Below are 63,389 nucleotides of genomic sequence, written 5' to 3' on the forward strand. Positions count from 1 at the left end.
CCTTTACATTTGAACACACCACAAAATTTTCTATACATTCAAATTTTGGAGTCCATTTGCTTATGTGATATATATTTTTAGAACTTATAATGTTTAACTTCTAAAAACATTAAAAAAAGTCAAAATAAATTTATATAAAAATCATAAATATTTTTAAACATATATTTTAATTTATAAACCTAAAACAAAAATGGAATAGAATAATGATATATAATGACTCATATATAAAAAACTTTATTAACACACTATTTCTTTGTTTATTAATTTTTTTCTATTACATCATATTTATCATACATTTTTTTTCTCACTCTAGATATCAATTAGCACTCAAGTTTCTATGAATTATTTTGGAATGAAGTGTTTGACACTAATTGTGGTCTTTACTCTTTATAGTGACCATGTCAGCAGTAAAGGTTTCTTATGGTTCCAGCTTAGCCACCACGATAAGGCTGATGTTTTCCTTGTTTACCTTGTTTTCGTTTGCTTACCCGTGTTAGCACAAAAACTTATACTAATAATAATTGCATGTAATGCATATGTTCAATCTCAATTGTATATTGTCTTTAAACGTGTCCATTTTAATGACCCCGCAAAATATTTACGCAGGTTAAAAATGTATCTTTTAGGGAAAAAGGCCAATGTGTGTAATCAAGAATTTTTGTTTTAAGAACAAGGTAGCATGCTAGTATTAAATAATAATAAGTTCAACTACCTACTTTCAAATTCAATTCATGTTTTATCACACCTATATTTGTCTGCTTTCTCTAAATACACTTATGAAGGCTTTTAAGATAAATTTGTAGTACAATTTGTAGCTCTAATATTGAAAGCATCGTGCAGACAAGAAGTCTTATAATGGGCAGCAGAAAAAATGGAAAAAATAACACCAAAGAGTGATTAAAAATGGCTCAAAAGACAACAAGCCACCTTGCCTAACATTTGACATGTTAGAATACCAAAATTTCTGTGTCTGACCAGTGCCATGATTTTCACCCTCGGTTGATTTCCTTTTGCTGCTCATATTATTGATTCTTTAAGGAATCCTAATGTAAATATACCGTCACTTCAAACTGTTTAAAGTGCCAAAATGGTCTAAAGTGGCAAGACCTTTAATGAAAGATGGATAATGTCAGAAAGACGGAATAAAAACATGTAACAAGAAGCAAGTTGAATGTCTCCATGACTTAAATGTGTGCATTTGGTTGGTGCAGATTTTTTTTCTCTTCGTTGGGTGTATAAGGGTAATCTCATGTCAGTTTTGTATCTACTAAGATTACTCTGTGATTGAACGATTTTAAGCGCACAAATAATCCTGGCGTTGCTTTAGTGCATTTAAGAGAAGAAATTTTTCCGTGTAATGAGTCCTGAAATATAAGTGCTATATACTATATGGAATACGTCAACCCTAAATTTTATAATACTTTAGAAAAAGTGGTAAATGATTTTCATTTCATTTTGAATAAGTGCATAGATTCAAAGAGGTATACGCTCAAACAATAGGATACTAGCATGAAACCAAATATTGTGTAATATGTACTTCAGGAACAGAGTATATGCCTGAGTTTCCCTCTTTATAACTAAAATTTTGATGGAAAGAGTATACAATTATAGATATAGCAAAATCCTAGCCTTATAATATAACAATTGCCTTAGATTCCACCCATTATAGGCCAAAGTTATCACCATAATTCAGCAAACCAACTAATTTGACCAAACCTAAAAAATCATATATACATGGTGATTCTCATCCCACAATGGATCACATTATTAATAACATCAGTTTCTTAGAGAAGTATTATATTTTTTTTTCACCAAAAGAAAAACCACATAGCAATCAATAGAAACTCAACTTAGAAAATAATGACAGGGGCAACCAGATGTCCAGATCCTTTTTCCAATCCCTGGCTTTGATGCTTTAGACTACAATTTTGAATTGATGACAACCACTTACAATACTATATTTCCATAAGACCTCATAGAGGTAGCACAGAGAAGAGAAAAGAGAAGAAAAGAAAATGGCTACTAATCCCGTTAAGATCATTAAATAATAGAGTCGGTATATTATTAAGTTGAAAAAAAATGTTTTTAGTCATGGTTGGAAATATGTTTCATGGAAGTTTCCATGATGACCATGGCACTGAGTGTTAACACGTTTAGCGGTTGGACTTCTGAGTTTTCATCATAGATTGAATTACCACTTTATTTTTCTCTATTTCAGATTTGGTCCATTGTCATTTATTCTTTCCAAAAGCATGTATTGTTAAGTGGTTTTTTATTGTAGATATTTGATCAACTCACTTCTCATTTATTTAATTGAACATATCCTTAATCTATTTTACTTAGCACTACTGCAAGTTAGTTTTATTAAAAGCCATCCTTAAAGAATTACTGTTATATTAGAAGTCCAGAAAAGTCAAATCCTCAAAGTTCCCAATTCTAACAAGTAGAAGGGTTTCTGATAATCTATAAAACAAGACTGCTAGTCTATAAATATAATTGAATTATCGTCTATTTAATATCTTCAGCATATAGAATGGCAGCTATTTTTTTACAGTTAAAATGATTCCATATGGTTATCTGCCTTGCATCTCAGCAAGAGTTACATGGTTGTTGGAGTTACACTAATTTTCCTGAGAAGAAGAATCTAAACTAGATGAACTTTGCTTCTGAACAAATCCAACTTGCCTAGGATGAAGGAGATGGGAAATCTCACTATTAAGCATCGAAAGTACAGTAGTCATAGTTGGCCTAGTTTTTGCAACTTCTTGCACGCATAGAAAAGCTATGTGAATGCACCTCAAAATATGACTATCTGATCCTGAAGCTGATATTTCTGGATCAACCAAGTACCTAATATTGTCTTCGTTCCATAGATTCCACGCCTAAGTTACAGCAGCATAGAACATGTGTGAAAATGAATGGAAGTATTAGCAACAAAAAAGGGATAGGTAAATAAGAAGGTTCAGTGGTAGGAAGAGACTTACATATCCTATAAGGCTGAGAGACTGGTCATCATTACGAAAACTAGTGTTTCTTTTTCCACTAATAATCTCCAATAACAAAACACCCAAGCTATAGACATCTGATTTCTCAGAAAACAGTCCTTCCATTGCATGTTCCGGGGACATGTAGCCACTGTATTTATTTAGATCACATAAGAGTTAATTCTCAAAGCAAAAAATATGCTGATAATGGCAAGTACTATTAGGCATACTTACTATGTGCCAACAACTCTTTTGGTATTAACTTCATCCTCGCCTTTATATATTCTAGCCAAACCAAAATCCGATATTTTTGGATTCATCTCTGCATCTAGCAAGACATTGCTTGCCTTCAAATCTCTACGTATAATTTTTAATCTAGAATTTCTATGAAGATAGAGTAAGCCACGAGCAACTCCTTCAATCATATTAAAACGTTTTGTCCAGTCTAGCAGTTTATGCCGGAGTGGATCTGAAAAGAAAAAGAACAAGAATTTTTTTTAGCCAGAATGATATGCTAGCTTACAGGAACTGAATAAATTGGAATCAAAATAAACTGTTCATTTTTCATTTTACTAATGTTGAGTGACCTGAATGTATAGAAGGTGAAATACATAGATGTATAAACTAACCAAAGATGAATGCGTCTAAACTTTTATTTGGCATGAACTCATAGATGAGCATCTTTTCATCTCCTTCAACACAGCAGCCGAGAAGTTTGACAAGATTGCAATGTTGAAGCTTAGAAATGACCACCACTTCATTCATAAACTCGTATACCAACATATTTTCCTCCTGTTCAATACAGCAACCAAGAAGTCTGACAAGATTGCGATGTTGAAGCTTTGAAATCACTAATACCTCATTCATACATTCTTCTAAACCTTGTCCTGAGGTTTTTGAAAGTCTTTTCAATGCTATTTCGTGTCCATCTTTCAATTGTCCCTGGTACACAAATCAAACAACTTAGATTTGCACTAATTGACTAATAGTACTTAATACAAAAAAGAACATACCAAGTTCTGATTCTGAAGGTGGCACACGAATGTAAAGATCAACCCCTCCACTAGAAAATTTCTGTATGTCAATCAAGTTTCCATTCCAAACCATGCATCCAATGCCACTGTCATACGCGTAGACCACGCAAGAGCAATTCTCCAAATACTGTGCTCTGCATTCATCTTCCAAACAATCTAACCTTTGTACAAAGTCTGGCACTTTCATATTCTCAAGCCTCAAAAACCCATCTTTGCAGACTTCACTTCCATTTATGTGTTCACCACATTGTAGTGGCTCACTCCTCACACACCCACTAGTTCATTTTTTTCTATTCCACTCCTCTACATTTTTAGGATTATATCCACTCAAACAGATGCATATTGGTGAAGTCTGCCAATTACAGCTTCCAAATGCCCCACAATGACCATAACGACCACATGAGCTTCCTTGCAACACCTCCTTCCACACTAACATTCGGTCCCTCCACCATGTGATAGTAGGGTGACCCTATGGATTCAATGTCATGACAGCAAAGTAAGATTGACTTGGCAAATTATAAGAAAGATAAACAGTTTCATCATCTTCGTCATTCATCATACTCCATCCATATAGATAACCACGTGACATCTGGGGCGAGCCAATAAAAATCTGACGATTCCGTGGACCAGTCCGATAAGTCGCGTTTCATTAACCCAGTAAAACACTTCTGGAATGTTGGGGCGTTCAAGACTAGCAGAGTAGTACCCAAGAGAAGGATCGGAGGGACTTCTCCATGATGTTATGCGTACTTTCTCACATGTTTTTTTTTAATACTAAGTTTCAACTTTGGCACAAGAGCATCACAAGGATGTTGGAAACTCTCCCATATACTTTCTCCCGTGGCATCATCTAGCAGGACTAGATTTCCAGTTTCTAAAAGTTTTGCAGTTGAATTTGTTGCAATATGTGCCACATTTGATGACCAAACAACCCTTTTGTTGCTATCTAAAACCACAAGATTGTCATTCTCATAAATTTGAATAATTCCAGAAGAGCTCTTCTTTAGTGGCTGGTTTCTGTTAGCTACCCATATGACATTGGACTCAAAGAGATAATTGACCTGATGTAATGGTATCGTTGCCAGAACTCAAGCAGAGACCAAAGCAGCAAACTATGAACACAGCAAGTATGAGACTTGTGAAATCCATAATCCTGGGAAGTGTTTTTGTTTGGTAGAACTATGTGGAATGCTGATTCGGTAAACCATCGAATTATATGTTTGATAGCGGTTAATTATGATTATATTTTAAGATTAAATTACATAGAAATTTATAAATTTTTTCTTATAATTCTTTTTTAATAAATAATTGTTAAATTAATATCTTTTAAGTTTTTGTAAAAAAAATATTAAAAATATGAATTTATGATGCTCGGTGAGTAAAATAAAGCAAAAAAAAATAATTAAGAAAAACAAGCTAATTAAGAAAAAAAGACTAAATAATGAAACCAAACTAATTAAAAAAACAGACTAGATTATAAAATAGTAAACTAATTTAGAAAAGTAAAGATGGACTTAGCGTGAGAAGTCTACTTAACTAATATTAATATAAAAGAAGAAGAGACATCTCTATGTAATTTACTATTTTAGGTCTCGAAAGGGATTCGAGAGAGAAATAAATAAATTAGGTTTTCTTTATGCGGGGGAGTAAAGTTAGAATAAACTAATAGATGCATGTGTAATTGGAATAATTATAAACTATTGACATTATATCAAAGAGTAATTCTGATAGTCTAAGTTTCGAACATTCTCCTCCTCTGAATTTAACTTATATAATAATTTATTTTTCTTTTCCTTTCTGTTCTTTTTATTAATTAATTTAAATTTTTGCTTAATTTTTTCTCTTGTTTGATTTAATTTTTTTTGTCACTTTAAACAATTGTTTTCTCCTAACCTTTTCAAAATAATTTTTTTAACTTCTTTAATTAATAAAATATTCATTTATCTAAGTACAAATAAAGTCTTTATGGATCCAACACTCAAATTTTTGTTTTAATTTTATTACTTGAAACGAATTAGTGTACTTGTCTATCCATCAACAATGTCGAGATCCAATCTTTTGACAATGTTCCAATTAGTTGAGGCACACTAACAAAGTAGTACAACTTTTAAAGGTATTTATTAAGGATGAAAACATATTTTAGTCTAAGCTTTTATAAGTATTAAGTAAGTTTGAGAGTTATGAGGATAGACTCTGATTTTTTTTTTTCTTTTTATCCATAACATTGGTATGAAGTATATTTTAGTTTTGATAATAATTAATCTTAGTCGAAGAACCTAATTAATCATCTTTAATGATTTTTTTTCCTTCCAATCAATTTTTCCATCCATGAGACAAATTTGAACTCTACATTTTTCTTGAAGAAACCGAACAGGTATTACTTGGACTAACAACTTATTAATTTTAAATTATGAAGCTTTTAAAAATCCAACTTACATTATAAAAATAAAAAATTTACAAAGTTATTTAAAAGTATGATAATTTTAAAGATAAGCAACTCTATTTTTGTGTTAAGAAAACCCGGTAAAAATATCCAAAAGTTATTTGAATAGTGGAAGATGAAAAATATTTACCTGTTGATAGAAGATTTTCAAATTTATAGGACAATGCGACATTCACATTATCAATCTATTAATTCATGTTTGTTTATCCTACTGAATGGTTAACTTATAGGACAATGCAGATATATTTTGTTCTTAATTTAACATTATTAGCTTATTTTTAGTATTTTTTTTAAAAAAATATTGAAAGCTAAACATAGCATCGTTAACTATGATATTATTTTTATATAAAAAAAAAAGTTGAAAGTTCACGGTATGAGTGTGATTTTTCTTTATAATAATTCACATAATGAATTAACTGAAGTAGATCCTTAATAAGTTGGTATTACGAGGAGCAGGTGCACTTTAAATGTACTGGCAACTCTTGAATCATCTTTCTAGTGATCCAGGACAAAAGACAGCGATCGTAGTTGAGTAAAATTAAATGTAGATGTTAATATCTTCTGAACTCGTCAACCATCTCACTGCTCATCCACGGCAAAAGACAGTGATCGTAGTTGACTATACTTATTTAATATTTACTGCAGATAAATTTGGTGCATATATTATTGCCCCACTTTGTCTGCATTTTATATTTGAAATATTTTATAAGAATATTTTTAAAAATATCTGAAAGTTATATGTATAAATTAAAGGTATTGTTGACAAATGTCCTAAGAGTTAGAGTTTTGGTTAAGAAATTGAAAAAGAAAATATTTTATTAAAAATCATGTAAGAATACATTCAAACACGTCTTAGTTAAACATTTTTTATTTTAGCATTTGCTTAAGTCTAATGATTATATATTACTGTGTCAATCAGTTAAAAATTATTATTATTGTTATAACTTTTAAAATATTTTATTTACAAATTGGTGCAAAAAGAGCCCCTCGTTATGTATGATAAATTTTGGAGTCCCTGACAATGTATACGAAATATTTGTTTCAAAATTACAAAAGTATGGGAATATGAATAAGCCTATTAAACTTCATTACCAACTTTTCTTTTTCTAGACTTTTATTGGTATGACATTATCTTTTTGAGCTCACAATTTTTCAACTTAAATAGTAAAGGAAGGCAATAAAACATTTGTGCGGTATTCAGCCAAAGCCCACATTGGAAAAATATTTCTATAGAATGAGTAATGAACCAAGCAATTTCTCAAGTATACTCCAAGAGTTTCCTGCCATAAATAAGTCACAAACAAGAATTAAAAATGAAACTTAATTCTAGTTTATCTATTTCAAATAAAAAAGAAAACATAACAAGAATTATTATAACATAAGAATTAATTTGGACAATGTTATTTCGCACACTAGTCTTTCTTCTCTTTTAATTTCCTCCTTAATGTAAGATATGTTGTAAAACCGGCATTATTCCTTAAAATTTGTATTTGACACTATGTGTAAGTATGTATGTAAATATACATATAAACCTAATTCGATTTTAGTTCTAGCTCCTATTCAGTGATGGCATGGTTAACAATTGTTGGAATATAGAACTAATGTTTCCTAAATAACATAGACTAAAATAATATATATATATATATATATATATATATATATATATATATATATATATATATAAAAGGTTTATGAATTTATAGGAACTAAAATTGAAAAAAAAAGTATATGATGGATGCTAAATTAAATTTTAATTATGGCTCTCTCCTAGTCACAAAGTTTTGGGATTTTAGTATACAGTGTTGGCTTGTATATGTATTTAATATATAACTAAATAATTAATTCTTAGTATTATGACCTGAGCATATACATTAACATAGTCATACTATCAAATTCAAAAGATTGAGATTTAAGAGGTACTTGTTGGGGCCAATCGCCATCTTCTAACTGAGAATTAATGAGTAACTTTGCTGCATGATGAAGGGGAGTTGGATCTCTCTCAGCCTATAAGCAAAATTTAGAAAAGGATAAAGAAAAACATTAATTTATATAACATTTATTTTGGATATAGTAATAGTAATACATAAACAAGTTGAAATCCAAGATACAAGGAAATGGACATGTAGTCTCTCGCGCATGTGCACATCAAAAGAATACCTGCTCAGCATGAATTAGAGCCATTAGAGCCCATGATGTTTGTACAACATTTGATCGACTTCCTTCAAGAGGTACGTACATCTTCATTATACACATTCATTCATTAAGACATTGTTAATAATATTACTCATAATTAACATTAAAGTTGAAGGAAAACTATACCATAAATGATTATTTAATTACAAACCTTCCTTGGGCAAGAAAGATAACTCTCTCCCCACCCACCGTCCTTATTTTGTATTTTGAGTAGAAATTTCACAGCTTTACGAATAGTAACACAATTTGTGTAAGTCTTGCCAGCAGCAACTAGACCTCCAAGTGCAAACCAAGAGCTGTAAGTGAAACAAACTGCCCAATTCCCATACCAAGAACCATTCTCTAATTGTGTATCTTCAATGAATGTTACTGCTTTAGCAATGAAGTTCTCTATCTCTTCCTTTCTATGCTCTGGGTAAAGCTTTTTGAACAACACTAAAACCTGAATTGCTGATGCAGTGCATTCAAGATATTCGTGCTCAACTACTATGTCAGCAAAAAATTCCGTAGGATTGAGTAGCTAGAAATTAACAACAAAGTTAATTAATCCATTAAATTAGGTGACAAAAGATTTTTGTTAATAATGAATTTATAGACATTGCAACATTAATTAATGTAACACTTACTTCCAACCATTTATAAGCTCCTGCGGGCTCCCACGCAGTCATACCTCCATTTTTACTCTATATTAATTAAAATAGAAGTTGTGTAAAAAAGAATTGTATACAAGAAATTTAAATATTAAGTAAACTTTGATAAAATAAAGAAAAAAAATTATTGAAGATTTTAAAGTACAAAAAAAGATATGCATAATTAAAAAATTTAAATTGAAAAAAATCTAAGAATGATACTAAAAAAATTAAATATTCGATCTAAATATATTCTATTCTAATTTAATATATTGAAGTATAGTAACTAAGATTTGGAGGAGAAAGAAGTTTTAAAATAAATTAATTTAAAAGTTTGTCGTATTAAAGTTTAGGAAAATGTTTGGTATGTGGGCATCCAATATGTTATTCAACATCTAGAGATAGGAAAAAAGAGATTGAGAAAAATGAGAGGTGTAAATAATGAATGGTTGATGTATTATTACTCTAAAATTTAAGGAGTGAAAAATAAATGAAAAAAAGGAAGTCTTAACATAAAAAGAACAGTTACAAAAGAAATTTAAGAGTTTTATAATAAAACACAAATGAGATGACATGTCCTGTAGAAAGCAAAAAGTATAACAAGAAATAATCTTATTCTAATAATAAATATGCTATTTATTTTAATTATGTAGGGATGGATAACTAGTGTGCACAGTGTAACCCTTTATTTTCCATTTCCATAGAACACAATAAGGGTGATATAAACAAAATTAAAAAACAATTAAACAGAGGGACAATTGATTACCTAATTAATCAATTAAAAGCAAGTCACATAAATTTAATAAAGCTCACCTGAAGTGACAGTATCAAATTGATTGAATCATGTAACTTTTCAAGTTCCATTTTTTCTCCCACAATATCTTGTGGCAGCACTGATAAAAGTAGACAACACTGAAACAGAATAATTAATTAGTTAGATTTGATATATATAGAAAGAGTTAAGACTCATTTTTTTAAACCATATGAAATTTTATGATCAGTTGACAATGTAAAAAATATTTAAGCAACAATGCATACCAATTAAATCCATATGAAGTTTTTTAAAAAAATTAAAATGTATGTGGCCTAAGAAGTCACTTGCCTTCAAACATTCTGCAGTGGTATCAGAAACTTGCCATGCATGATCTCTATCGGCAAGGGTCCATGAGCCTTTACAAATGTGACGATACATACTCTTAAAATCTCCCGAAGGATTTTCTCTTACCTATAAAAATTAAAAGGTCAAATTATTTTTGTTATATAAAACTAACACGTATATTGTTTTTTATCTATTGAACATTAATTAAAAATTCATTTCCTAATTTAAATAGTTGCGGTTGTATTGGTTGTAGTTAACCTATAAGTAATTCTTGTTAAAAAAAAGTTAGCATGTAATTAGTTACTTAAACTTCATTATTTGATTGGTTAAGTCATTATATAAATAAGAATTATGGTCCAAAATAATTTGTTAGGTGAATTGTACAATCCGAATGAAGTTAATTAGTTCACATAAAGTTTTCTTCCTTAACTTGGGAAGGAGAATTTTGATTTTATCGCATACTTATAGTGAAACTTAAATTGACCTGAGATTTCTTGATGAAATCGTGAGCTTTTGCAATTGTAGGTCCAAAATCATCTATAAGGTTAGTAGCAAGTAAAGCTTGAACAATGAAACCAGCATCCCATGATTGAGTACCAATACCCTGCATTGTAGACAAATGCATTAATTAACTTATCTTACAATTTATATTTTTTTACAAAGTGCTTTAGAAATTATAATAATATGTTATTAATTATTTTGTATTCAAATATGACAATGCCTTTACTAGTAAAATAGACAATCCAATATATATACCTGCATGGTCATTCCATCTTCAGAAACCCATAAATAATCTGGGATCCTTGCAAGATGCTTCTTGAAAGCATCTCCATTTGGATCTTCTACCCAACAAGCAAGCATACATAGAACCTAGAAAATGCGAACATGATAATGTTGTATTTGAATGAATTTCCTTTATAGAGAAAAACTAAAAAATTTATCATTCAAATTGGTGCATGCTAGAAAGTAATATATGTTTTAATATTATGATGACTACCTTTTCCACACACCCGATGGCAATATACCGACTATTTTCGTCTTCATAATGAATATGTTTCATTGTTACTTGAAGTGCCTTTTCTCTAACCAACTTGTTGAAAGGCCAACAATTTAGAAGAGGCTCGGTGAATACATACAAACTATCCCATAATAGATCTTGTATCCAATGATGGGGATAGTAAAGATCTTCCTGTAAAGTATAAAATGAATAAATATCATTTTTATCATAAAAAAATTACATATATATGTGAATTTTAATTAATAAAAAATTTATTCAAATGCATTCTTATAATGAAAAATGTGGTTCTCATTTTTTAAAAATTATTTATGTTGACATATTTTCTTTATAATATTAAATACGTTTTTCCTTTTTAATCTATTTTTTAAATATTTAACTTGAACTAATTATGTGCATTTTATATAATTTCAATTATATTTTTTAGATATTCTTATTTTTATATTTCCCTAAAATTAAAAGTATATAAACAATGCACATTACATTTAATAGTTAATAATTGAGTATCTCTTACATTTGCACATTTATGACGTGCTTTCTTCCAACTATTTTCATCATAAGGTTGAATAAAAAGTTCTTCTCTCAAATTTGCAACTAACGGTGTGATTGGACCCGTAAATTTCTTCCCATACAAATAAGACATGGGCATGTATACCAACCGACAATAACACCACATTTTACCTGCATTATTTAAGGTGAATATGAGATGCGCGCAATAAATATTTAATTTAATGATTATATATTTTATATTAACTAATTCATTATGTATAATTGAATTAGTTAATATATATATATATATATATATATATATATATATATATATATATATATATATATATATATATATATATTCCACAAATTAAGAGTAACAAATCAAAGTTATTTAATTTAACCCGGATGCATAGGGAGAAAAGAAGGAAGGATCCAAAATTCAGGCGGCATTGGGTTGCTTCCACACCAATCAACTATACCAAGTACCTGCAAGTATAAGATTATTCAAATTAGTAATATACATAAATATATTTGTGTATTTAAATGTCAGGAAAAAAAAATATGTATACCGAAAGCCAAAATTTCCCCCATGAAGGTATATGTGTTACACCACCATGATCATGAATCCACTTTCTTGCTTTAGCACAAGCATTGTTATGACCTCCATTAGGTCCTTCTCCAAGAATTCGCATGCATATATAATTGAGTGTAGTGCAAAACATGATACTGTGACCTTCTATGTGTAGTCCCCAACCTCCATCTTTGTTCTTCAAGTGTTTACCAATTAATATTAGATGCTCATTGCCATGGGAAAAAAATCAGATTTAATGGCTATGGGAAACACTGAAAAAGTTTTATATAACTTAAACATACAATAATTTTAAAAAAAAAAGGTATAAATAACATTATATATAGTTATATTGTCTTTTTTCAGATCATGATCAATTTGGTATATATATTGAAATTATTTAATAAGTATACCTGGTGGTAATATATGTAACGAAGAATCTCTTTACGATACTCTTCTGAAAATATAGAATCAATATGTCCTGTAATATATAAACAAATGACCTGCAATATTTTAAACACGTGGAGGAGTAATGTTATATAGATAATCTTATGAATTCCAAATTGCAAATATAGTTCTTTTGAATTAGTATAATTGATTAACTTGCATAACATAAATTATAAATTTGAGTTTTTTTTATATATAAGAATCAAAGATAGATATGAAGAGTTTATAATAACTCACACCTTACTCAATTGAGTTAGAATTTCTTGATTAAAATGTGCAAGTTTTATTTCCTGTAATGAAATTCATCCTTTTTAATTCCTATTTTGTTATCATCCATTTTCCTTTCCTTATTGTATTGTGCCTTCTTTTTCTTTCTCTCTCTATAGTGCTTACAATACATCTTAGGAGATTTTATAGTTTCGTGATTATTTATAAAATTAGGTACTTATGCTAAAATATTATGGAAAATAATTTGTATTCGTACATAGTTGATAGTATTTAGAATTTCTTTTTCAGTTTCATAAATAATTAAATAAAATTTATAAAATTGAAATTTCTATGTTTATTTCCTAATATTAAAGGTCCAATATATGACTTGAAAAGATTAATTGAAATATTTTATATTAATGAGTAAGCATGTATTATTATTTTGTTCATTCTAGCAATTTTAATATTAATTTAGTTCACAATCATTAATAATATGTCTTTGTTCATCCAAAAAATTGACACTAATTTTATAAATAAAAAAATTTAAATTAATCCATCAATCATCCATACAAAACAATTAATAGTGTATTTCTTTAGTTATAGAGGGAAAAAAGTCAATTTACTCTTTCAAACTCATGTTCATCATACAAAATTATGGTATTGAATGTCATTTACCGGTTGACATATTAAATTAATAACAATGTTGAAAAAAATACGTATTTAATCTTTAAATTGTGATAATAATAATTATCTAATATTTTTATTTTTAAATTACAAGGATGTTATTGTTTTAATATTTATAAGACAATTTTGTTGGTGTTTAGATTTTGGTAAATTAGCGACTGAATTTTTCTAGTAGCTATTCTTTTTGGACATTCAGCAATTGATTTGATAATCAGTCGCTAATTTTAAAGTCTTCAGGGACAAAATTATTTAGTATGTGAAGCACTTCCAATAATGTTTTTGCAACCGACGTGAATGATCGCAAATTATACATCATAACCGTTGCAACATTAGTCACTGGGCATCAATATAAAAATAGTCACTTTGAGACAGAATTAGCGACTGAAAATTCTACTACTACTGTGATCGGTCACTAATATAGTCGCTATATATGAACATCTTTGACTTCAGAGGTTGATTAGGTCGCTAGACTGGAACTTTTCGGTCGCTAAATTTGGTGACTATTTCTATTTTTTCTAGTAGTGTACTTGTTATTAATTAAAATATTTAAAAAATTCTTATATTTTTATCTTAAAAATAATTACATTAAAAAACAATATTATTAATTATTTTTTACAAATATGAATTTATTCTTTATTAATTGAAAGAATTTAAATTTCATGCATAATCGTTATAATGACTTATATTAGATAATATATGTTTTGAACCTTCTAAAATTTTGGAAGCTCAACTTTAGTCTCTCTTTAAAAAAATATTGTATATTTTTCCATCCTTCTAATTTTAAAATGCACACTATATTTTGTCATCAAAGTGGTTTAGACAACATTTTATAAAAGGAGAGAAAGTTATTTAGATAACACTTAAGGACTGAAAGTGACACATTTCAAAATTAGAGAGACAAAAAATGAACAAAAGTTTTATAGCAACTAAAGTTGAACTTCAAAAATTTTAAAAGAACCAAAATCCACTTCTATATTATCAATGATAAGAAATTATCTTAGTTGTGACATTAGTTATTACAAAATTCAATAACTTAGGTTATGTTCAATAAAATTAACTGCTAACTAGAAGTTGAAAGTTGTTAAACTAGTTTATTGAATTATAAGTGTTTGATAAAATTATATATTGAAGTAAGTAAAAAATATAAAATGACAAAAATAGACATATTTATATGATATTTTTATATAAATTTTAATTTTATTTTATGGATACAAATATATTTTGAGGTGTTATAATTTTAGATCTTAATTAATTTTAAACTATTATAACTTTTTGTTTATAGATAAATTATTTTAAATAAATTTTTAGTTTCAATTATTATATATTCTTCATATAATGTATTCTACTATTAATCTTATAATATATTTTAAAATATTTTTAATCAAGTTTAAAATAAAATAAAAAAAATAAACTTAAATATACATTCTACATTTTTATATGTTAATTAGTGTAATAGGTAAAATGAATTGTCTAATATAAAGTTATTCCAAAAAATATTAGAAAAATAGAATAAACTTAACATTTATCATTGTCAATTTGTGAAGTATAATGTGAACCAGTGAAAAAAAAATAAAACTTTATTTTATTTAAAAAGGATAATAAGGAAAATTGATAAATACTAGCTAAGGACAAAAAAGGAATAAAAAAAGTTAAAAATTAACGTTTTGAATCATGATACTTCAAGAAATATTTCAAAAAATACTACTAGTTATTAAAAATAATTTTTTTACTAAGAAATTAAATAAGTTTTTTAGTTAGTAAAAAAACTAAAAATAACTTGTGAAACATCATCTTTATCATATATGATAAAATATGATTTCATAACCTTAGCACATTATAATTAAACTTAAGTGAAATCCCATGTGTTATAATAAAATTCTAGGGTAAATAATAATTATGGTATTTAAATATGTAAATCGGTAATAATTTAATTTTTGAAAGAACAAAAATTTCAATTTAATCATTGAATATGTAAAAAGTGTGACAATTACGTCATGTGTAATTAGTTATTGAATTTTATAACTTAATGTCAAATTGATTTTTAAATATTAAATAATAACAAAATGGTTCCACGAATTTAACAACAAAACGTTATTATCACACTTTTTATATTTTCAAATACTTAATTAGAATTTTCATTCTTTTAAAAATTAAATTATCAATTTACACATATAAGAACCAAAATGGTCTTTTATCATGAAAAAGTCCTCTTGTTGCAAAGCTCGGAAAATAAATTTTGCCCATCTATCATGCTAGAAACAAGCAAGAATTATTATCATATTTTATTTTTAGACTAAAATATATTTTTGATCCTTAATAAATATTTAAATTTTATATTCGTTCCCTAATAAATTTTTCTTTGTATTTGAGTCACTAATAAAACAACAATTTAGTTTTTTTTCCTTAACATTTTTTAATCTATGATCAGTTAACAGATTTTGTATTTACTTCATAATAAAAAAAATTAATTTGTTATTAGTCTTGTTTTCAAAGGGACTAATAACAAATGAAAAATACTTATTAAGAAACAAACATAGAATTTCTTAGTTACCAAAGACTAAAATAATTACAAGAATGAAAAAAAATTATTAAAAAGCAAACATAAGATTCAAATATTTATTAGAGATCATGAATATATTTTCTTCTTGTTTTTATATGCAAAAGTAAATTTATAAACGTATAATATTAAAAAAAAGAGTATAGTATTTACTGTCTTTATTTCCTTAGTTATGTACTATACATATGCATTATACGATGGCCAACGGTGAGAACATACAATTCAGTTTGGAATTATAATTTTTTTTCAATTTTTCAGACATTAAAAAATCTTTATTCAAAGTAAATTTAGAAACCAACACATTTAATCATCTTTAAGTGACTTTAATTTTAATTATTCACGAAAAATCGAATATTGAGAAAGTTTCACCCATTTGAAAACATAACGAGATTATGAAGCCATTCTAAATGAACATATTTATTGAGTAATTTCTAAGTCAAATAAATTACTAATTTAATTTTGTTACTGAATAAGTTGAACTTACCAACGGTGGAGTAAAAAAGAGGGAACCTCCAAGATGAGCAGGCCAATGACCATCACTAGTCTGTAGTGACGATAGGTAATGAGTGGCCCTCTTCATGGTGCTCCTAATTTTCTCGCATGTAATTTTCTCATCATCTTCTATCTTTACGCCACTTATTGTTTGTTTGAAATTATTTTCCCTCAAAATCTGTAGAAGCCCCAGAAACAAAAATAAAATAAAAGTTATATTGTTAAAGGAAGAAACAAACTTACCTACCAAAATCTTTACTTCTCGTTAGCAAGGTATCCAAAAACAAAAGCTTACACTTCTATATATTATCTATACATTTTTAATTATTTTTAGCTTTTATCTTGCTCAAGTATCATCACAATTTTACAATCTTTTTCCCCAACCACTCTTCGCCTCCCTCCCCTGCGCACAGGTGTAAATATTATATTCACACTTTAAAGAAAAAAATATTTCCCCCAATTACTTTTGAATGAGTTTTAAGAACTCAATTTTTTATTTTTTATATGCATAATATTTATTTTATAGATTTCTTTAACATCTTTCCTTTTTTGAAATAACACATAAGAATATTTATTTTCGTACTTTCTTAATGATAATATCACTCGATAAAATTGCAAATAAAATTTAGTCACAAATCATCTAAAGAATAATAATCATAGGAGTGAATCACCAAGTTAGTGTATGAAATTATAATGATTGATCATATTGGTCGCCAAAATTAATAAAATAGTAAAATAATCTCTAAAATTATAAATTATCAATCAATTTGAAATTGTAGTTATCATTTATCAACCAAACTAGTCTTTGGAATTTAAAAAGATGACAAAATTGTGCTTGAATTTGAAAATCATCAATTAATTTAATCTTGTTATTATTAGTTAGTATCATCTAACACTGTTACACAAGTGACATGTTAAACGTTTGAGTGATAGCTAACTAGGTACACATACATCATACACTCGTATGTGATTGTCACATCAATGAAAATAACCAACATATTAATGGAATAATAGTAAGTTTTTCCCAATCGTATGTCTTTGTTTTTTATTAGTTTTGCATTAGTATCTTAAAACAAAAGTACGAGGGACTAGATTTGAAAAATACTTTTTAGCCTAAATTTCAAATGGAGATAATTTTGTTATAAGAATAACAGGTACCTGAAACCGCCAAAGTCGATCACCACAAGCCTTGACCATGAAGCGATTTTCATAAAAGTTTTGACGAGCTGCTTCAATTTGAGCTCGTTCCTCAGCGGTACCTGCCTCAGAATCAAACTCCCATGTTTGCCTCCCCACAAAATTATTTGTGCTAAATATATAGGGATCATTCCCTCCATCTGCTATCTTTAACCTCCACATTTTTTTTCCTTTTTGGTGCACAATGCCAACAACCCCTCTTCAATTTAAGTACGTTTTAATCGGAAAATTTTGTCTTTGATCTTCTAAATGAATTTCTAGTTCAATGTAAAATGATAGCTGGTTGTTCCTGCATGATAAATATGTATAATCTAAGGGCTCATTTATTTTAAAGTTGAGTAGAATTATTTGAACCATTAAATGTAAGTAAGGGATGTGTGTCAAAATTAATAGTAGTCACAAAATTTATTTAAAACATATGTTTTTTATTAGAAAGTAGGAGGGGTTTTTTTTGGTTTACAATAAAACCAAAACATAATATAAAACTTCGAAATTGAAAGAAAGGAAGAGAATAATTGGGGCACTAAAGCAAAGGTTGTGGAGTTATTTTTATTTTTTTATAGACAAAGGTTGTGGAGTCATGCAAGACTTGGAAGACGTACGATGGCATTTTGGTAAAGAGATATTGCAATAATTATAAGTATGCTTTTAGACAGGCACATTAAACTCATATTCTTATAAGTATGCTTTTAAAAAATTATTCTATTCATAAAATAATTTCTTACAATATTTTCTGTTATATTTTTTTATCTCTTTATTATATTATTTGTATTATCTTACATTTTTCTTCTTCTTTTTCTCATGATTGTAAAAAAATTTATAAAAAATTATTGTATAAAAATAGTTTCTTCTTATAAAATAGAAACGAAGCCAATCAATATTCCTATCAGAAGTAGTTGCATCATTAAAATCCTTGTTTATGATGATTTTTGGTGTATATATATATATATATATATATATTTATTGTTGCCTGAAATATTTAAAATAAAAAGTTAATTTCTAACAGTAAAAAAATCATCACAAATTATAAATTCATTATTTCCCATCAAACCAACACTGTAGACAGGAGCTAAAAGACCATTCTTCAAAATTTAGAAATAAAAAAGACAAATTTAAATTTGTGAGACCAAAAGCAAAAATAACTGAAATTTAGAGAAAAAACACATATTTAAGCATTTCATATTATTCAAAAGAACCATGATAGTTCCTTTCTATTTTTTGTTCATTTGTTTTAAGTCCATTAACTTTGATCAAAACACAAGTCAGGTCAACAAAAGAAGATCTAAAAAATATCAAATATCATTGGAAAGAATCGAAAAGATAGTATTGAAATACAAGAAAAAGAAGGAGGATGAACCTGGTGGTCAGGTTGTTAAGGATTAATCTTGAACGATTCACTCTAACGTGCACAACACAGGTCCTCCACTCTTAAAATTTTGAAATTATAACCATTTGCTTCAGATTGATCTCATCTAGCTAAAGCAAACGCTTTGTCCTTTATACAATGAGATGAGTCCGTCTATGAACGGTATTCAACAAAATCGACGATAGCATGCATGCTTTCAACTATCAAATAAATGGCTTTAATTATTCCTATTTTTTAACTACATAATTGGAATTTTTGTCTTTTCGCTATGAAGTATTTTATAAGATTGGATCTTATGAAACATTTTATAAGCTTGGGTCCTAGGCCGACTGTAGAACTGATTTTAGAAGTTTTGTTAAAGCTCTTCACTCATTTTCAAAGATATTTCTACGAAAATGAAATAAAGTTTTTTTTTTTATCACAAGCTAGCTCAACGTGTATTTTCATTAGGGGTGGGTAAACGGACCCAGATCCATGGACTGACCCGCGGGGCCTGTGATCTGCGCGGGTTATGGACCAATTTTTTTAAACGGTCCATGATTATGTCATATTTTTGGGCCCGCTCCACTTAACTCACGAACTATGCCGATTTGGCCCGCAGGATTCGCGGATTGTTCGCAGTCCGCAATAGGTTTAATTTGTGTAACCCTAACACAATTATATTAGGTTTGATTTTCTCTTTTTCACTTTAAACTTTTCTTTTAAAATAACAGATAAAGAAATATATTAGATACGATAAATATTTAAAGATAAAAATAAAAGATTTAAATTAAAAGAGGATAAAGATAAAAAAGGATAAGATAAGAAAAATAGAAGATAATAGAAATAAAAGATTAAGATAAAAAAGATAAGTGATAACATGCTAAAAAAATTTCTTTTTAATATTTTCTCGATCTTTTTTTCTTTTAATCTATCATTTTCATATCTGTAGGCCATAAATAATAAAAATATCAATTCTTATTATTTAAGCTAAAAATAATTGTTAAATAAATATTTTAAAATATATTTTTATTATAAAAAATAACTCACATCATATTTAGCCGTTATCATTGTAGCACACTAAGAATACTTTTTCTCCTCAGTTTTTTCTCCACCACACAGTCACGCATGCGCGCAAGTCATACAACTCTTTCCCTTACTAGAAAAACAAAACGCGACTCACACTCATGCAGTCACGCAACATACCATAGCGGCATAGCTTCGGCCCACCACCGTGCCACGCAAAGTACATCTCTTCTCTCTCTAGAATTTGTTTTTATCCTATTTTTGTTGAGGCTGATTCATTATTGTTGTAATCTTAATTGTGGAGATGGAGAACACTCAAGCTACTTCAAATATAAAATCATTTGTTGTTGGAGATGTTTAAATTTCATATTTTAGATTTATTACTTGGATTTTCTTTTGTTAAGACATTATTTATTTTTATTGATGTAATTGACTAATGATTGAGATTTTATTTACATTTGTATTGAACTTAATTTGATTGTATTGTATTTTTATTAAGATTGAAATTCTTTTAAAACTAGACCCGTGGATCGATCCGTTTGACCCGGGGGATTCGCGGGACGGGGAAGAACCAATTTATTTGATCCGTGTAAGAAGTAGGACAGATAGACTCGGTCCGCTGCCAATGCAGGCGGACCTTAGGCGAGACGGGCCGGCCCGCTTACCCACCCCTAATCTTCATGAGTCACATAGCTAATGAGTCTTAAATTTTTGCTACTTGTACAACATTATTCTTTAATTTTTTTTTTATCACAAGCTAGCTCAACATGACATATCACACATATAAGTTGTGGCAGATCAAGAAATTATTTTCAGGACAAAAAAAAGTCTAATATTTTTTCAAACAAAATATTTATAAGCTTTATTAAAAATGATAATAAAAAATAAAAATAGTAAAACTTAAAAGGATAAGAGGAAGATTGAGAACAGAAGTGGAAAGAAAAAAATATCTACCTTATGTGGACGTTGGGCGTTGTGGTGGCGAAAGGGAGAAGGAGGGGAGGGTGAGGTCTCGGGGTGGGGAGAGGGAGAGGGAGAGGGAGGGGGAGGGAGAAAGTGAAGCGTGGGAGATGAAGAGGTTGAGAGGATGGAGGAGGAAAATGTGAAAAAAAAAAATTCAGTGGAAGAAGATATATAGTGAAGCGTGGAAGAGAAACAAGAGACAAGAGGAGTGTGAACATTGGGGAAGATTGAGTGGACAATAATTTGCAATGGACATCATTCAATTTGATGGGTAGTTGCTTGTCAATTGTCATAACTCATAATTAATAGGACAAAGTTTAGATTTTGATGTTATTCTTCAATGAGAATTGTCTTCCGTCAGAACTTGAATTTCTAATCTACAAAATAAGGTTTCCATTAAATTTTGAGAAAGTAATATTATTTAAATGTACTAGTGTCTGTCAAAGGATTAACGTGGAAAATAAATTGTCGATAACATTTAAAAAAAAAAATATGTACATTGTCAATGACATGAATTTTGTTGATATGATATTTTTATATCTATAGAATAAAAAATTAGAAAACATTAAACAGTACAGGTGGAAGTAGTTTGTGTAATCTGCAAGCTTTTCAACATCAAATAACAATAGCTCCTAGCAGAAGTAGTTGCATCATTAAAAAATTATTGTATAAAAATAATTTCTTCTTATAAAATAGAAACGAAGCCAATCAATATTCCTATCAGAAGTAGTTGCATCATTAAATCCTTGTTTATGATGATTTTTGGTACATATTTATTTATTTATTTATTGTTGCCCGAAATATTTAAAATAAAAAGTTGATTTCTAACAGTAAAAAAATCATCACAAATTATAAATTCATTATTTCCCATCAAACCAACACTGTAGACAGGAGCTAAAAGACCATTCTTCAAAATTTAGAAATAAAAAAGACAAATTTAAATTTGTGAGACCAAAAGCAAAAATAACTGAAATTTAGAGAACAAAACACATATTTAAGCATTTCATATTATTCAAAAGAACCATGATAGTTCCTTTCTATTTTTTGATGTTATTCTTCAATGAGAGTTGTCTTCCGTCAGAACTTGAATTTCTAATCTACAAAATAAGGTTTCCATTAAATTTTGACAAAGTAATATTATTTAAATGTACTAGTGTCTGTCAAAGGATTAACGTGGAAAATAAATTGTCGATAACATTTTTTTTTAAAAATATAAATTGTCAATGACATGAATTTTGTTGATATGATATTTTTATATCTATAGAATAAAAAATTAGAAAACATTAAACAGTACAGGTGGAAGTAGTTTGTGTAATATGCAAGCTTTTCAACATCAAATAACAATAGCTCCTAGCAGAAGTAGTTGCATCATTAAAAAATTATTGTATAAAAATAATTTCTTCTTATAAAATAGAAACGAAGCCAATCAATATTCCTATCAGAAGTAGTTGCATCATTAAATCCTTGTTTATGATGATTTTTGGTACATATTTATTTATTTATTTATTTATTGTTGCCCGAAATATTTAAAATAAAAAGTTGATTTCTAACAGTAAAAAAATCATCACAAATTATAAATTCATTATTTCCCATCAAACCAACACTGTAGACAGGAGCTAAAAGACCATTCTTCAAAATTTAGAAATAAAAAAGACAAATTTAAATTTGTGAGACCAAAAGCAAAAATAACTGAAATTTAGAGAACAAAACACATATTTAAGCATTTCATATTATTCAAAAGAACCATGATAGTTCCTTTCTATTTTTTGATGTTATTCTTCAATGAGAGTTGTCTTCCGTCAGAACTTGAATTTCTAATCTACAAAATAAGGTTTCCATTAAATTTTGACAAAGTAATATTATTTAAATGTACTAGTGTCTGTCAAAGGATTAACGTGGAAAATAAATTGTCGATAACATTTTTTTTAAAAAATATAAATTGTCAATGACATGAATTTTGTTGATATGATATTTTTATATCTATAGAATAAAAAATTAGAAAACATTAAACAGTACAGGTGGAAGTAGTTTGTGTAATCTGCAAGCTTTTCAACATCAAATAGCAATAGCTCCTAGCTAGAGTTCTCTTATTTCACTTATATTTGTAGTTGGTTCTTCAATTTCACTACCGTTGAATACAAAGAACCCTTCACTCTTCCTTTTACAAGCTGCTTTATTATAGCTAATTTAGCAATTAACAGGAATAACAGACTTGCAAATATATCAAAAGTAGGAACAGATTTGAAGACAATGTTAGCTGATATAAGAGTGTGAGAGGGTCTCTGATGTAATAGTATCGTTAGCAGAGCTTAAGCACTGACAAAAACAGCAAACTATGATCAGAGCAAGTATCAGACTTGTGAAATCCATAATCCTGGCGAATTCTTTATCTTTGGTAGAACAGTGCTGAATGTTTATTCAGTAAGCCAACATGTTATATGTTCAGATTATGCTGCTTTGTTAGATTGGAGGAAAACTACACTTTATTTGATTGAAGGCCTGTGGTCCCCACTTCCTTTAAGTTAAGGCCTTAGGCCTCATTTTCTTACTTTATCGGCTTATACGTGTTGTCTACTATTAGCTATCATCCAAATTACATTGGACAATCATTTAATGGGTAGTTGCATGCTTGTCATAATTAATAGGAGAAATTTTAGATTCAATTCTACACGTAACTTTGGTGCTATTCTTCAATGAGAATTGTCTTCCGTTCAGAATTAGAGTTTCTAATGGTTTCCATTAATTTTTTTTAAAAGCAATAAAAAACATATTGATGATAAAGGGGTCAAGGTTGCTGCACAAGGTGTGCCCAACCCCCAACCTCAAACAAAAGATACAATTAATAGCCCCCCACCATGCTGTATGCTTACAGAACTCAGAAAGTACACACCGGCTCAGGCTGGGCCGAAACGTCTCGCTTTTATTTGGGTTGTCTTTTTAAGAGCCCAGCCATGCCCCTATTTGCAGGATTGGGCCATTTTTGCCAGCATTAAAGGTGTGTGTGCAAAAATCGGTTTGAAAAAAATCCAATCATTCTAATTTCAACTGTTTTAGTCAGTTTGATTTTATATCCAAATAATCGAACTGATTTAAAATTAAATTGATTTTGAATAAGTTGTAAACCGGTTCTAAAGATCAAACGGGTTCGAACTGGTTTTTCAAATAAAAAATATTGATTTAAGTAAAAATCAATTCGGTTAATCAAATAGGTTTTGTATAAACAATTCGATTAATCAAACTAATTTTGTAAAACAGTGCATTTATATTTTCAAACTAATTTGGGTAAAAATTGGTTCAGTTACAATCCGATTAGATCCGAATCAATTTTCTATCATACGGCGGGTGATGGAGCAATATCGCATGGCCCAACAAGACTTGCACTTGATTTTTATTGACTTGGAGAAAGCGTATGATAGAGTGCCTAGAGAGATTTTGTGGAAAGTTCTAGAGAAGAAAGGGGTTAGGGTTGCATATATTCGAGCTATCCAAGATATGTATGATAGGGTATCGACTAGTGTTAGGACACAGGGTGGAGAGTCAGACGATTTTTCCATCACAATTGGTTTACATCAAGGGTCAACCCTTAGCCCCTACCTTTTTACCTTAATTCTGGATGTCCTCACGGAACAAATCCAAGAGATAGCGCCGAGATGCATGCTTTTTGCAGATGACATAGTCCTCCTTGGAGAGTCGAGGGAGGAGTTGAATGAGAGGTTGGAAACTTGGAGACGAGCTCTAGAAATACATGGTTTTCGCCTAAGCAGAAGCAAATCGGAGTATATGGAATGTAAGTTCAACAAAAGAAGGAGGGTTTCTAACTCAGAGGTGAAAATAGGAGACCATATTATCCCTCAAGTCACACGGTTTAAATATCTTGGGTCTGTAATACAGGATGATGGGGAAATTGAAGGGGATGTGAATCATCGCATTCAAGCAGGATGGATGAAATGGAGAAAAGCATCGGGGGTGTTATGTGATGCAAAGGTACCGATCAAGCTAAAGGAAAAGTTTTATCGGACTGCGGTAAGACCGGCGATTTTGTACGGAACAGAATGTTGGGCGGTCAAGAGCCAACATGAGAATAAAGTAGGTGTAGCGGAGATGAGGATGTTGCGGTGGATGTGTGGTAAGACTCGACAGGATAAAATTAGAAACGAAGCTATTAGAGAGAGGGTGGGAGTAGCGCCTATTGTAGAGAAGATGGTGGAAAATAGACTTAGGTGGTTTGGGCATGTAGAGAGAAGACCGGTAGACTCTGTAGTGAGGAGAGTAGACCAGATGGAGAGAAGACAAACAATTCGAGGCAGAGGAAGACCCAAAAAGACTATAAGAGAGGTTATCAAAAAGGATCTCGAAATTAATGGTTTGGATAGAAGTATGATACTTGATAGAACATTATGGCGGAAGTTGATCCATGTAACCGACCCCACCTAGTGGGATAAGGCGTTGTTGTTGTTGTTGTTGTTGTTGTAAACATATATATTCCATCGTGAAAATACTATAAACATTAACGGTACCAACTTCCAAGGAGTGCAAAAACTATCTGAGGCCAAAAATGTTGCATGTTATCCAATTGCATGCAAGGAGAAGTAGTAGATTAGAACCCCATGAGTCATGCTGACGATGTGCCTAGGTGGTAAGGTGTGAATCATGTGATGGAACATGGAAGGAGGATATGTTAGATTAGAATTTATTTTTCCGAGACTACTCATGTTACGCATGTTAATTAGAATATGTAATATTGCCAAAATAATGATTGATAGTTACAAAAATCTTAAGGAAAAAAATTAAGATTCAAATTTATTTACTTCATGAAGTTAGCTAGGTTGGCATACTGATCAAGAGTAATAGCTCGTATGATTATTGATTGTATCTTAGTTTACTTATATAGCTTCATAACAGGATAAGAAGTTTTGCAGAACCCTGCTTGAAACTTGGCATTGACGTGTAGTTTAGTCTATTTTTTGCAAATAAAATTCTCATTTTGATAAGGAAAAATATACTTAACATCTTAAATGTTATTTAACACCTAGTGAGAGGTTCAGTAAAAAAAATACCTAGTGAGAGAAAGAGAGAAAAGAGAGACTATCTTCCTTGAAAATATAGCTAGTTAATAATGCTCCTAATACGATTAAAATTGAATGTGGGGATTGCTCTATTTTCGTTCAACTCAATTTCGGCCGTACAAGGGGAGAAGCTGATTAATTGTCTGTAACTAATTCATTTTACTCAATTTTTTATAGGAATTGCAGCTAATTAATAATACTCCTAATATGATTAAAATTTTATTTTAATTGACTTTAAAAATATCGTTCACATCAATCTTTAATTTTTAATTAATTCATCAAATATTAAAAATTAAATTTTTATTTAACTCAGCTCATTAAAGAAATAATAATTTATTTTTATTAATATTTTAATATCTTTTTGAAAATGGCTATTTTTCCTTTATAAATTTATTACCAAACATGCTAAAACATATTTCACATTTTTAAAGTTAATTTTTTGTTTTAGAAAAAAAACTATAGAAATCTAAAATGACTGATATATAACAAAAAGGAGAATTTATTTTTATTTGTCCGTGAACAAGAAGCTTTTCCCAATATTTTGGATCAATAACAATCATCAATGATTTGATTGATAGTAATTTTCGGGACATTAGTTTATAGGATATAACGGTTTTCTTTAGCAAGATAATTTTAGTTGGTATTATCGAGAAGCCATGGTAGGCCCAAGTCCTGTCGCATACAAGCCGTACACAATGCCTACTTTTGCACAAACCATCTTTCATAGAAGCCACGTAACTGTAGCACTTCAAACCCACTAAGACAGAATCTGAGCAAACACAAAGTTAAATCCAAGCTTTCGAAAACTACATGAAATTTCTATGATTTGACTCCTTTGTTTCTTCTCTTTATAGGAATTCGGCAGCTTCCCTAGGCCACTTTTCTGCCTTCTATAGCCATGAAAAGAAGAGGACTTGTCAGAAGGAAACCTACAAAGTAAATGCCTCAGTCTTTTTTTCCAATCCACGATGCATTATTCCACTACGAAATCAAAGTTGTGGCCTTGTGGAAAACAATATTAACTTGAGTAACCACTTGAAGTCACGGTTATAAACATGTAATGTAATATAACAAACCTATGGTCTTTGTAAGACAAAAAAAGATGTAATAATTGTGCGTGTATGCATGTATCGATTATTATGATCCATTGGAAACATGCACTCTAGCACCCCAATTCAAAATATCTCAAAATTTATTATAAGATCCAAATTAGAGTACAAGGATAATCGTTAAACACCTAATTGATTTTCCAACTTGCCTCTCGTTTTAATTATGTGTGTGTGTGGGTCAACTCTTTGGACTACATGGCTACCTCACGGCATCTTCTTGCTTTCGTTGTTTGTTACATACCTTTTCGTGTTTGGATTTGTCAGTGGCATTCAGCAGTCCAAAACCGAAGAAAGTACCAAATTTTATGTCTCTTGAAAGAGAGGAAAATGCTAACCTCATGAGTCAATTATTAAGACCGTTTTGTACCTTCTTTGGTCACACTACAAGAGGTTCCCACGCACCTTCCACGAAAGAGTAACCCCTTTAGACAAGAAAAATCAGCCTCCAATTTGTGCAAGCAAAAACAGTGGCAAGCAACAACCACCCTTCCCGTCTCTTCGACCCTTTACAAAAAAAAAAACACTTATTTTTCCTTTAACAAAACATTCTTCTCTGTACCAGAAATTGTCAACTTCTCATCAACCTATCCATCACTCCTTCCTTCCATTCTTCATCTAATTAACTATATAAATGCTCATACCCAGATTAACAACTTCCCCACACAAAAAGCTTCCCTCATTATTCTCACTATAGAGCACAAACCCCATTTCTTTTCTTTCTTTTTTTGTCACAAGTGTAGTGTTGCTTCATTGAGAAACTAGGACTAGAAGCACCAATGGCATCCAAGAGGAACACGGTTGTTTTTGAGGACTACTTCCCTGCAATGATGGAGAAACTGGGCACTGAGGGGTTCATGAAGGAGCTGACAAACGGATTTCAGTTGCTGATGGACAGAGAGAAGAAGGTGATAACGTTCGAGAGCTTGAAGAAGAACTCTGCATTGCTTGGGTTGGAAGGGATGAGCGATGATGAGTTAAGATGCATGCTGAGAGAAGGTGATCTTGATGGTGATGACGCACTTGACGAGATGGAATTCTGCACCCTCATGTTCAGGTTGAGTCCTGCTTTGATGAACAATTCCAAGGAGCTTTTGGAGGAAGCCATTTACCCTTTTCATTAGTCTCTTTTTCTTTCTATGTCCTCTTTTCACTCTCACTCAGCTCCTTCTTCATCTTGTGTGTTCTACGGTGCTTTTCATTTCTTTTTTAGTTTCTTTTTTAGTATTGTTTTTTATGGAGCTGTTCTGCAGTGTGTAATTGCGGATTTCTGGTTAGTTGGTTGAAGTCTTATTCAACAATGCCATGCCATGCCACTTATTAAGTTGTTATATTACTCTTTATTTTTGTGTATCAGGTTGTCTCCTACCATATGCGGTAAGCTATATATGCAGCTATGCATCAATAGGCACCATAATATAAAAAAAAAAAAAGTTTTAAGCATTGGAACAGTAATGTAGATGCTCTAAATCATGCCGACCTTTAATAAGCAATTTGTTGTTGACTACAAGTAAAAAACAGTCTAATTTATGTGCTGGGAAAAATTAAAAATTGCATACATGGACAAACAGTAATCTAAATTTCAAACCAGAGATATTTTAGTGTAGGCCTTATAGAGCCCCCCCCCCTCCCCAACGACGGTAACTGATTCATTTTTCATATTCTCCCCTGGATCTAGAAGGCACACAAAATGACAAATAGTCATATAGTCCAATATAGAATTATATTGCACATACAATATTTGTTATAATACTTTTTCACAATATTATGTTTTCTTTTTATATCTTTTAATTACTTCACTCATCTTAGAATATATTTTTCCTTTTTTTTCTTATCCTTCTATTTGAATCATTTTAATTAAAACCAATTTTAAATATGGAATTACTAAAACAATATAAAACTTGGACGAAATCCAATTTTCCCTTGTATTTTAATGGACAAATTATACCGACATATGAGGTTTTTTTTATGATTACATCTTTTGAGGTTTAAGTCTTTAACAAAATTGCACTTAATACCCTCCATTTTTTATCCTATATAAACTTTTTAATTTATATAATTATGTTTCATCACATATCCTTCTAGTTATAACAAACTTTAAATATTAAATTTAATTCAGTCGATGGAATAAAATATGAATTATTATAAAAATTTCTAATTCAATTAGTTGAACAAAATATGAGTTATTATAAAAATTTCTGACATTATCTTCACTTTCCACATATAAAAAAAATCAAACTTTTAATTGAATAAGGTTAAAATAATGAGAGAAAAAAAGAATATCAAGTATAATTTTATCAAATCTTAAAAAAATGCATAAATGTAGTTTATCCTATTTTATTTTATTAATGTATACCTTACTACCTTAACAAATGACGTAAATGTCGTCATAACAATCTTTTCTTTCCGTGATAATATTTAAAAATATTATAATATTATTGATACACGAACAAAAACATTTAAAATGAGGATCCCGTCGTAAAAGACAAAAACGGACTTGCCAAATAAGCCGAAGATAATTGGCTTCGCCATCGCCATAAATATCAGTTGAACATAGAAGCGTCTTAAATACGCTTCACTGCATGATCAAGTTGAGGCTGAGAGTTTGGGACGCTGGATGAACATGAAACTAACAAGTTAACAAATGACCAGAGTCCCATTTGAGCAGGGATGCACTAAGTATATGCCTCTGTGAACTATGGTGACTGTTTTAAATAACTGAAAGTTCACCACACTTTTCCGTTAGTTTGAAGTGGACTCTTTTCTATAATCCTTTTTTTTTTGTCAAGATTGGATTCAAATAAAACAATCTTAACCATCTATATATAATTAAGTCAAGATTAATTCTATTTACCTCTCACTATACAAGTCCCCTATAGTCCACAAAGAGCCATATTATCCATAATTTCTACACGGTATTGATAAAAAGACTATTTTTTCAATATTATTGTAACAAATGAGCACACATGCAAAACAGAAACTGCCAGAGTGAGATAATGCATGTGCTTCTTTCTACAGAAGCTACAAGGAGCCATGCTATCACACTAGTCACTAAACCCCGATGGAGAGAAATTGAGAACAATGAAATCATGGCTAACATGTAAAGCAGCAAAATCAAACTGAGTTTTAAATTATTAGTGCGTTAATGTTGACGTACTTTGTTGATCAATCTCTTCTAAACAGGTAACGTTCAAGAAAATTGACCATTCAACATTAACAAGATACAGACCACATATGTCCTACAGCAACAGCTCTGAGTGCAGAGCTGTTGCGGCTCCCACTACCACCAAAAAAGTAACAAACAAAGGTCTTTTCCCCCCAAAAAGGTCATCATTTTGTATAGAGGATATCATAGTGACCAGGACGATATAGCAGCGTGATGAAAGGAATGTTCTTTTCAGAGCTGCAACTAGCATTTGGGAGATCACCAGCCACTGGCATGAAATCATGATGATTTACACTGACACCGCCAGTATCACATGAGCTGCGGTCAAGGTACACAACACGGATTGGAATGCCCAATGCGTCCGAAAGGGCAGTAATGTGCATGTGGTCGCTCTCTTCACCCATTGGTTCAACAGATGATTTGCAAAACTAAAAAATAAATAACATGATATTGCCAGATATTAAATAACATGGTACTAAAATCAAAACACAGACCGTGGACAGTTTTTCAACAATAGAACTAATGGTTGTTTTCATTTTGCCAGATATTAACTTCACAACTAACAAGCAACTTTTGGAAGGATTATAAAAATTCTCGACATTGAACAAACCTGCTCGACTGTTGTATTAGTTAAGCCCAGTATGAATGGTTCAAAAAATTCTGCACGCTTTTGTATTTCAGCAGAGGTAACAAATCTGAAGAACATAACGACTGACAAAACAAATTTGTCAGGACATGTGGAAGAAACGAGATCAAGGCATTTAGGGTGGGTTTTAAGTCACTAACCATAATCAGATATTGACTGATCTCGGCTTCTAAGAACAAGCTCTTCATGACTGTGATCATATTAATAAAAAGGTCATTCAAATAAAACCCCAGGGCAGATAGAAAAAGAATAAGAAAATTAGATAAACAGCAAGTTGTGATAATTAAATATTATGCATATCATGCTTCTGGTTCATGATTGTCAAGGCAAATTCTTGGTGAAGGAAAAAGTTAACACCTTATGGAAGTCTCTTTCCCTTGAATAACAGATTCCAGCTGCTCAAGGAATAACTGAAATTTTTTTACAACAGTTGAATTAATCAGAAGTAAATTTATATGTATATATCCTTAGATGATGAATTAGTACAACCTCCTAGGGTCCAGACCACCACTTCAAACCATTTTCTTAAAAATAGTAAACATGTATTTATGGCATTGACTATACTTCAGTTTCACCAAGACAAACAGAAGAACAATATGCCAAAAATATTTCCAAATTCTTCCTCTCAGTAGAAATTTTTCTATAGACTGAACACAACATATTGTATGATTTCCCCATTTATTTGAACCAGAAGTTTTTATTTCCCTCTTTAGTCAATTTTCATTCATTGGAAAATTATAACTTAAAAGAAAAGCAAGAAGTTGAGAATAACATCCAGTGCAACAAATGAAAAAACAGACCATAGCTCCAATCTGTGTAAACTGTAAAGCACTTTGTCAGGTCCATAGGCATATCTGTTCAGGGCCCAGACTTTGCAGCTTCTATTGAAGTTGGTTTATTTTTTTCATATATGATTTTATACAATATCAAGCTCACAGTGATTTGAAAGGGAAAGAGAAAAGAATAAAGAAAAGGCAGTGATGATTATCGAAGATGGTAACTAGCCATCACATGATAATTAAGCCAATCTACTTCATTTTAGTTTAATTTTGGGGAAAAAATGAGCTCAAATTTATTCCAACATATAATGTGGTTAATTCTGAAGACATGAATAGAAGTAATCACCCAATTCTCATACGACTAACAAGACTGTTAAGGAATTAAAACTGAAAAGATGAAAAATCTATTCAAACATTTCCCATTGTTTAAGGACTTAATTTGTAGATATAAAAAGTATTTGATAGCTACTTTCAACTACCACAATGTTTAGGAGAGATTAGTTCGTACACAGTGCAATATCCCTATTTCCAAAAATAGTAATAAAAAATTGTAAAAAAAAATGGCAATCAAAAGTATTTTTCAAATGTTAGTGGGGTGTAGTCCATTTTGCCAAGAGAATATTAAAATGTTAATAAATAAGCAGGCATTTATATCCCACAAGGATAAGGAATTGCAGTAGAAAAGTTACCGCAAAAAAATCTTCAAAAGTCAAGTCTGCATAACCCAAGGTCTGCAGCGCCTTTCTACTTTTTTCAACATTGGCTTGGATACGATCAATTTCTGCTTGGTCTTGACATTCCATAATATGCTCCTGAGAAAAAAACAAAAAGTTTATGACAATCTAATCATTGAACAAAATTATTGGAATATTTAATTTCATACCCCATAGACCCCAAAATAGTCATCCAATGTAACTAAAGGATATGCTTTTAAGCTAGATAAACTAAGACATACAAGATATGAAAACATAAAGCTTCGAAAGAAGCAGTTTCCATCTCCCCGAGTACGACGAATGGCAGCATATTGCTCATCAAGCACCTGCATTAAGGGGAAAAAGAAGAGAACTCAACAAACAATCAAACATGATAACATGAAAGGAGAAAATAAAGCAAAAAATTAAACAGAGCTTAGAGGTTAGCAAACCTTTATTTTCTCCAGCAAGATAGGACTGCCTAATTTATATTCAGCAGCTAAGCTACTCAGTGGTTCCTGCCAATTTGTCACATGAGATCATTGTCCATACACTCATTATTGAAATTATAGTCCACCCCCTCCATCCAGAAAAGAAGTCACAGAGAATAAAAAGAACAACAATAGGGGACACAAAGTAATGCAATTTCAATGTAATGAATTGTGGTACTTTCCTCAAGCTCATATTCAAATAGATCAAATTCAGATCTTCAAAGAGAGGGAAGTTATTAGAACTATACCCGGTAAACCAACTAAACCTAAATCACTAGATAATAAATGAGAGAAGTTTCAAAGAGTTATGCACTAAGACTTGCCTTGTCACCCACAAATGGAACCTTCTTGGCTTCCTCAGCCTGAATTGTATACTGCTGTTGCATTATGTCATCATCCCCAAAATTGGTCCACCCATCAATTTCAGACCCTACAGCAGTCACACTCTTTATTTCCCCATCTTCCACAACTGCTTCTTTACTCTGCATTTTTCTCTTAAAAAAGTTCGATAATTTTTACTATCCACTACTTTTTAGAACAAACAACAGTCTATTCACGAACTGAACAGCCCTGCCAAAAAATAATATCTGTTCATGTTAGTCTCTGAAACACAATTAACATTTCACTAACGAGATTCAAGTAAACTCATACCCAGGCGGCAACAATAACCTAGCGATTATAAACTACAGCAACAACATTAAAAATTGAATATAATGGGAATGAAAATCTAGCAATTGTTTCTTTCTGTCACATCACAAAATGGATAAATTGACGCAGGCGGCAACATTAACATACAAAGTATGAAAACTGAATAGAGACTAACCGGAAATTGAATGGGCGATGTTAGGAAAACCCTTTTTCGGAGCAGCAACTGCAAATAAAAAAGAGAATAAGAAACCACAGTAAAATCTGCTTCATTTCGCATTGAGAAATGAAAAAAAAAGAAGAAGAACACGACATAGGGAAGGTTTAACGGAACCTACGATCGTCACGATGAGAACTGAGAAGAGAAACCCCACAATCACTACGCTACGACAGTGAGGTGGAAGACTTGAGATCAGTAAACGCAAATCCCTAAATTCCCAACAGATACGAAACACAACGGCGTTGTTGTTTTATAGTGCACGGCGCTGACGGGTTAATTAATTCCAAGATGTTTACTACTATAATTTATAATTAATCGTACATAAATATTTTTTGTAGGAATTTTAATTTCGGATAATAGTGAGATAATATTTTTTAATAGAATTAATATTTCAAGACACCAAAGAGAAAAATATTTAGATTGAAACTATGTTTTATTTCAAATAAAATAATTTCGTTAATTTTTAAGGTTTTAAAAGTTGTAAAATGTAAATTATGCCCTGGAAACATATATAATTCTAACCATACGTCTTCAATTTCATAATTTATTATGAATCTTATAAAAGAAAAATAAAAAATAAAGTCTCTATGATTAAAATTATATAAAAAGGAGATAAAATATATAATAAAATGTAGATATTTACTTCTTTTTTACATCTTTTGTCTTTTTCTTTCTTTCTAATCACATTATTTATTATATATTTTATTTTATTTTAACATCATTTATCATATTTTCCAGTGATCATGAGAAATGAAACTTATGTAATTGTAATTTATGCATTTAACTTGTACAATCAATTCCCCTAAAAAAAACTTGTACAATCAATTAATTAAGTTGATTTAAGGAGATTTTAATCTTCTTTCAATTTTGATGAAGATGAGTAAACACTATTAACCTGTATGATTAAAAATCAATAAATCGTAATTATCAAATTATTAATCAATATGTTTGTTCTACAAATTTGTCTGAATTTAGTTTGGATATGGTAATCTGATATGGTACTTTCTATTATGATTTGATATGTAATGTGATATAGTAATCTAGTTTTTGATTTTGTTTATGTAACACACTGGGCTATAATTAAGTGATTATATATTCTCTGAATGTTACCTATTGCCGTAACCACGTAGAGAAGAAAAATGAGTGTTGTATTGCATGAAAAATTTAGAGATATTGATAAGTGTTATGAAAGATGTCACCTAATTATTTAACTCAAAATAGAAATTTAAAATAAAAATTTTAATATATTAAGAATTTAATGTAATACAAAATTAGTAAGGATAAAAAATAAAAACTAATCATCAGGTTCTCAAATATATTCAAGCTATCAAAGTATAAACAAAGTGATGAAAGGAATTGTTCAAACAAAAGCTAAGATGAATATAGAGCGGCATTTTTCTATTAGAAATAAAAAAAAGTGACTTTTTATAATTAAAAAGAATAAAAATTATATTTTGTATAAAATATGTTTTTAATTCATCACAAGCCACATGTTAAACTGTTAGATAAATTATGTTTTTAGTCTCTCACCTTTTTACAAAATTCACTTTCACTTTCTAAATAATTTTTCAAATTTTGTTCCTCAACATTTTTTTTTACAAATCATCATTCCTCAACTTTTATTCGTCATTGATTTTAGTTTTTCTCATCAAGTATTATCGTTGAGAATCATGTGACTTGTCAATGAACTATTAGTATGATATAATGATCATCTGATAAAATATTATTAGTTCAAAGTCATTTTTTAGCAATTTTAAGGATTTACATTTTTTCCATAGTCTCTTAAATCTATATTTTTTAGCAATTTTATATTGTCAAAAACTTGTAGTGTTTACTAGTAGTTTCAATGCCTTGTATAAGGAATGATTTGAGTATGATGCAAAGTGTTATATGTGAAGGGTGGTGTCTCTGCTAGTAGTTCAAGCCTATGGTATAAATATTAGAGTAGTCAAGTGAGCCAACTTCACTCTCTTTAGTTTTCCTATCACTGTATCACATGTTGACTAAAAAGTTAGTCAACTTAACCTAACATACTTTGATGAGTTAAGAAATAATCAATCAAATTTAACTCGTCGTGATTGGTAAGTTATATGAGCTGACTTATCTAAAAAAAATATGGAACAATAAAAAATCTAAAATCTAAAAAGTAGAAAACCTAATTATAGTAATACAATTTAAGTCATAATTAAAAGTCCACACTAGGGAAAATAATACACTGAAAAATAAAAGATTAGTTTCCGTGTGCACATAAAAAGGTAATTTATCATTTTTTAAAAAAGGTATAAGGTGAATGGAATCAACCCGTCAATGTCACCATGCAAGGTTTAATAGTAGAGAATATGTAACATGTTAACCCGTTGCGAGCTTACAATATATGTATGTACATGTTATTTTCTTTTCTAATATGTGTATGTTTGTGTGTATATTTTACCAGCGAGTCAAATCCGCTCACTACAAATTCATGCCAAGTGAAGCACAGAGTCTTGGTGAGTCAATTTTTTATCAACCCAACATGAACTCATAGTGAGGCAAATTGGCTCATGTGATAATTCCAGGTATATATGATGATAAGTGTTTTTTTTTGTCATATTAATTTAATTGATATCAAAGACAACATCAGTTTGAATATGAAGTTAAATATATATTCCAAGACGAGGGATGTAATTATTTCAAGTTTATTTTTATCATTCATTTATTTGAAATCTAATAAATAAAATTACTTACTTGTTACAATTATTAGATCTTAAAAGAATTGTTCTTTAACTAAGTAGTTCTTTTTTCTATTTTCAATTATCTCAAGTTTTTTGGATGAACATATTTCCAATTATTTTAAAGTTTGAGGATGAAGCTTTTCTAAGAGGGACGAAATAAAATGCCTTAAAGAACTGCCCCCAACAAATAACAGCTCCATTGGCGCGTTGGACCAAACCAGCAGAGAACATGCTTAAATACAGTGTAGATGATGCTTCATGCTTCGCTATTCAACACCAGCAATCTCATTGGCACGGGTTTAGTCCTCAGGAACTCAAATGGTGGTTTTGTCTCTCAGCTTTAACCACTACCCAAGCTGGTACTACTCATGCACCAGAAGTAGAAGCTTCTACAATGTTAGTTGTGATTGATTGGGCGATAGAAAAAGGACCCAGTAATATCGGAGTGTAGACACAAATTCCTCAGTGAGTTTCATCGCCAAGCAATTGAATCAAGTCACTCACTCTTTTGCTATGGCGTTTAGATTCTTTTGATTATTTATATGTTTGTATCAATTCTATTCTTATAAATGAAATGATATAAGCCCCTTTGAGTAAAAAATAAAAAAGATAGTGATGATATATTTGTGAGATATTTCAACTTAAAAAAATCATCAACAAGATATATTTAAGTTAATTATTTATTTATTTTACTAATTGAAAAACTTATTTAGATATCCTATAAATAATTATTTTAAGTAGTTTTTAATTTTTTATATTTTATTTTATTTTTATTTTTAATATATTTATTTTATTTTTTTTATTATCCTTTTTAAATAAACCAAGATTTTATTATTTTATTAAATAAATTATTATTTTAAGTAGTTATTCGATAATTTTATCAAACACTTATAATTTAATAAATTAAATTTTTAATTTTCAGTTAACCTTTTAATTTAACTTTTTAACTAATTTTATCAAACATGGCTTAAATAGAAAAAAAAAACAAATTTGTTTGATATACAGCTAGGAGTATTAAGAATGGCATATCTACTAACAACTTAGGTTTTTTACATGACCATAAATGTTGTTGGTCATCTCAAAGTGAATGTTTAAATTCGCATTAAGGAGAATATTTAAAGTATGTTTGTCTAAAAGTAACTTTTAATTGTTCCCAAGCATGACACAAGCCTCTTGACGAAAATCCTATAGTAGTATAATGTATGACTCCTAATTTGCTCGAATTGAATATTGTTGAACGGGCGTATCCAAAAAGCACAAAGATGGTGTGTGCAATGCGACCAGAGAACATGCCAAATAGCCAACCTCTGTGCCAAAACCACCTACTCCTAGAGAAAATTGAGGCAAACCTCACACAGAAGCCCACAGAATTCACCGATCATTGTATTGACGCGTGTCCTATTCGGAGGCTGCGCTATGTTAAGTTTTTTTTTTCATCCTAAAAATCAAAGCTAAATATTTGGCCATTAAGTGTTGTCATGGTGTGTACCTATGCAATTTTTCTGTTCACATTCGGAGGGACAGAATTAAGTGCATCCGTACACTATCATCAACGGAGCAACCGCACATTGAGAAAGAGTAACACCTAAAGCTCCATAATGTCAGCAATGAGGATAATTAAAATTTATATTAGTGCCATCTGATGTGGCATGCTCTGGGTGGTGCTTAGCGAGTTAGCCACTTATCTAAGAAATTTAAATCCCCACAGTTGGCCATATATTATGGAATTTATGGCATCAAAATCATTATGTCAATGGGTTTCGCACTAGTTAGGACTAAAATTAGTCGGATTTGCAATTTGTGAAAATCCCATCCAATATTCTGTCATGTGCATGCATTTTAAGCAAATTAGTCCAAAATTTCTCCAACATATCATAGCCATAATTATTGCATACCTGCACCAATAAAATTGAAAGCGACCTTACTATTTTTTGCTTTTAGGTTAAACCATTAAAGAATTAACTTAAAAATTTGAGCAAATTTTTGTGTGTCCGAAAACCACTTTCCGTAAATACATATACCATATATTACGAAATTTCAACTCTTAAGTCTCAAGTACTGTACCGGTTGAAATTTGTCTTAATGACCTCATTGTATTTTCCTTGACCAAATCCACCTAAAAAACTTAATTGACTACATCAAGTTCAAAGTTCAAACACGCATGCTAACATATGACTAAAACTGGAAATGCGAATCATTAATGTGTTGAAAACTAACTGGGTGACCAACTTCTTTATTTTTTTCTCGAGTAAACAATTAAATTAATTCCTAAAATATACAACGTGATTATATTAGTCTTTAAATATAATTACGGTCTCCAAAAGTCTATGTAACCGATAAATTAGTCTTTAAATATGTAATCCATCAATTAAATTAATCTTTAGGACTAATTTGACTTTACAGATACATAAGCTTATAAGTTGCCATCATTCAAGATTCTTTAATTTCCGATCATTCAGGGAGAAATACTTTATATTTTTAAATGGCTAATTTCAGGGTTTACACTACAGTGACTACACGGTTTTTCTTTTCTTTTCTCTCTGCAAAATTTTCCACCTAAGAGCGAGAAAGAAAAATCTGTGAAAGACAACAACAAGGGAAGGATTTCAATAGTTACAGTTACAACAATAACAACAACTTGCAACTGGCCTACACCATATTTTTGTTCAGAATTTAATATATGGTATCTAGCCTGTGGTGTGGCCATAACAACAGAGAGAACACACTTTAATTTAAGGTTGAGATGAGGAAGTGTGAACTCTGTAACAGTCCCGCAAAGTTGTTCTGTGAATCAGATCAAGCCAGCCTCTGTTGGGAATGCGATGCTAAGGTTCACAGTGCAAACTTCCTCGTCACCAAACATCCCAGGATTCTTCTCTGCCATGTTTGTCAATCACTAACGGCCTGGCACGGCACGGGACCCAAGTTTGTACCCACCATGTCCGTTTGCAACACTTGTGTCAACAACAATAGTGAGACCTGCAGCCAACAGAATCATGTTGAGGACCACGACGACAATCATGATGATGGCACGGGAGAGGATCATGTAGAAAACCATGATGGTGGTGTGTCTGAAGATGATGAAGAAAATCAAGTTGTTCCATGGACATCTACACCACCACCCCCAGCTTCCACTTCTTCAAATAGTGTTACAACTAGTTCTACCAGGTTCTCTAATGTTGAAGAAGGTGGCTCCGATTAATGCTTCCAATATCGTGATCGATAAAAACTTAGATACAGTTTTTTAGGTGTTTTTTGTGCTGTTTTCTAATCAGAATTAGAGTTTTATCTCGATAATCTAATCAAGATTTATCGATATAAAACTCTAATTCCGACTAAAGAACAGTGTAAACAACACATGTGGAACAATATCCAAGTTCTATTTTGTCCTGGTTTCTTCCTCTGTTCTTTTTTCTTTCCCTTTCTAATCTTGAGGATTTTTTACTTGTCACGTCTGTTCATAAAGTTACTAAGATATTCGATCAACTGCAAGGTTTTTTTTTTTTTCTTTCTTTACGTTTCCACAGGTAACCAAGTCAGTTGCTAGTTTTTGTGCGGTAATAATTATGAATCCACTTTCTCTTGTAGTAAATGCTGCCATCGATATGTTTGTTAATGTGGCAAATATCAGAATATGCAACATAGCTGAATACAGAAGGTAAGAATAATGCCAGTGTCTCTAGTTGCTCATGAACCTTGATTCTTGTGCTTATTACCAAATACCAAATCCATTCATTCATGAACCACTAGTTTTTGAGTTAATCTTTCATTCCTTCTCCGTTTGTTTTATCTGATTGCTTGATTTGTGAGATTTGAGTCCCCTCACAACATGTTAGCATTCAACTTGCTGTTCTAATCAAAGATTTTGCCCACTTGCATTAATTAATAGAATTCGTTAATTAATTATAGTAGTTTAATTACATTTCATGCATTCAACTTGTGTTTGATGTGATAACATAGCTCTCCTTCAAGCACGAAATGTGAGGAAAATTGATTTCTAACCAGTGATTTTCCCTGACTGAAGAATTGTCTGATCTAGGATATTGCCTAGAACCTTTCTTATTTTTATAAAATAGCATACACGATGATCCCCTGGCATTAAATAAAATCGTTCCTCACATAGATTTGTACGAACACAAAGCAGACCATGTCTTAGATTAAAAATAAATAACGGAAACAACAACCATCTCTAATATGATTCACCGGTATAAAATATATAAGGCTTATTAAGTTTTGTACCTGAGAATAAGGAAGTGGGACCAAGCAAATCCGACACCTTCACGTGCCTTCCATAAACATAATTTAGAATTTAAGTGCCAAGTTGAACATGGATAGTACAATCCCAAAGAATGTTAAATTAAACTAATATGTCAAGTTTGCAAACGAGATTTGAAGGAATCAATCAATAGGGGCATGGGATGGGGGTTAGGAAATTACAAATGCAATGACTGTGTGTGAAAATGAAATGGTAGAGGAACCTATGTGTGGCTGTCAGTGTAAGCTTTTAATTTGCCAAAATTTACCACCATGGACACAAGAGAGATATACTTTATGAGTTATCTGTGCTTATTCCTTGGATTCTTTCTGCTCCAAAGCCGTTGGTTTTTCTGATTTGTCTCTGATTGTACCATGTGTATACATGTATGAACCACAAGAGGAAACTATTCTGCATCATGGATATATATATATATCCTTTATCTTGAAATTATAGTCACTACTCTCACTTTGGTATCCCGCAAATGTCGAATGTCTTTTCTGAACAAAGATGGTCAAATGCTTTCTTTACGTAACGATAGAAACATGAGGATATTAATTTGGATTTTTTCCCTACAAATATAGGAAAATAAATTATTAAAATAAAATAAACTAAAATTAGTTTATATGTATGTTAAAAATCACCAATTTAAAAAAAGTTAGTCCGAAAAGCTTATGCAAATTATATCAAATCCTCGGCAGTTTCAGATTAACGAAAGGAAAAACAAAAAAATAAGATGGCAATCTAAAATAATTTTCTTGCTCACCAAAATTCAAAAACAAATAAGTTTGACGTTATTATGCTTGTCTGATTATCACCTTGGCAATCCTTTAGAGGGTTTCAACCGTTAGCATGATTCATGAAAGTGACGAACTTTCAGAGGTAATCACAGGGTACACTAGACGACAATTTTGTTGTGCGTATGTGTACACGCACACCAAGAAAAAGATGTATGAACAGTTTTTTATTCTTCTTCTTAGGAGCAATATCATGTAATTTGATTAATCAATTAAAAAAGTACTTTTTATAATAAAAAATGAAATATGTTTGTAGAAAGTTTAACAAATTATAAAAAATGTAATTTGATTGATCAAATTATAAAAAAATGTCAAACTTTAAAGGAAGTTTGAGTCGAAATTTTTGTTAAAAATTATCTAATGTTGCATTGACTACTATTGTGTCTTGAACAACTTTATCAATTTACGTATGAGCACATTTTCAAGTCAAAATGAAAGAAAACGGGAAAATTATTCTAAATAACATTAAACTTGATGTGTACGTATCTAAATAGTGAAGGAGGTGGTTCCAAACACACATTACCTATATTAGAATTATTTTTTGACGAAACCTATATTAGAATTTTCAAAATACATTGGAACCTGATAGATAAACTCTTTTTAGGGTTTGAGTTTAAAATGTATGGGTTGAGTTTGAATTTTGTTTTTGCTTAGTTTAATTATAACTCTACTTAAATGATATATTTTACGTAAAATTATCATTAAATGCATACATAAATTAGTATAAAATTAGTCTAACTTAATCAGAAATCTCAAATTGAAGTATGCATTTGAATATGATTGCCTCCCATGGATAATACCTATGATATATACCAAATATTTAATGTGAAACTTGACTAAGACTAACTTGACTTTTAAAATAGTGATTTAAAGAACTTTTTGGCTTCAAATTTAACAAAACATGGACCAGAGATCATTCTACATTCATTGAATTCTAGTTCATTTTTTAAAAAAGATTGAAAATACAAAATATTTCTTTATATAAAACTAGAATTAAAATTTTAAGTTAAAGAATAACTAACAAAGCTATCTTGTTTTGTTTGACCCTATATGTCAAGAAAAAGGAAAAATCCATGAAAACAGAGGCCCAGCCCATTAACGGCCCCCATTCCTTTGTCGTTGTCTCTTGTGGACGGAAGGAAAGCGAAGTCGAAGACCTGAAACCCTATCTATCGTTATTTCTCGAGGTTTCATTTGTGATTGTGGGAAAAGATGCCTCAGAGGCACTCGAAGAACAACAACGATCTCGCGTTCTTCACGTACGACGAGAAGCGGAAACTAGGTTATGGTACCCAGAAGGAGAGGTTGGGAAAGGACTCCATTAAGCCCTTCGATGCTTGCTCTCTCTGCCTCAAATCCCTAATCGACCCTATGAGCTGCCAGAAGGGCCATCTCTTTTGCAAAGAGTGCATTCTCCAGTGCCTCTTGTCTCAGAAGAAAGACATTCAAAGGTAACAACACTTTCTCTCCATCATTTATGCCTTTTTTATTCTGCTAATTGAGTTTCAAATTCTGCGTCTGAAATTGCAAAGCCTATGATTGAAGTCGAAGTGATTCACGTGTAGAAATTGGGAATACGTAATTATTACTAGGCACTGAAAGGTGATGCCATGCCTGTGAATGTTGGTTTGTTAATGTTACACGTCTCTGTCTCAGCAATCCTTTATGTAAACTGCTGATTGAAGGTTTTATTCAATTGTGCGTCCGCTTTGAAATTTAAGAGTTGAGACTTGATTTGATAGATACAGCCTAAGAAAAACTTGGCAAATAAGAATATCCTTTTTCATGATTTTGGAATTAGGTTATGGAATCTGGCCGGTTTCCCGATGCCTGGTGGTGGCAATAGCTCCACTTTTTTTAAGTAAAAATGTCATACTGTATAATGTATACATGTGCTTATTGGGATATAGAATGGATATATATTCATGTTTGTATGCTATATGATGATTAAATATGAATAATAGAAATTAATGTGCATGATGACATTAACAAGTTTAAAGAGCTATTTATTTTTCAAATTTTGAGCAGGACACCCTTGAACCTAATTTGGAATTAGGTTTATGGAAAGTTTTAGTCAATTTTTATCTTTTTGTTTAATAAGTTTACTTGTTCAATAGGATTTGATTCCTTAACTTTCTCTCTCTGAATATGGATTTAGTTGGGTTCTTTTGAAAGGATACTACAGGATTGTGCTGAAAAAAGGATGATATCCACAATTTTAGATGGGTTTTTCTGTTTGTTAATGAAATGATGATTGAGGGGATTCTTCCATAGTTGAGTAAATCAACTAACAAGAAAAAAATTTGTTACTTTCTCTCATAAGTTACAAACATATCATTTACCTTGGGTTCCTGTTTATTTGATAAATGTCATATCATGATTGGCCATTTCTGTGTGCCACTGAACTTCAATACTTTGTTACACGTACTTGCATTTTTGTTTCCAGTTGACCATCATTACCACTTGTCCATGAGCTTTTCCATTGGCTTATTTGATTTAACTTTCCTTTGTCGTCAATGTTGATAAGTACATTATAATGATTCAGAGAATTTTCTTAATATTTTTTCTCTAGTACCTTAAGATCCCTACTTTGTTTTGGATGTTGCCTGGGGTTATCTTGAAAATTTATGTATTCTATCAACCATTGCTGAACGTTTGTAATTTTTCTTATAATAAAGAAAATGATTTCACCAGTCCTATTAAGAAGAAGTTGCTATTCTCCGTGATTGCTGGTTTGAGTTCTTATGCTGAATAACTTCCACTGATTGCTCAGAACTTTTAAATCTATATTGTCTTTGTTTATAATATGTTTTTCCTTGGTGTAGATAGGATATAATGACTGTTATGTTGTGAACCTTAACAATGTGGTTGTGAATAAAATAGGAAGCTTGCAGCCCATGCTGCTCAGCAGAAGCAAGAAAAAGAGGAGGAAGAAGAGAAGTTGATGTTACAAAAGGCTAAAGAGCTTGATGCATTTGATCAACAAAATCATGGTGCTGTACCACAATACAGCGACAAAACTTATAGCCGTGATAAGAATGGTTTCCATGGGGCAAACAGTGTGAAGGTCACTTCCTATGAGGAGGAAGCCCTTCGGACAATGAAGGCATTTTGGTTGCCTTCTGCTACGCCAGAAGCTTCTGTTAAAGTAGATGCACCTTCTACAAGTACTATCTGTCCGGAAGGCAAGGAGAAACTGAAGTTAAAGACACTTTTCCCTGTGCAGTTTACTGAGGATACTAGTGAGCAGAAAAAATTCAAGGCTCTTGACAAGACCTACATTTGCCCTAGCTGCAAAGTTACTCTCACCAACACAATGTCGCTTGTGGCCCTTAGTACATGTGGGCATGTCTTTTGCAAGAAATGTGCTGACAGATTTATGGCTGTTGATAAAGTTTGTCTTGTTTGCAACAAGGCGTGTAAAGAGAGAAATTTGGTGAATTTGGAGAAGGGAGGGACAGGTTTTGCTGGTCATGGAGATCATCTTGAAGCCACAGACTTCAAGCATTTGGGAAGCGGTAGTGGTTTAGGGCTGGTTAGACCTGCAATGAAAACTTGATGCTTTATTTAGGTTCTTTCAGGAGAAGAAAATTGTGCTTTAACTTCTCTTGATGAAGTTACCTTGTTACCGTGGTAAACATCATTATCTATCTTATCTATGATATGATGTTCTACTTCGTTTATTTTATTTTTACTTTTTTTTGTTTACCCGAGATAAACTTAACGTGAAAAATCAGCTTGATCCATTAATGACTAGCGATTGGCAATGTTAATGTAAATGGATGCATTCTCTGCCGTATTCTTATTTGTTGTGAAAGGATGCTGTCATATGAAGTCCCGATACTTAAAAAAATGAAAATGTAGACACAGATATATATCCAAGAAGTATCCAATTCTTTGTTTTTTTTGTTTTTAAGAAAAATGTAGAACATGATTGGAATATGGCTCCCATATGACTAAAGAGGGCTAGACAAGGCTCTGATGGCTTGAGTTATTTTTGAATTTGTTTTCAATATTATTATTTTAACTTTATGATTTTTAAAATAAAAGACAAAAGGTTTAGATATATAAAAACACAATTCTTTTTCTCTTCTCAAGACATAAATAAAAACATACTCCTTCCATCTTTTTCAAGTATGACAATTCTTTTTCGGCAAGTTCTGGACTTTTTTCGATGAGGAAGTTTATTTTTTTTCTGGCAAGCTTTTACAAATTTTGCTAAAACAAAATTTTCATATTTACAATGTGTTAACAGCACTCTAACATCTACATTTTAACACTAGTATTATTGGATTCTATTTCACATTTATAATTTTTATTAATTTATCCAAAACATGTTATATCTTTAATTTTAAAAAATTTATCGTATCGGTGAAGCTTCATAGATGCTGGCTGTCAACGCTGAAGGTTGGTGGGCGAGAAATCATCTACCATGGTTATGGGGTTTGTTAACTTGAAATTATTGAGAGACGGCTATAAAATTTTGATTGATAGTTGTTTCCCAACTTTGTTGGGATATTTTTGTTTTTTAATAGTAATACTGACTTTGATTACTGCTTATAATTACCATTTTGGTCTGACCAGGACTCGCAATAGTCACGTCCTGACAAATTTGTCTCAGCGCGAGTATCTAACAGGGATAGTAGATCTAACAATTCATTATTTTTAGGGTAAAATATGTTTTGAAGTGTTAATTTTAATTTTTATAAAAAATTATATTTTTAATCTTTATATTTTATTTAAAGAGATAGTGATTTTAGTCTTTCGTTAAAGATTAAAAACATGTTTTTCCGTATAAGAATTAAAATGATAATGTTTTTATATAATTAAATAAACATTTTAAAATTTTTTGGGCGATAAAAGTATAGTTTATTCCAATTTTTAATATTTATACTCTTTTGCCTATTTTTTACATATTTTTTTACATGGATAAATCATTTTAAATTTTTTACACGCGTACTTTTTCTTGGAAAACATTCAATTTCTAAGGCACTTTTTATATATATATATATATAAAAAAAACAAACATTCAATTCCTAAGGCACAAAATATAGCTGAATCTGGCTTGTATTCGGGGGCAATGGCACTAGACGGCACGGTGTTCTTTATTCATATCTACAATTCATCACTTATCCTATCCTTTTTATATTTGCCCTTTTTATTTTTTTATTATATTTTGTCCCTACCTCTTTCTTTATATAAAGATGACATGGATATGGAAGGTAAGTTTCCAACCTTTTAAGTTTTAGACGATGCAAACTTGCACACTGATTTTTTCAATTTTTTTTTAATTTTAAAAATTGGAAAAATATGATGGAAGCTTCAGTTATTTGTAAACAGGCAAAAATATTCTTTGTTAAGAAATTTTCCCCCCTTTGTCCATCCTCTATTTTGTTCCTTCAACTAGTTACTTTGTAAATAGTCACAAATCACGACAATTCAAATATTTAGCGATACTGTTTAACCAAATTTGTAATTACAATTTTTTTTATTCATAACTTGTAATTACAATTTGTACAACACAGTCTTTTTTAAGGGTTTGTATAAACAGTTAATTGGGTATATTAATTATTTCAAATCTAGGTAATGTTATTATTAACTTTACAATCTCTTTTAAATTAACGTTAAATTTGGTCAGAACAAACAGTTATATTTAACTTTTCAAATTCTGTAATACACTAGTACAATTATTATAGTTATAGCCTCCCGATCAACTTTTAGCCCTTTTTTAATATAACAACATTTCAACTTTTAAAAGAAAGATATCTAATTAATTTTTTTTATTCTAATGATCTCTATTGTCATTACTATATTCCAATTAGCAGTCAAAACCTATAATTAGAAAACGCAAGTACCTACTTTGACAGTAAAATTAGCTTCATATTGGGCCCATTCAATTTAAACCATTGAATTGTAATCTATATATATTATATAAACTGTTCAGTGGTTGCCACGAGTCGACGGTTAAGATAATATTTTTATTGAAAGTCAGAAAATTATATTATTTATATATATATTTTAACTAATACTCTCAAGAGAATGGTTAAGAGTATCTTTTTATAATTCAACTTGTAAAAGACCTTGTCCTCTTTCTCCAATTTCAGCTTTTGACTCTTCTCATAGTGCAAGTCTCAGTGGAGAAGTTAATTTTGGCATGCGGCATGTGCGTTTGACATCTTTGATTCCGATCTTATCAAGATCACGTTTATTATTAGCAAAATTACCCGAATTGAAAAGAACCAAAATCAAAATTAGTAGGCTGTTAAGTAATCCTAATTAGCATGGGAAAAATAAAATCATAGCTATATTCCCGTGACATCCAAATTGAGACACTTTTAGGGTTATGGGTCCCACACGCCAACCCAGGGATCACACTGTTGGTATTATTATATTATTATTATCGCCCAACAAACTAACATCGTCCCACTTGCTTGCTTTCATTACATAACCTACGCACAAAGCCAACACAACAGAAGAATCCTCAATTCTCATTTCTCACTGTCCTTGTGTTTTTTTTTTTTTAGAGAAAAAAAGAAGTTATTCTTTCTTCTTTTTGCTGAAACCCCATAAAGCGAAATCGTAAAGGGTGTCCTTGGAAAAGGAGGGTTTCATTAAAAAGCAGGGATCTTTCGGGAGAAAGATAAGAGAAAGGGGTAAGCTTTGTTTTGGGGCAATGGGGGATTTGGAGAAGCAGGAGAGGGTGGGAGAGAATGAGAGGCTTTTGGAGGGTATGCCTGTTTTAGATTTTGACATGCTTTGTTCCTCTGTGGCGTTGCAAAGTGCACATGGGAGTTGGGGAAAGCTTGGGGGTGGGGATGAGGAACAACAAGGTGGGGTTTTGAGGATGTGGGAGGGTGAACTCCTCGATTGCTTTGATGATCGCCGCATCGCTTTTGAATCTGCGTTGTAAGGTTTAATGATGTTATTTTTTAAGTAAAATTGTGTTTTGAGATGTTATTTGATATTCTGTAGATGTGAAGTTGTGTTTTTAGAAAAATAAATGTTTTGGACGACGATAGATAGCGTTAGTTGTTGTCTAAAGCTAAAGGCTAATTTTGAAAGGAATGAGGGGGAATAGTTCGGTTATTGTAATTATTCATCCATCATTTCCGGTTGAAATCATTATGAGGTTATAATTTTAGTTCTGTAAGATGTTCTTTTTGGTCATTAGGTTCCAAATATAACTATGTAAGGAATATGAATTATGGTTGGATTTGTGACATTGATAGTTATTATTTTTGAGTTACTAATATATTTGGTTGGGTTCTGACAGATTAAGTTAGTTCAATTAGTTTCGCCTGCTCAATTATATGTCTGGCCACTTTGCCTACTCATTTATACATGTATTGATGTGAATGCCTTTCTGGCCAATGAAAGACTAATTAAACTGAAATTACACACAAACATTGATAACGTGCTGAGGCTTTGTGGTCATTTACAAGGACTTGTTATGGTATATCATGTGTGTAAATAGTAGCTCATTTTGTGTTCCAGTTGTCCTTGCTACCGATTTGGGAAGAACATGAAGCTAGCTGGTTTTGGTTCTTGCTACATTCAGGTATATTTGGAGTTCTTGGAAATTTGAAGAGCATATGTTGCTTAAAGTGTTAAAATCATAACTCCCACAAAAGGGGAAACACTTCTAGAATTGGGAATTCCTGTATCAGTTTTTCTTTTAGTTTTTGGTATAGTTCTCTGAAGTTTAAATTTCCATGTTTTATATTGCAGGCTATAGTTTATTTTCTCCTTGCTATCGGTGCCTTTGTTACTTTCATTGCCTATACTATCACGAGGACTCACTACTTCCTATACCCAGCAGTTGCACTCATCATTGTTGTTGGAGCATATCTAGGATTCTACCGAACTCGTATGCGAAAGAAATTCAACATCAAGGTGAGATTTTTTCTTCCTGTACTGTAATTGTTTATTAGTAAGGATGTATCAACCCTTCATTTAATTTTAAGATTTTATGTGTATCTTGATCTTAACCCTCTAAAATTTAAGGCGGATTATCCTTGCTCATTTTAGACTTTGTGGAGACAATCTCACTTTATAGGAGCTTTTTCCATCATGTTTTCTTTGTCTACAAAACTAGTAAAGATAATGTTGCATTACACATTATACATATTCTCCAAATATTTGTAACATAAATTATTCATAATGGAGCATTAATACTGACTCTAGTGTAAATATGACTATTCACATAGATGGACTGGAGAATGGAATGTGTAGTTTTAATTTGTCTGTTTAAGGATAGCACACTTGGGAGAATACCATGTTCTGTGGCTTCCTGCAAATGTAATTATATAAATTTTTATCACATTGCATATAAGCTGCTGACTTGAACGACAATTTATCATGTTAAAAGGCTAGATATGATTTGACAACATTTTGAGCTGGATGGGATCATTTATTTATCTTGATGGCTAACAGCGTATTCACTTTAGTTTGACTCTATGAGGGCCTCTCTAATGTGTGATCAAATGACAAATCTATTTTGTTGTCTCCTTTATCCTTTTGTAGTTCATATTTGACTTAGACTATTGTGGCAAATTTTATTTTGCATTTTTCCTGCATGTGGATGTGTCAGGACATGAATGTCTAAAATTGATACTTTGAGCGACTGACTTTCTAATCTGTGGACCGTAATGCATGTTTATTTTTATCGGTCATGTGCTTTTATTTGTCTGTTTATGTATGTTGACTAACTTTGATAAATTTTGGTTGTGTTTGTATATCTTACATGCTATCGGTTGGTATTTTTTCAGGGTAGTGATAGTTCGTTGGACGATTGCATTTACCATTTTGTCTGTCCTTGTTGTACATTATGTCAGGTCATTTCAAATTTCTCTCTTTTGTAACTATGGTTATGTTGATTGATTTAACTGTATTCTGAAATAAAGCTGTTGATAATATCATATTAGTGGTGATCATAACCAAAGTGGTACATATTTATAATCAGAGTTATTTATTATGTTGAATATTTGTATCTTTGTAATATATATTCCAGGAGTCAAGAACACTTGAGATTAACAATGTTCAAAACGGCACATGGCATGGTCGGGGTGACATAATATGTATAGGTGACATTAGAGAAAATAAAGCTCTCTATGAGTTACGTCCTCCTTCTATTGTGTCCATCAAGTCTACTGATGAAAATTGCATGGAAAAGAGCACAGATGTTAGCAATGGATCTTGAGTCAAGGTAGTGGGAAAGCTTTGAAACAATGGCTCTTCATCTTCTGAATTCTATCCCTAGTATCTGCAGTGCATATTTCATTCCAAGCTCTCATCAAGTTTCATGGCTAAGAGATGAATGTAATGGAGGCTGGAACACAGGTTCAGACTAGGACAAGGTGATAATAGTCACGGGGACACAAGCCGTTGTGTGATGATGATCCCTCTAGGAAATAGGAATGCTTAACTATGTTAATTGTAAAATTATTCCGGGGGAAGATGTTAGTGTGTTAGTTTGCAAATGTGCATGCAGGGTATGCCATTCTCAACTAGCGGGGTCTTATTTTTACGAAACCCCTGTAGTATAGTTTGATTATAGTGTGGGAAGAATGCCATCGTAATTGTGTATTATAGTGAACCGTGCTCTTTCATCAAACTTTAATCGACTTTTATTGAGATATTACAAGGCTTAAGATATGAGGACCATTCCTTTATGACCATAACGCGAAGGCACACCAAAGAGAATATAAATGTATGTTAATATTTACATTTACATCTATTAATAAAAGCAAAGTGCTTGTTGGGATTTAGAGCATGTTTGGAAATTTATTGTAAAGTTATATTTAAGGTAAAAGTAATTTTGTTAACGGATTAAGACTTTTGTTTTTGTATTTATTTTGTTTGGATTTGTATTGAAGTGCACGTCATCTGCATGTTAAACACACTGGAAAAGTTTAAAAGAACTTTTACTCTACAAGTAACAATTTATTTCGTTTTTAAAAGGAGAAGTTGGGCCAAACTGATTTTAAAATAAGTTCATGAAAAATATATAAGCTACTTAATTAGGAAGAACACAAATATTAATTAAGGAGCTTTAAAAAAAGCTATCTTGAGGAGCATTTTTTTACTTATCTGGAGCTTTTTTTTAAAACCACACTTTGATCCTTGACTGGTACAAGAATCCGGTTATCAATTCTACGAATTACAATTCTTTCATAGATACACCCACATTTTAATTTTTAAACAATCCGATCTTTGCAAGTTCTTTAATGACAATAGACCCTGCTATACAAGTATATAATAATAATTAATAACGTTATTTTAATATATATATATACATATATATATCATAACTTCATTCATATTTTTTCCAAACAGCATCAATGTTTTTAAACATTTATATATTTTGTAATTAATATCTAAATTTATTCAGTTAATATTACATGCAATAAATTATTTTTGGCCTAAAAATATTAATTAAACTAATTTTCTACATATTTAAAAATTATAATTTAAATATTTTATTTTTTATTATCATTAAAATAATTTTATATGATAAATTAAATTTTCACAACTTTTTCATTTTATGAATATACTTTCTCGTTGGGTGAGGTAATTATTTTTAAAGAAAATTAAAAATTTTAAATTTTTATCAAACAACTTCTAACTTGGGAAAGGAGCTTCTAAGCTAAAGAAAAAACAAAAATGACTAACAACTTTGTTATTTTTTTTAAGTTCTTATTTTTAAATTTAATTTTAACTTAAAAATAACTTTTAAACTAAAAATAAGATGGACCAAACACATCTAAGAGTGATAATTTTAGTCGACTCAATTATTATTATGTAATTTTAAAGACTGAAATAACCGTTCTTTGATAAATTCAAGAATTAAAACGATATTTATTTATTTTAAAACTTCATTAATTTATATTTGTAATTTTAAAGTCTATTTTTATGTATTTTTTTTTTAGTGAATTTGATATGACTTTTAAGCTATTTTAATTTTAAGGCCACAAAATGGCTCTTGCACACTAAGCGTATGTTTGGAGAAAAATGAAATTTGTAAAAATATTTTGATTCTTTCTTTTACAATTAATTGAGTTTGTGAATCATTAGATTTATTTAAAAATTGTAAGCCTTATTTTAAACCGAAATCTAATCATGCAATAAATCTAACCCTGAAGACGCATTATGGGACCCGACGTAGCAGCAGTGGGGAAACAATGTTATAACTGACCACGTTGTTGGAGTAAATGTTTTGGACGTTTCTTTTGCAACGGTGACCGCATTGTGGTGTTGAAACTCAAAGTCTATATTTAGGATTGAACGATCGAAGGAACAGAACAATAATGAATGATTTGTTTGGTTCAGATAAATTTGAATCAAAAGAATAATAAATCTTTTTGAAGTCAAAGTCTATATTTAGGATTTAAATCTTATTGAAGTTTTGAGATCTCACTTAAGCAATTTTTGGCAATTTATATCTGGCAAAAATGATTTAATACATTTAAAACACTTAAACTAAGTATTTTTAGCAATTTTTTTACCGTAAAAAAATAATTAAAAATCAACTAGCAACTCAATGCATAATAGAGATTTTAAACGAAAAGGACAAAAAGAAACACCAAAGTAAAAACTAGAGACAAAGAATAATAAATATTTTGTTTAGGAACTTAAAAATAAAAATTTTAAAAAAATTTAGGAACTAAAACATAATTAATATTTTTTTTTTCGTTTTGCTTCCCGTCTCTCTACCTTTCTCTCTTCTTTTAAGGTCCAGAAATTCATTATTTCTCTTATTTCAGTTCAAGAAATCCATTTCCTTTTTCATAAAGCATAGGTTACTATCATTCAGCAATTAAAAAAATGTAAAAACTAATATCATTCCTTCCTTGGTATTCTCAAGCTCACTTCTCTCTATTTCTTATATATATATATATACTCATTTTGTTTGTAGCATTCTGGGTCTATTAAATGTAAATGTTTGTGCTTGAAACAAAGTTCAATGGGAACAAAGTAATGTGTTTACAAATTTTGAACTTCGGGTTATCCATCCGAGATATTATTCGCATTTGTGCTTAGTGGTTCTGTGAAGGTTTTTGTTCTAAATAGGTGTCTCAATGTAGGATTTTTTGACATACCAAAATAATTATAAATTATAATTTAGAATATTTTTCGTTATTAATCATTAGTATCTCTTGTTAAAATTTTGTTATCTAATTTAAGTTATATATAAATGCAAATATATTATATTATACATCATAATATTTTTAAAACACATGGTTATACAAATTAAAAATTATATAAAACATGCATGGATATAAGACTATATATATGTCAATATTCATATTTTTTATATATTTTAATTATATGTCTATATATACATAGATATATTTATATAAAATTAAAAAATTGATAAATACATTAAAAATAATAATAATAATATAAAAATTATAAAAAAATTAATATCTGTACAGGGTATGGATTATTACACCTAGTTGTTATATAAAGCTGTTGGAAGTTGGAACAATGATATATGTGTTAGCCCATATTTTCGATGAGCTAAAATATGCTCTAAGTATGCATTAGATGTCGTCTCGAGTTTCGAAGCGTATGACAGAGCAATGGTCAGGACCTGTTCGAATCGGAAAGAGAGAAGAGTCTTTGGAAAGGGATTCCCAGGTTCAAGGAAGTATTTACGAAGTACAAGGCTAGGACAAGAAAGAGGGCTTCGAGTCATTGGGCGATTCGAGCTGGCGAATGGTCGAGTCGAAGTCATCAAGCTGGCGTATGGTCGAGTCGAAGTTCAAGACAGCAAGATTTCTGGACTTAGCACAATTTCTGACCAAACTCCACAAAATCAGCTTCGACTTCGAGCAATATGGATAACCGTTCTAAGGAGCAGTTATGTGCATGTAAGATGTACGTGGCAGGACACTTGGCATTAGGGTAGTGTTCGACCGTTAGGGCAGTTTATTTTTGAATGTCTATATATAGTAGTTTTTTAGTCAGATTTCGGGGTCACAAATCATTTATACAGATCCTTATATACTCAAAGTACCCAGCGCAGAGAGAAACGAGTACTCAAGGAGAATGTATGTTTGTGAACCATTTTAAGTTTTCTGTAAATTTTACATTTCGAATGTAATGCATTTTTCATTTCACTTTAGAATTCCTGTCTTTTAAATGGTTCACTCGATCGAATGAACTCACTGCTCCTTTATATTCTGCAATTTTCCTTTCCTTGCCTAGTTATTTCCAGCATTTCGATTTCTGTTAAACAATTTTACTTTCTGCAAATTTCGAACCAGTGAGTGTTTGTTGCAACGATGAACATTCAAAAGCTTTACATTTAAACGCAAAATACACAAGTGACATGCTCCTGAGATTCACTAGTTGATCTCGCAAGCAATTAACTTAGACTAGCGGTTGTTTACCAAATTCCAGTGTAAACAAATTGGCACGCCCAGTGGGACCGGTCAATTGTGTGTTTTGGTTTTAAATTATTATTAAAGTTGTTTTAGTGCAGTTGGTTTATTGCATTCTTAATTGTTTTTGATTTTGTATGCATTTAAGAAGTGGGAAATCTGTTCCACACTTAACAGAATTCAAAACTCGTACAAGGATGACTAGACCACCCCCAAGTAATCGAAACAATGACCTTCCAAATATGGAGGGACAACCAACGCAGACATCTGTCAGTAATGCCAATATAAATTCTGGCATAGGAGCAATTCCTGACCAAACTGTTGGCACGATAAGTTCGACCGCTTCGACGGTTATGAATCAGACGGGGGTAACTTCTCCTATGACCAACATGACGTTGGCAAGTTCGACCACGTCAGCGTCTGCTTTTGCCCCATGGAATAACCCTAGTTTAGGGAATCCCAGTGGGAGTCCCTTTCGACCGCCTCAAAACCCTCTATATGGCATGCCTACATCTTTGATGGCAGGGTTGCAAAACTCTCAACCAAATATAGAGAATCTTAATATGTCCTCTCCATCAGGATCTGTAGCGGGTAATCAAGGTAGGGTAATTCCTCAACATTTAACCAATACATCCGTTTTGTCACTTAGACAACAAATGGATGAAAGTAACAATGATATGGTTAACATGTTAACACAACAAATAGGAACTGTTATTAACCCCTTAATTCAAAATACAAATGACAGTTACCAAATGTTAACAAATCAAATAAGTCGAATTGCTGACTTTTTCGGGGCACCGCCCATACAACAACCACCAATTCGACAGATCCAAATACAGGCGCCTGTCCAAGAAATACAGATGCCTAACAATCCAGGGATGCAAATGGCTCAAGCACCACAACCATTGACACGCATAGAGCCACCAGCCCAACAGGTCGAACCAAACCCTGGTGTAGTATTGGTAAATAGGAACCAAAATGCTGATGAAGTAATAGGGAATATTCAACAAAACCGTTTCGATAGGCAGAATTGTTAGACAAGTGGCCTCAGATATCTTAAGAAGGGGGGGTTGAATTAAGATATTCCAAACTTTTCTCCTAATTAAAAATCTATCTTACTTTTTACTTAAGTTATGAATTCCCTTAATGACAATCTTCTTAAATATTAATTCAAATGAAGCAACTTGAATTATGAATATAAAGCAATAATAAATAAAGGAGATTAAGGGAAGAGAAAATGCAAACTCAGTTTTATACTGGTTCGGCCACACCCTTGTGCCTACGTCCAGTCCCCAAGCAACCCGCTTGAGAGTTCCACTAACTTGTAAATTCCTTTTACAAGTTCTAAACACACAAGGACAACCCTTCCTTTGTGTTTAGAGATTCTTTACAACAAGAGACTCACAGTCTCTTAATCCCTTAGAGAATGAGAAGAAGAAGAGGAACAAATCTCTCTTGAAAGAGATGGATTTTACAGATTGAGCACTCAATTAATTCCTTAATGAATTGCAATTGAATTGGCCAAGGAATTCTTTAAGAGGATAAAATGAAATTGCTTTTTGAGAGGATAAACACTTTGTTGTTCTGAAAATCTCTCTGCAATTTCGTGTTTAAGTCACATATATATAGACCATTGGTGGTCATGAGTAAAGCCTTTGAAAAGTTGTGACTCTTGAAATTATTTTTCTAAAATTCCTGTCTGGTAATCGGTTACAGTAATTGTGTAATCGATTACATCTTTTAAAATTTGAATTAAAACGTTTACTAACTGCTGGTAATCGATTACCAAAATTGTGTAATCGATTACACAGTCTAAAATTTTGAAAAACACTTTTTATTTTAAATTACTTGGCCAAACCTTTGCTAATTCAATTAGGAATTCCCTTCCTAATATTCTAGTGATCATCTTGATGTTGTGCCTTGTAATCTTGAAGTATTGTCTTGAATTTTAATCTTGAAAAGCCCATTTGCATCAATTGCAACACATCATCATGATCATCATCAAAACATCAAAGCCAATTGCATCTACAAGAATAACCTGGCCCAAATGGTCGAAACGATTTTGGTACAAAATGGTTTGGACTTAGGCTTACACAGGCCTAATTTTGTGTCTCCATTATCTGAGTATGTGTTACAGACAGAATTACCAAGGGGTGTGAAAATCCCTAAGTTTACTAAGTTTGCAGGAGAGACAAATGAGTCCACTGTCGAACACATTGCTAGATATTTGGTCGAGGCAGGGGATTTGGCTAATAATGAAAATTTAAGGATGAAATTTTTCCCTAGTTCCTTGACTAAAAATGCTTTTACATGGTTTACAACCCTTCCTCCTCACTCCATACATAATTGGAACCAATTGGAAAGGATTTTCCATGAGCAATTTTATATGGGACAGTCTAAGATCAGCCTTAAAGAGTTAGCCAGCGTTCGACGCAAGGCACTTGAATCAATTGATGATTATTTGAACAGATTCAGACTCTTAAAGGCAAGGTGTTTCACCCAAGTCCCTGAACATGAATTAGTCGAAATGGCTGCTGGTGGCCTAGACTATTCGATTAGAAAGAAATTAGATACCCAGTATTTAAGGGATATGGCTCAATTGGCTGATAGAGTTCGACAACTCGAACGATTGAAGGCTGAAAAGGCTAGAAATTCTAAATTCCACAAGAAGGAAAAGGTTGCATATGTCGAAACCAATGACAGTGACCAGGAGTTCGATATTATTTATGAAGATATCGAAGACAATGAGGTTGATTTAGCAGAATTAAAACCTGGACCTCCTTATGTTTGTAAACTCCTTAGACCTTCCAATGGAAAAAACCCTGTTGAACCTAAGAATGATAAATTTGTGTCTAAAACTTATACATTTGACATAACTAAATGTGATGAAATATTTGATTTATTAGTCACAGATGGCCAGATTGTTGTTCCTAAGGGCTTGAAAGTACCCCCAATCGAACAACAGAAGAAAAGGGGTTATTGTAAATTTCATAATTTCCTTGGCCATAAAACCTCACGTTGTGTTCTTTTCAGGGATTTGGTTCAAAAGGCTCTCGACGAAGGGAGGCTCAAATTTGGTGAGAAACCAAAGGTTGTTCAGGCAAATGCTGAAACATCCAAAGCTGCTGAAACTCTCTATGCGGAGCCCCAAGAAATAATGGTGGTCGAAACAATGGAGGTGTCCCATGTGCAAGTTCAGGACATATCTGAAGAGGATTACAACGAACAAATGAAGGTTGTGTATCCTCAGGCTGAGGAGGAGTTAATTGATTTCTTGAACAGATGCAAACTCGAAAACAAGATTGTGATGCTCTGCCCTCGCTGCAGTGCAATATGTGATAAGGAGGCTACTGAGGGCCTCAAGAAATACCAAGTTGTTAACAAGGGGGCAAAGCAGGACCAACGTTTCGATAAAGGTAAAAGAGTTATGGTGCAGTCAAATACTAATCAGAAATCTGGTCGAAGGAATACTTTCGCTCCTCCTGGTTCAGTTCCGGTCGAAAAATGGATGCACCAGGGACTTATAAGGTTCAACAAAGGGATTATGGAAGTAGGTGGTTCGAGTGGAACGAAGCAAATTGGCCCACAGGAGGCCAATAGGTACTCTTATAGGAACAATTACAAAGGAAAGAATCCTATGACGAGAACCCAATGGCGCAGGTTCCAGCGTCAGAAGAAATTGGCCCAGCAGAACCCGCAAATGGGCCAATATAAAGAAGTATCTAGGAGGCCAGTAAAGGAGAGACTCCTGCCTCCAGTGGATGAAGACAAGATGGAGGATGAGGATCTACTGGATTCTGAGCCAGATTTCGATGTCATCTGTGTGGTATCTATCTTGCCATCTGAATATGATGTCCAATCTGAAGTTACTGAGATCGAAAGTGAGTTCGATCATTTTGATATGGCTGACCTAAAGCCAGTATGTTACTATGTTATGAATAATGGCTGTGTGGAAGAGCAATTAGCTTATTTCGAAAAGCCAGATTTTCAGATGAAAAGTCATCTCAAACCTCTTTTCATTAGAGCAAAAGTTGAGAATGTTGGAATCAACAAAGTGCTCATTGATGGAGGAGCGGCTGTCAACTTAATGCCTCGATCTATGCTCTACAAGATCGGGAAACATGACACTGATCTATCTGCCCACAACATTGTGCTTTCGAATTATGAGGGTAAAACTGGCTATTCTTTGGGAGCCATTCAAGTAGATGTTGCTGTAGGCAGTATAGTTCGACCAACTCTTTTCCTGGTGATACAGTCTAAGGCTAATTTTAACTTGCTATTAGGAAGGGAGTGGATTCATGGAGTTGGAGCTGTGCCATCTACCCTTCACCAGAAGCTCATTATCTGGAGGGAGGATGGGATTGTGGAAAATATAGAGGCGGATCAAAGCTTCTATAAGTCAGAGGTCGATAATGTTACTGCACAAACCTTTGACAAAAAGTTGGCTAACATAGCACCTTGTGGTGACAAGGAGGCTGTTGTCGAATCGAGTGACAATGTTGTCCACTCTGTCAAACTCCATCCTACCTATGGGTTTATATGGGAGAGGGAGGAAATTGATGCTGTTCCCTCTGAAGATGGAGTCATTCCACCAACTGGGTGGAATACATATGAAGATTAATATGACTGAGGCCACTGCATGGGCTAGAATTACGGCTTATATGGCCGAAAATAGACTAAATACGGCCTTTGAGGCTGAATCTCAACAAAATATGGCAGTTGAAGCCAAGATCGAAGATCATGAAAACAAAGAAACAAAGGATCGAAGACTGGATTGTATTTATGATGATGAGCCGCTGGGTTTTGAGAAAAATCCCATAAGTGAGGCGCCAAAGATGCAGGCTCAAGATTCTTTGGAAGAGGTCGATATTGGAGATGGCTCGATTAAAAGGCCAACTTATATCAGTGCCAATATCACCTCAAGTTTAAAAGAAAAGCTGGTGCCTCTTCTTAGAGAGTTTAAAGACTGTTTTGCTTGGGATTACCACGAAATGCCTGGGTTAAGCAGAGAAATGGTCGAAATGAAATTACCTATTAAGGAGGGAAAAAGACCAGTAAAACAACTACCAAGAAGATTCGCACCAGAAATCATGTCCAAGATTAAGGAAGAGATCGAAAGGTTGCTGAGGTGTAAATTCATCAGGGCTGCCAGGTATGTCGAATGGTTAGCCAATATAGTCCCTGTCATTAAAAAGAATGGAACTCTTAGAGTATGCATAGATTTTAGGGATTTAAATAATGCTACACCTAAAGATGAATATGCTATGCCAGTAGCGGAAATGTTGGTAGATTCGGCAGCTGGTTTCGAATTTTTAAGCATGTTAGATGGTTATTCTGGCTATAACCAAATATTTATTGCTGAAAGTGATGTGTCGAAAACAGCATTTCGATGCCCTGGTGCTTTAGGCACTTATGAATGGGTAGTTATGCCCTTTGGGTTGAAAAATGCTGGGGCCACTTATCAAAGGGCCATGAATTCTATGTTTCATGATTTTATTGACACATTTATGCAAGTTTATATTGATGATATAATCATCAAATCCTCTTCAGAAGATAGCCATTTGGATTACCTTAGGCAATCTTTTGAACGAATGAGGAAACATGGATTAAAGATGAATCCATTAAAATGTGCTTTTTGTGTGCGTGCAGGAGACTTCCTTGGTTTTGTGGTGCATAAAAAAGGCATTGAGATAAATCAAAACAAGACAAAGGCTATTCTTGAGACGAAGCCTCCTTCGACCAAAAAACAGCTTCAGTCTTTACTAGGAAAAATCAACTTCTTGAGGCGATTCATTTCGAATCTAAGTGGCAAAGCTCAAATTTTTTCGCCATTACTTCGACTCAAGAAAGATGAACCATTCAAATGGAATGAAGAGCATCAAAAGGCTTTCGATGAAATTAAAGAATATCTGATCAAGCCTCCCGTGTTAATGCCTCCTAGTCGAAACAAGTCCATGAAGTTGTATATTGCTGCGTCTGACAAGACCATTGGTAGCATGTTGGCTCAGGAAGATGATGATGGCATAGAACATGCAATTTATTATCTTAGTCGTGTACTAAATGATGCAGAAACTAGATATACTGCCATAGAAAAACTCTGTCTTTGTCTGTATTTCTCTTGTGCAAAACTTAAGCAATATATAAAGCCTGTTGATGTTTATGTGTATTCTCATTATGATATTATTAAGCACATGTTGTCAAAACCTATTTTACACAGTAGAATTGGAAAATGGGCTTTAGCATTAACAGAATATTCTTTAACGTACAAGCCTTTGAAATCTGTTAAGGGTCAAATTGTGGCTGATTTTATTGTAGATCACTCACTGATCGAAATGCCGCAAGACTATGTGGATACAGAGCCTTGGATTTTGTATTTCGATGGTTCGAAACACAAACATGGAACTGGAATTGGAGTTTTAATAATATCCCCCAATAAAGTTCCAACTAAATTTAAATATAAAATCAAAGGGCTTTGTTCTAATAATGAGGCTGAGTATGAGGCTTTAATTACAGGCCTTGAAATTTTAATTAGCCTGGGGGCAAGAAATGTTAACATAAGGGGTGATTCAGAATTAGTAGTGAAGCAATTAACACAAGAATACAAATGTGTTAATGAACACTTAGCAAAATATTTTGTTATGGCTAGCTCTCTTCTGAATCATTTCGATTACATTAACATTGAGCATATACCTCGACTAGAAAACCAAGAAGCAAATGATTTAGCCCAAATAGCTTCAGGGTACAAAATGTCGAAGAAAAAACTAACTCAGTTGATCGAGATAAAAGATAAACTGGTGTTACCAGAGCCATTAAGCACTAAATTGCCAATGCCAAAACTTGTGGGGGCAAGTACACCACAAAATAATGAAGATGAAAGCATGAATGTTCTCCAGGAAAAAATTCAAATTTTGGCCATTGACAATATGTTACATAATGATTGGAGAAAGTCCATTATCGAATATTTGGAAAATCCAATTGGCAATGTGGCTCGAAAGATCAAATATAGGGCTTTAAATTACGTAATTGTGGGAAATGATTTGTTTAAAAAGACTGCAGAAGGAGTATTGCTGAAATGTCTAAGTGAATCAGAGGCATACTTGGCAGTTTCCCATGTTCACAGTGGGGCCTGTGGATCACATCAAGCAGGCCATAAAATGAAATGGCTTTTATTTCGACAAGGTTTGTATTGGCCTTCAATGTTAAAAGACTGCATAGAATTTGCTAAAGGCTGTCAGGAATGCCAAAAGCATGCAGGGATACAGTATGTACCTGCTAGTGAATTACACTCCATAATCAAACCTTGGCCTTTCAGAGGATGGGCTTTAGACCTAATTGGTGAAATCAAGCCTGCTTCTTCTAAGAACCAGCGTTATATTATAGTTGGTATCGATTACTTTACAAAATGGATCGAAGCAGTCCCTTTGCCAAATGTTGATCAGGAAGCAGTAATTAGTTTCATTCAAAATTATATTATTTATAGGTTTGGTATTCCCGAAACAATTACCACTGATCAAGGTTCAGTTTTTACGGGACGAAAAATGAAAGAATTTGCCCAAAAAATTGGCTTTCGATTATTAACCTCAACACCATATTACGCGCAAGCAAATGGTCAGGTCGAAGCAGCCAATAAGATTGTAATTAACTTGATTAAAAAACACATTGCCCAAAAGCCAAGAAATTGGAATAAAACGTTAGATCAAGTTTTATGGGCATGTAGAAATTCTCCTAAGGAATCAACTAATACTACCCCATTTCGACTGACTTATGGGCATGATGCTGTACTTCCGGTCGAAATACATTTGCAATCAGTCAGGGTACAAAAACAAATGGACATTCCAATCGACCATTATTGGAAAATGATGTCAGATGAGTTAGTTGATTTAGATGAGGAGAGATTAAGAGCATTAGAAGTTTTGACTAAACAAAAAGAAAGAGTTGCTAAAGCTTATAATAAGAAAGTAAAGTCAAAAACTTTTAATGTTGGAGATTTAGTTTGGAAGGTTATCCTGCCCATGGATAGTAAGGATCGAGTCTTGGGCAAATGGTCCCCAAATT

The 63,389-nt window shown here is 31.6% G+C and overlaps 6 protein-coding genes and 1 pseudogene across 14 annotated transcripts; 4 read left to right on the forward strand and 3 right to left on the reverse strand.

Annotated features, from left to right (window-relative positions):
* Window positions 1-2,480: 2,480 nt before the first annotated feature.
* LOC102666346 (G-type lectin S-receptor-like serine/threonine-protein kinase At1g11330) lies at window positions 2,481-5,106 on the reverse strand (annotated as a pseudogene).
* A 2,350-nt stretch (window positions 5,107-7,456) lies between these two features.
* LOC100797878 (beta-amyrin synthase) lies at window positions 7,457-21,536 on the reverse strand. Of its 8 annotated transcripts, none has more exons than XM_041009897.1 (18): window positions 21,367-21,535; window positions 19,399-19,517; window positions 18,003-18,330; window positions 16,837-17,022; window positions 12,871-12,960; window positions 12,459-12,656; window positions 12,291-12,375; window positions 11,912-12,078; window positions 11,380-11,571; window positions 11,139-11,252; window positions 10,867-10,986; window positions 10,386-10,508; window positions 10,097-10,195; window positions 9,281-9,337; window positions 8,806-9,174; window positions 8,619-8,699; window positions 8,382-8,465; window positions 7,457-7,741 (listed from the first exon to the last, which is right to left on the reverse strand). In XM_041009897.1, exons 3-18 carry the CDS (start codon window positions 18,201-18,203, stop codon window positions 7,619-7,621), a joined length of 2,289 nt encoding a protein of 762 aa, XP_040865831.1. In that variant the 5' UTR covers window positions 18,204-18,330; window positions 19,399-19,517; window positions 21,367-21,535; the 3' UTR covers window positions 7,457-7,618. The 8 variants fall into 8 exon arrangements, with proteins under 8 accessions (XP_040865831.1, XP_040865828.1, XP_040865830.1 ...); XM_041009894.1 differs by having other exon boundaries at window positions 12,459-12,686; XM_041009896.1 differs by having other exon boundaries at window positions 19,399-19,536.
* Window positions 21,537-27,671: 6,135 nt separating this feature from the next.
* Window positions 27,672-28,890, forward strand: LOC100799975 (calcium-binding protein KRP1). The gene has a single exon (XM_003545755.5). It carries the CDS (start codon window positions 28,327-28,329, stop codon window positions 28,669-28,671), a length of 345 nt encoding a protein of 114 aa, XP_003545803.1. The 5' UTR covers window positions 27,672-28,326; the 3' UTR covers window positions 28,672-28,890.
* A 1,758-nt stretch (window positions 28,891-30,648) lies between these two features.
* On the reverse strand, window positions 30,649-34,455 carry LOC100803170 (OVARIAN TUMOR DOMAIN-containing deubiquitinating enzyme 1). The gene is made up of 10 exons (XM_014768245.2): window positions 34,305-34,455; window positions 34,145-34,192; window positions 33,645-33,891; window positions 33,283-33,348; window positions 33,094-33,177; window positions 32,828-32,950; window positions 31,717-31,769; window positions 31,500-31,549; window positions 31,324-31,424; window positions 30,649-31,141 (listed from the first exon to the last, which is right to left on the reverse strand). Exons 3-10 carry the CDS (start codon window positions 33,807-33,809, stop codon window positions 30,878-30,880), a joined length of 906 nt encoding a protein of 301 aa, XP_014623731.1. The 5' UTR covers window positions 33,810-33,891; window positions 34,145-34,192; window positions 34,305-34,455; the 3' UTR covers window positions 30,649-30,877.
* Window positions 34,456-39,361: 4,906 nt separating this feature from the next.
* LOC100805832 (B-box domain protein 31) lies at window positions 39,362-40,383 on the forward strand. 2 transcript variants are annotated; one of them, XM_041009928.1, is made up of 2 exons: window positions 39,362-40,169; window positions 40,228-40,383. In XM_041009928.1, the coding sequence occupies exon 1, from the start codon at window positions 39,641-39,643 to the stop codon at window positions 40,097-40,099; it is 459 nt and encodes a 152-aa protein (XP_040865862.1). In that variant the 5' UTR covers window positions 39,362-39,640; the 3' UTR covers window positions 40,100-40,169; window positions 40,228-40,383. The 2 variants fall into 2 exon arrangements, with proteins under 2 accessions (XP_040865862.1, XP_040865861.1); XM_041009927.1 differs by having other exon boundaries at window positions 39,362-40,163; window positions 40,222-40,383.
* Window positions 40,384-43,036: 2,653 nt separating this feature from the next.
* LOC100806356 (E3 ubiquitin-protein ligase CSU1) lies at window positions 43,037-45,722 on the forward strand. The gene is made up of 2 exons (XM_003545761.5): window positions 43,037-43,400; window positions 44,833-45,722. Exons 1-2 carry the CDS (start codon window positions 43,162-43,164, stop codon window positions 45,506-45,508), a joined length of 915 nt encoding a protein of 304 aa, XP_003545809.1. The 5' UTR covers window positions 43,037-43,161; the 3' UTR covers window positions 45,509-45,722.
* Window positions 45,723-48,367: 2,645 nt separating this feature from the next.
* Window positions 48,368-51,586, forward strand: LOC100798402 (protein PLANT CADMIUM RESISTANCE 10). Its single transcript, XM_014768330.3, has 5 exons — window positions 48,368-48,855; window positions 49,444-49,507; window positions 49,678-49,842; window positions 50,718-50,783; window positions 50,960-51,586. Exons 1-5 carry the CDS (start codon window positions 48,623-48,625, stop codon window positions 51,146-51,148), a joined length of 717 nt encoding a protein of 238 aa, XP_014623816.1. The 5' UTR covers window positions 48,368-48,622; the 3' UTR covers window positions 51,149-51,586.
* Window positions 51,587-63,389: the final 11,803 nt, after the last annotated feature.

Source organism: Glycine max, chromosome 15, assembly GCF_000004515.6.
Source record: "Glycine max cultivar Williams 82 chromosome 15, Glycine_max_v4.0, whole genome shotgun sequence".
NCBI lineage: Eukaryota > Viridiplantae > Streptophyta > Magnoliopsida > Fabales > Fabaceae > Glycine > Glycine max.

Bases quoted from the DNA above. Each gene is read 5' to 3' on its own strand.
- LOC100797878 (XM_041009892.1), bottom strand. From the start codon at position 18,203: ATGTGGAGGTTAAAGATAGCAGATGGAGGGAATGATCCCTATATATTT. The intron at 17,023-18,002 runs GTACCTGTTATT...GGGCTTCTACAG, and splicing joins ATCGACTTTGGCGGTTTCAG to ATTTTGAGGGAAAATAATTT. The intron at 8,466-8,618 runs GTATTCTTTTGA...TTTTGCTTATAG, and splicing joins CTCTAATTCATGCTGAGCAG to GCTGAGAGAGATCCAACTCC.
- LOC100799975 (XM_003545755.5), top strand. From the start codon at position 28,327: ATGGCATCCAAGAGGAACACGGTTGTTTTTGAGGACTACTTCCCTGCA.
- LOC100803170 (XM_014768245.2), bottom strand. From the start codon at position 33,809: ATGCAGAGTAAAGAAGCAGTTGTGGAAGATGGGGAAATAAAGAGTGTG. The intron at 31,425-31,499 runs GTTAGTGACTTA...TTGTTTTGTCAG, and splicing joins TCAGTCAATATCTGATTATG to TCGTTATGTTCTTCAGATTT. The intron at 31,142-31,323 runs GTTTGTTCAATG...TTTATTTTTTAG, and splicing joins CTAATACAACAGTCGAGCAG to TTTTGCAAATCATCTGTTGA.
- LOC100805832 (XM_041009928.1), top strand. From the start codon at position 39,641: ATGAGGAAGTGTGAACTCTGTAACAGTCCCGCAAAGTTGTTCTGTGAA.
- LOC100806356 (XM_003545761.5), top strand. From the start codon at position 43,162: ATGCCTCAGAGGCACTCGAAGAACAACAACGATCTCGCGTTCTTCACG. The intron at 43,401-44,832 runs GTAACAACACTT...TGAATAAAATAG, and splicing joins CAGAAGAAAGACATTCAAAG to GAAGCTTGCAGCCCATGCTG.
- LOC100798402 (XM_014768330.3), top strand. From the start codon at position 48,623: ATGGGGGATTTGGAGAAGCAGGAGAGGGTGGGAGAGAATGAGAGGCTT. The intron at 49,508-49,677 runs GTATATTTGGAG...TTTATATTGCAG, and splicing joins TTGGTTCTTGCTACATTCAG to GCTATAGTTTATTTTCTCCT. The intron at 49,843-50,717 runs GTGAGATTTTTT...GTATTTTTTCAG, and splicing joins GAAAGAAATTCAACATCAAG to GGTAGTGATAGTTCGTTGGA.